The sequence below is a fragment of the Rattus norvegicus genome, chromosome 1 (assembly GCF_036323735.1).
Source record: "Rattus norvegicus strain BN/NHsdMcwi chromosome 1, GRCr8, whole genome shotgun sequence".
NCBI classification, from domain to species: Eukaryota; Metazoa; Chordata; class Mammalia; order Rodentia; family Muridae; genus Rattus; species Rattus norvegicus.
Genome location: NC_086019.1, coordinates 69610678 through 69682766, shown reverse-complemented (window position 1 = coordinate 69682766; position 72089 = coordinate 69610678). Strand labels below are relative to the sequence as shown.

Sequence of the window (72089 nt, the reverse complement as noted above, 5' to 3'; positions counted from 1 at the left end):
TGTGTAAATTTGGTTATGTCATGGAATATCTTGGTTTCTCCATCAATGTTAATTGAGAGTTTTGCTGGATACAGTAACCTGGGCTGGCATTTGTGTTCTCTTAGTGTCTGTATGACATCAGTCCAGGATCTTCTGGCCTTCATAGTTTCTGGCGAGAAGTCTGGTGTGATTCTGATAGGTCTCCCTTTATATGTTACTTGACCTTTTTCCCTTACTGCTTTTAATATTCTTTCTTTATTTTGTGCGTTTGGTGTTTTGACAATTATGTGACGGGAGGTGTTTCTTTTCTGGTCCAATCTATTTGGAGTTCTGTAGGCTTCTTGTATGTCTATGGGTATCTCTTTTTTTAGGTTAGGGAAGTCTTCTTCTATGATTTTGTTGAAGATATTTACTGGTCCTTTGAGCTGGGAGTCTTCACTCTCTTCTATACCTATTATCCTTAGGTTTGATCTTCTCATTGAGTCCTGGATATCCTGTATGTTTTGGACCAGTAGCTTTTTCCGCTTTACATTATCTTTGACAGTTGAGTCAATGATTTCTATGGAATCATCTGCTCCTGAGATTCTCTCTTCCATCTCTTGTATTCTGTTGGTGAAGCTTGTATCTACAGCTCCTTGTCTCTTCTTTTGGTTTTCTATATCCAGGGTTGTTTCCATGTGTTCTTTCTTGATTGCTTCTATTTCCATTTTTAATTCCTTCAACTGTTTGATTGTGTTTTCCTGGAATTCTTTCAGGGATTTTTGCGATTCCTCTCTGTAGGCTTCTACTTGTTTATTAATGTTTTCCTGTGCTTCCCTAAGTGTGTTCATGTCTTTCTTGAAGTCCTCCAGCATCATGATCAAATATGATTTTGAAACTAGATCTTGCTTTTCTGGTGTGTTTGGATATTCCATGTTTGTTTTGGTGGGAGAATTGGGCTCCGATGATGGCATGTAGTCTTGGTTTCTGTTGCTTGGGTTCCTGCGCTTGCCTCTCGCCATCAGATTATCTCTAGTGTTACTTTGTTCTGCTGTTTCTGACAGTGGCTAGACTGTCCTATAAGCCTGTGTGTCAGGAGTGCTGTAGACCTGTTTTCCTTTCTTTCAGTCAGTTATGGGGACAGAGTGTTCTGCTTTCGGGCGTGTAGTTTTTCCTCTCTACAGGTCTTCAGCTGTTCCTGTGGGCCTGTGTCTTGAGGTCACCAGGCAGCTTTCTTGCAGCAGAAAATTTGGTCTTACCTGTGGTCCCGAGGCTCAGGTTTGCTCGTGGGGTGCTGCCCAGGGGCTCTCTGCAGGGGCAGCAACCAGGAAGACCTGTGCCGCCCCTTCCGGGAGCTTCAGTGCACCAGGGTTCCAGATGGTCTTTGGCTTTTTCCTCTGGCGTTCGAGTTGTGTGTGCAGGGAGCAGTCTCTTCTGGTTTCCCAGGCTTGTCTGCCTCTCTGAAGGTTTAGCTCTCCCTCTCACGGGATTTGGGTGCAGAGAACTGTTTATCTGGTCTGTTTCCTTCAGGGTCCGGCGGGGTCCTGCCGCTCCTGGGCCCTCCCCCACGGGAGCCCAGAGGCCTTATACAGTTTCCTCTTGCGCCAGGGATGTGGGCAGGGGTGAGCAGTGTTGGTGGTCTCTTCCGCTCTGCAGCCTCAGGAGTGCCCACCTGACCAGGCGGTTGGGTTTCTCTCTCACCGGGTCTGGGAGCAGAGACTGTTTGGGAGACCTTTAATGACTGCTCCTATTTCCTTAGGAGTTATGGGGTTGTTTAACTGTTTTATCTGTTCCTGATTTAACTTCGGTACCTGGTATCTGTCTAGGAAATTGTCCATTTCCTGCCGATTTTCAAGTTTTGTTGAATATAGGCTTTTATAGTAAGATCTGATGATTTTTTGAATTTCCTCTGAATCTGTAGTTATGTCCCCCTTTTCATTTCTGATTTTGTTAATTTGGAAACACTCTCTGTGTCCTCTCGTTAGTCTGGCTAAGGGTTTATCTATCTTGTTGATTTTCTCAAAGAACTAACTTTTGGTTCTGTTGATTCTTTCTATGGTCCTTTTTGTTTCTACTTGGTTGATTTCAGCTCTGAGTTTGATTATTTCCTGTCTTCTACTCCTCCTGGGTGTAATTGCTTCTTTTTGTTTTAGAGGTTTTAGGTGTGCTGTCAAGCTGCTGACATATGCTCTTTCCTGTTTCTTTCTGTAGGCACTCAGCGCTATGAGTTTTCCTCCTAGCACAGCTTTCATTGTGTCCCATAAGTTTGGGTATGTTGTATCTTCATTTTCATTAAATTCTAAAAAGTCTTTAATTTCTTTCTTTATTTCTTCCTTGACGAGGTTATGGTTGAGTAGAGCATTGTTCAATTTCCACGTATATGTGGGCGTTTTCCCCTTATTGTTATTGAAGCCCAGCTTTCAGGCGTGGTGGTCTGATAGCACGCATGGGATTATTTCTATCTTTCTGTACCTGTTGAGGCCCGTTTTTTGACCAAGTATATGGTCAATTTTGGAGAAAGTACCATGAGGAGCTGAGAAGAAGGTATATCCTTTTGCTTTAGGACAGAATGTTCTATAAATATCCGTTAAGTCCATTTGGCCCATGTCTTCTCTTAGTCTGTCTGTGTCTCTGTTTAATTTCCGTTTCCATGATCTGTCCATTGATGAGAGTGGAGTGTTGAAATCTCCTACTATTATTGTGTGAGGTGCAATGTGTGTTTTGAGCTTTAGTAAGGTTGCTTTTACGTATGTAGGTGCCCTTGTATTTGGGGCATAGATATTTAGGGTTGAGAGTTCATCTTAGTGGATTTTTCCTTTGATGAATATGAAGTGTTCTTCCTTATCTTTTTTGATGACTTTTAGTTGAAAATTGATTTTATTTGATATTAGAATGGCTACTCTAGCTTGTGTCTTCCGACCATTTGCTTGGAAAATTTTTTTCCAGCCTTTCACTCTGAGGTAGTGTCTGTGTTTGTCTCTGAGGTGTGGTTCCTGTAGGCAGCAGAATGCATGGTCCTCCTTGGGTATCCAGTTTTTTAATCTATGTCTTTTTATAGGGGAATTGAGGCTATTGATGTTGAGAGATATTAAGGAATAGTGATTACTGTTTCCTGTTACATTCATATTTGGATGTGAGGTTATGTTTGTGTGCTTTTCTTCTCTTTGTTTTGTTGCCAAGACGATTAGTTTCTTGCTTCTTCTAGGGTATAGCTTGCCTCCTTATGTTGGGCTTTACCATTTATTATCCTTTGTAGTGCTGGATTTGTAGAAAGATATTGTGTAAATTTGGTTTTGTCATGGAATATCTTGGTTTCTCCATCTATGTTAATTGAGAGTTTTGCAGGATACAGTAACCTGGGCTGGCATTTGTGTTCTCTTAGGGTCTGTATGACATCTCTCCAGGATCTTCTGGCCTTCATAGTTTCTGGGGAAAAGTCTGGTGTGATTCTGATAGGTCTGCCTTCATATGTTACTTGACCTTTTCCCCTTACTACTTTTAACATTCTTTCTTTATTTTGTGTGTTTGGTGTTTTGACTATTATGTGACAGGAGGTGTTTCTTTTCTGGTCCAATGTATTTAGAGTTTTGTAGGCTTCTTGTATACCTATGGGTATCTCTTTTTTTAGGTTAGGGAAGTTTTTTCTATGATTTTGTTGAAGATATTTACTGGTCCTTTGAGCTGGGAGTCTTCACTCTCTTCTATACCTATTATCCTTAGGTTTGATCTTCTCATTGAGTCCTGGATTTCCTGTATGTTTTGGACCAGTAGCTTTTTCCACTTTACATTATCTTTGACAGTTGTGTCAATGATTTCTATGGAATCTTCTGCTCCTGAGATTCTCTCTTCCATCTCTTGTATTCTGTTGGTGAAACTCGTATCTACAGCTCCTCGTCTCTTCTTTTGGTTTTCTATATCCAGGGTTTTTTCCATGTGTTCTTTCTTGATTGCTCCTATTTCCATTTTTAATTCCTTCAACTGTTTGATTGTGTTTTCCTGGAATTCTTTCAGGGATTTTTGTGATTCCTCTCTGTAGGCTTCTACTTGTTTATTAATGTTTTACTGTGTTTCTCTAAGGGAGTTCTTCACATCTTTCTTGAAATCCTCCAGCATTATGATCAAATATGATTTTGAAACTTGATCTTGCTTTTCTGCTGTGTTTAGATATTCCGTGTTTGCTTTGGTGGGAGAATTGGGGTCCGATGATGCCATGTAGTCTTTGTTTCTGTTGCTTGGGTTCCTGCCCTTGCCTCTCGCCATCAGATTATCTCTAGTGTTACTTTGTTCTGCTATTTCTGACAGTGGCTAGACTGTCCTATAAGCCTGTGTGTCAGGAGTGCTGTAGACCTGTTTTCCTGTTTTCTTTCAGCCAGTTATGGGGACAGAGTGTTCTGCTTTCGGGCGTGTAGTTTTTCCTATCTACAGATCTTCAGCTGTTCCTGTGGGCCTGTGTCTTGAGTACACCAGGCAGGTCATTTGCAGCAGAAAAGTTGGTCTTAACTGTGGTTCCGAGGCTCAAGTTTGCTCATGGGGTTTTGCTTATGAACCCTTCTCGGTGGCAGCAACCAGGAAGATCTGCGCCGCCCTTCCCCCTCCCCTTCTATATGGGCTTCCCCTCCCCATCCTCTCCCATTACCACCTTCCCCCCAACAATTACGTTCACTGGGGCTTCAGTCTTGGCAGGACCAAGGGCTTCCCCTACCACTGGTGCTCTTACTAGGCTATTCATTGCTACCTATGAGGTTGGAGACTATGGCCATTCCATCTACAGTCTTTGGGTAGTGGCTTAGTACTTTGGGTAGTCCCTGGAAGCTATGGTTGGTTGGCATTGTTGTTCATATGGGTCTCAAGTCCCTTCAAGTCCTTCCAGTCCTTTGCCTGATTCCTTCAACAACAGGAGTCCCATTCTCAGTTCAGTGGTTTGCTGCTGTCATTCACCAATGTATTTGCTGTATTCTGGCTGTGTCTCTCAGGAGAGATCTATATCCGGTTACTGTCAGCCTGCAGTTCTTTGCTTCATTCATCTTATCTAATTGGGTGGCTATATATGTATGGGCCTCTTGTGGGGCAGGCTCTGAATGTGTGTTCATTCTGCCTCTGTTCTAAACTTTGCCTCCCTATACCCTGCCAGGGTATTCTTGTGCCCCTTTTAAAGAAGGAGTGAAGCGTTCACATTTTGATCATCCCTCTTGAGTTTCATATGCTCTGTGCATCTAAGGCACATCAAGCATTTGGGCTAACAGCCACTTATCAATGAGTGCACACCATGTGTGTTTTTCTGTGATTGGTTTACCTCACTCAGGATGATATTTTCCAGTTCCATCCATTTGCCTATGAATTTCATAAAGTCATTGTTTTTGATAGCGGAGTAATATTCCATTTTGTAGATGTACCACATTTTCTGTATTCATTCCCCTGTTGAAGGGCATCTGGGTTCTTTCCATTTTCTGGCTATTATAAATAAGGCTGCTATGAACATAGTGGAGCATGTGTCTTTGTTATATGTTGGGGCATCTTTTGGGTATATGCCCAACAGAGGTATAGCTGGGTCCTCAGGTAGTTCAATGTCCATTTTTCTGAGGAAACTCCAAACTGATTTCCAGAATAGTTGTACCAGTCTGCAATCCCACTAACAATGTAGGAGTGTTCCTCTTTCTTCACATCCTCACCAGCATTTGCTGTCACCTGAGTTTTTGACCTCAGCCATTCTCACTGGTGTGAGGTGAAATCTCAGGGTTGTTTTGATTTGCATTTCCCTTATGACTAAAGATGTTGAACATTTCTTTAGGTGTTTCTCAGCCATTCGGCATTCCTCAGCTGTGACTTCTTTATTTAGCTCTGAACCTCGTTTTTTTTAATAGGGTTATTTGTCTCCCTGTGGTCTAAATTCTTGAGTTCTTTGTATATTTTGGATGTAGACGCTCTATCAGTTATAGGATTTTTAAAGATCTTTTCCCAATCTGTTGGTTGCCGTTTTGTCCTAACCACAGTGTCCTTTGCATTACAGAAGCTTTGTAGTTTGATGAGATCCCATTTGTCGATTCTTGATCTTAGAGCATAAGCCATTGGTGTTTTGTTCAGGAAATTTTTTCCAGTGCCCATGTGTTTGAGATGCTTCCCCACTTTTTCTTCTTTTAGTTTGAGTGTATCTGGTTTGATGTGGAAATCCTTGATCCACTTGGACTTAAGCTTTGTACAGGGTGATAAGCATGGATCGATCCACATTTTTCTACCTGCTTCCCTCCAGTTGCACCAGCACCATTTGCTGAAAATGCTATCTTTTTTCCATTTGATGGTTTTGGCTCCTTTGTCAAAAATCAAGTGACCATTGGTGTGTGGGTTCATATCTGGGTCTTCAATTCTGTTCCATTGGTCTATCTGTCTGTCTCTGTACCAATACCATGCAGTTTTTATCACTATTGCTTTGTTATACTGCTTGAGTTCAGGGATAGTGATTCCTCCGGAAGTCCTTTTATTGTTGAGGATAATTTTAGCTATTATGGGCTTTTTCTTATTGCAGATGAATTTGCAAATTGTTCTGTCTAACTCTCTGATGACGTATTGGTATTTTTATGGAGATTGAATTGAATCTGTGGTTTGCTTTTGGTAAAATGGCCATTTTTACTATATTAATCCTGCCAATCCATGAGCCAGGGAGATCTTTCTATCTTCTGAAATCTTCAATTTCTTTCTTCAGAGGCTTGAAATTCTTTTCATACAGATCTCTCACTTGCTTGGTTAAAGTCACACCAAGGTATTTTATATTATTTGGGACTATTATGAAGGGTGTCGTTTCCCTAATTTTTTCTTGGCCTGTTCCCCTTTTGTGTATAGGAAGGCACTGATTTATTTGTGTTAATTTTATACCCAGCCACTTTGCTGAAGTTGTTTATCAGGTTTAGTAGTTGTCCGGTGGAACTTTTGGGATCACTTAGATATACTATCATGTCATCTGCAAATAGTAGTATTTTGACTTCCTCTTTTCCAATCTGTATCCCCTTGATCTCCATTTGTTGTCTGATTGCTCTGGCTAGAACTTCAGACCTATATTTAATAAGTAAGGATAGAGTGGGCAGCCTTATTTAGTCCCTGATTTTAGTGGGATTGCTTAAAGTTTTCTCCATTTATTTTAGTGTTAGCTACTGGTTTCCTGTTATGGCTTTTATTATGTTCAAGTATGGGCCTTGAATTCATATTCTTTCCAGGACTTTTATCATGAAGTTGTGTTGAATTTTGTCAAATCCTTTCTCAGCATCAAATGAAGTGATCATGTGGTCTTTATCTTTCAGTTTGTTTACATAATGGATTATGTTAATGGTTTTCTGTATATTAAACCATCCCTGCATGCCTGGGATGAAGTGTACTTGATTGTGGTGGATGATTGTTTTGATGTGCTCTTGGATTTGGTTTGCCAGAATTTTATTGAGTATTTTTGCATCGATATTCATAAGGTAAAGTGGTCTGAAGTAGTCTTTTTTTGTTGGGTCTTTGTGTGGTGTAGGTTTAAGAGTAATTGTGGCTTCATAGAAGGAATTTGGTAGCTCTCCACCTGTTTCAATGTAGTGGAATAGTTTGGATAGTATTGGTATGAGGTCTTCTATGAAGGTCTGATAGAATTCGGCCCCAAACCCTTCAGGACCTAGGCTCTTTTTGGATGGGAGACTTTAATGAGTGCTTCTATTTCTTTAGGAGTTATGGGGTTGTTTAAGTGGTTTATCTGTTCCTGATTTAACTTCGGTACCTGGTATCTGTCTAGGAAATTGTCCATTTCCTGCCGATTTTTAAGTTTTGTTGAATATAGGCTTTTTTAGTAGGATCTGATGATTTTTTGAATTTCCTCTGAATCTGTAGTTATGTCTCCCTTTTCATTTCTGATTTTGTTAATTTGGACACACTCTCTGTGTCCTCTCATTAGTCTGGTTAAGTGTTTATCTATCTTGTTGATTTTCTCAAAAAACAACTTCTGGTTCTGTTGATTCTTTGTATGGTCCTTTTTGTTTCTAGTTGGTTGATTTCAGCTTTGAGTTTGATTATTTCCTGCCTTCTACTTCTCCTGTGTGTACTTGCTTCGTTTTGCTCTGGAGCTTTTAGGTGTGCTGTCAAGCTACTGATACATGCTCTCTCCTGTTTATTTGTGCAGGCACACTGTGCTATGAGTTTTCCTCCTAGCACAGGTTTCATTGTCTCCCATAATTTTGGCTATGTTGTACCCTCATTTTTATTAATTTCTAAGAAGTCTTTAATATCTTTCTTTATTTCTTCCTTGACCAGGTCATCATTGAATAGAGCACTGTTCACCTTCCTTGTATATGTGGGAGTTCTTCCCTTATCGTTTTTGAAGGCCAGCTTTAGCCTGTGGTGGTCTGATAGGACGCATGGGATTATTTCTATCTTTCTATATCTGTTGAGTCCCGTTTTGTGACAAATTATATGGTCAATTTTGGAGAAAGTACCATGAAGTGGTGAGAAGAAGGTATATCCTTTTGTTTTAGGGTAGAAGTTTCTACAAATATCTGTTAAGTCCATTTGATTAATGACTTCTCTTAGTCTGTCTATGTCTCTGTTTATATTTCTGTGTGGCTATATATCTGTCTATATAGTCTGTCTATATTTCTGTTTCTATGATCTGTCCATTGATGAGAGTGGGGTGTTGAAATCTCCTACTATTTTTGTGTGAGGTGCAATGTGTGCTTTGAGCTTTAGTAGGGTTTCTTTTATATATGTAGGTGCCTTTGTATTTAGAGCATAGTTAGGATTGTGAGTTCATCTTGGTGGATTTTTCCTTTGAAGAATATCAAGAGTTCTTCCTTATCTTTTTTGATGACTTTTAGTTGAAAATCGATTTTTTTCCAAATTAGAATGGCTACTCCAGCTTGCTTCTTCAGACCATTTGCTTGGAAAGTTGTTTTCCAGCCTTTCACTCTGAGTTAGTGTCTGTTTTTGTCTCTGAGGTGTGTTTCCTGTAGGCAGCAGAATGCAGGGTCTCATTGCATATCCTGTTTGTTAATCCATGTCTTTTTATTGGAGAGTTGAGTCCATTGATGTTGATAGATATTAAGGAAAAGTGATTGTTGCTTCCTGTTATATTCCTATTTGGATGTGACATTATGTTTGTGTGCTTTTCTTCTCTTTGTTTTGTTGCCAAGACGATTAGTTTCTTGCTTTTTCTAGGGTGTAGTTTGCCTCCTTATGTTGGGCTTTACCATTTATTATCCTTCGTAGCGCTGGATTTGTAGAAAGATATTGTGTAAATTTGGTTTTCCCATGGAATATCTTGGCTTCACCATCTACGTTAATTGTGTGTTTTGCTCGATACAGTAACCTGGGCTGGTATTTGTGTTCTTTTAGGGTCTGTATGACATCTGTCCAGGATATTCTGGCTTTCATAGTCTCTGGTGAGAAGTCTGGTGTGATTCTGGTAGGTCTACCTTTATGTGTTACTTGACCTCATACCATTTCTGCTTCTAATATTCTTTCTTTGTTTTGTGCTTTGGTGTTTTGACTATTATGTGAGGGGGAGTTTTTTTTCTCATCCAATCTATTTGGAGTTCTGTAAGCTTCTTTTCTGTTTATGGGCATCTCTTTCTTTAGGTTAGGGAAGTTTTCTTCTATGATTTTGTTCAAGATATTTACTGGTCCTTTGAGCTGGGAGTCTTCACTCTTTTTTATACCTAGTATCCTTAGGTTTGATCTTCTCATTGAGTCCTGGATTTCCTGTACGTTTTGGACCAGTAGGTATTACCGTTTTACATTATCTTTTAAAGTTTTTTTGATGTTTTCTATGGAATCATCTGCTCCTGAGATTCTCTTTTCTATCTCTTGTATTCTGTTGGTGATGCTTGTATCTAAGTCTCCTTGTCCCTTCCTTTGGTGTTCTATATCCAGGGTTGTTTTCCTTTGTCCTTAATTTATTGCTTCTATTTCCATTTTTAATTCCTTCCCCTGTTTGATTGTGTTTTCCTGTAATTCTTTCAGGGATTTTTGTGAATCCTCTCTATAGGCTTCCTGTTGTTTGTTCATGTTTTCCTCTGTTTCTCTTAGGAGTTCTTTATGTCTTTCTTGAATTCCTCTATCATCATGATCAAATGTGATTTTAAGTCTAGATCTTGCTTTTCTTGTGTGTTTGGATATTCAGTGTTTGCTTTGGTGAGAGAATTGGGCGCTGATGATGTCATGTAATCTTAGTTTATGTTGCTTGGGTTCTGGTGCTTGCCTCTTGCCATCAGGTTGTCTCTGGTGTTACCTTGCTCTTCTATTTCTGACAGTGGCTAGACCGTCCAATAGGCCTGTTTGTCAGGAGTGCTCTAGACCTGTTTCCCTGTTTTCTTTCAACCAGTTATGGGAACAGAGTGTTCTGCTTTTGGGCGTGTAGTCTTTCCTGTCTACTGGTCTTCAGCTGTTCCTAAGGGCCTGTGTCCTGAGACCACCAGGGAGGCCGCTTCCAGCAGAAAAGTTGTTCTTACCTGTGGTCCTGCAGCTCAAGTTGCTCCTGGGGGACTGCTTTTGAATTCTCTGTGAGGGCGGCAACCAGGAGGGACTGTGCCCCCTTTTCCCGGGAGCCCCCATGCACTGGGGTCCCAGATGGCATTAGGTGTTTTCCTCTGGAGTCAGAGATGTGGGCAGAATGTAGTCTCTTCTGGCTTCCTAGGCGTGTCTAGCCCTCTGAAGGTTTAGCTCTCCCTCCCATTGAATTTGGGTGCAGGGAGTTTTTGATAGGGTCCCTTTAGATTCGGGAGGGGTCTGGACCGCAGGGGCCTGCTGCTTGAGGGTCCCTATCTTCTGGTTACCAGAGGCCCTCTACAGTTTCTTTTTGGGCCAGGGATGTGGCAGGGGTGGCCAATATTGGTAGTCTCTCCCACTCTGCATTCTCAGGAGTGCCCACCTGTCTGGGCGGTGAGCTCTCTCTCCCAAGGGGTTTGGGTGCAGGGAACTTTGGGTTGTATTTTTTTTAAAGACAGGGTCTCTTTCTCTGGTTCAGGAGGCTGTCTGGAACTAATAATGGGACCAGGCTAATTCCTCCCATAGACGCTGAGTGTTGGAATTCCAGGTGTGTGTCATCATGCCTGGCTGTCTCTATTAATGAACACTGGCCCAGTTTAGTGGTCCATATTAATTATGCCTCTCTTAAGTCTTTAGGAGGCTTCCTTATTCTGGGCTCCTTCCATCAGTAACTAAATAGTCATTACAGTGACTGCTACACACACACAAACATTCTGAAGCCCTAGTAGTTAGTCCAACTCCTGAAGCTCTGAGTAGGCTGCCAAATGACCAAACAGCATAGCAGAGGCTGTGTATCTTAGAAGGGCAGAAGGCAATAAGCTGAATAGAGGGCCTTCAAAAGAAAACCTCATGTCCTAATCCTGGGACCTGTGTGTCCCCATTTAGAAAAATGGTCTTCAGTGATGTAATAAAAGCTCTTTCAATGTGGTCATCCTGGATTTAGTTTAGTTCTTTTACACAGGGCAAGTGTCCTTGTAAAAGACAGATGGGGGAAGAGAAAGCCACATCAAGACAGGACACAGAGTCCAGGAGATCTGGAGTTCTTGAAGCCAGAAGAAAGTGGGGCCCAAACAACCTGACCTCTGCTGCTCACTTCCAGAATTGTGGGAGAACAGGTTACTCTGTGTCCTTCAGATTCCTAGTAATATGTTTTGTCTGTGGGGAATGGACAAGGAAGGTGGGATGAACAGAAAGGGTAGGGTGACCCAGGCCTCCAGTGGTATGGAGGATGAAGACAGATATGTGGGTGACATCTAACCTACCCAACTGTAAAATGGCACTGAAGGACAGGAGGAAATATGTGCCACCTGCAAAAAGGACAATGGACTCTAACGACAGGGCAGCAGGTCTGAGTCTGAGACAGGTCAAATTCGAGCCAGCTCGGATCAGTCTGTACCAAGGGATGGAGTTGGGTAATGCCACAGGCTGAGGAGTGAGGGGATCTGTACAGGCATGATCCCCACGGGACCTCAGAGGAAAAATGAAGAGAGTAGGGGCATCTAATGCATTCTGAGGCCTCCACAGGAGCTGCAATGACATGAGGCAAGGTTCACAGTGGCCTGTGTCCAACAAAGGAAGAAGGTGCTCTAATGATGGGCAGTAGACCTTGTCTTTCTCCTGATCATGCTTGAGCCCTAGTTCCATTATTTTGCCTTTGCTATGGCAGTGGAGAGATAACGGTAGGCTGGGTAAGTCTTTGGAAGTTCAATATCGTTCCTTGTGGGGCTGAGTGCTTTGAGTCAGAGGCTGGATGGACTCTAAACACTTCTTCTGCTGAGTGCTCCCAGGGGGAAATACCCAGATTCTGTCAGTAAGGGGTGACCATACATCACAGCTACATCAAGTTCTTTGTGGTTTCTGCTAGTCTAGAGTGTCTAGACCAGGATGTGTGAGGAAAAGGCCCTTTTGTCCAGGCCCCAGTAGCTGGTTATTTCTTGGAAGATGGTACCTAGCACTTGGGAGTACAGTGAACACTGCAGACCTGCTCATGTACCTCTTGTAGCTCCTCACGCAGTTCCTCCAGGGCACTCAAGGAGGGAATCGCTTGTGCCTGAGCCTGCAGTGCTTCTAGGGCCAGTGTCAGGTGGCCCTCCCCATGCCACAGTGTGTTCCAGACTGCCTGATGCTCCTCCTCATTATTGCTCTGCTGAGTCTGGGGATGCCAGTACTCCAGGACCAGGCAGCCTCTGCCCACAGTGAAGATAATGGCCTTACATGACATCTCAGCACCCAGCTCTGCTGCTGCCCCCTCATTCAGCAGATTGATGTTTGTGCTCTGGAAGCCCAATAGGCTCATCTTGGTCTACATCTCCACCCAGTGGTACATCTGGGCTGGCAGCAGGAAGTTGTAGGTCTTGAAGAACTCACTGTGTGGGAGTCATCCTTGATGTGGTTGGCCAGTGACTTGCTAACCTGCTGGATGCCCAAGTAGAACAGCTTTGCCATGGGGAATGTGCCCATCACCATCTTGGCGGCCACCCTGGGCACCGGTTTCACACTTTTGGTAATATCTACCTGTGACTTTGTATGTCTGTTCCAATCTGCTGCAGTAGAGATAGAGAAATAAGATCACCAGTAAAAAACTCTCATAAAGGATAAAGCCTGGGAATCAAATGGGATAACTAATACATTAAATAATGCGCTATTTATATACATGTAATAGGAGATACAGCTCAATACCAAGGAAGGTAATATTTTTCTAATGGAGGAAAGGTGTGAGAAAGAGAAGGGGCTTCTGGGGCATGATTGTGTCCTGTTCTGACCTGAGACATATATATTAAAATGGTATGGACAACTATGTTGCTTGATATCCTGCTAGAACTGAGAAGCAGGTTCTATATGCTTTAATAAATCAATTTTCTCTCCTTTGGCTAAACTGCATTTATCAGTAAAAGCCATCTTCTTCAAAGCCAATTGCCTGGATAACCAGTGGCTCCAAAGTCATAGGAACACTTCACAATAAGGTTTTGCTGATGCAAAATAGGAGTAAATGTAGAAGGCTTAGTTGAAATAGATTAGTCATTTTGCCTCTCTGGATTGATTCTAATAGTAAGGAAGAAAACCAATGAACAAATGGCAGATGAAAACTTGAAACCAATTTGTAAGACAACACTCATTTTTATTATTCCATCTCCTATGATAGCAATTATGTATTTACCATTCAATGGGGCCGTTTATCATTCACTGGTCAGTGTGCTCAAGGTTTTCCTAGACAACAATATGATTTGTCTCAGAAAACTATCTGAGGTATGGAAACATATTTTTCTAGACTACTCTCAAGAAATTGAGGAAGGATGCAGGAATTTTTGTTTCTACATATGCATTTGGCATATAAAATTTCCCTTTGAAAAATATCAACATTGATGTTTCTGAGAACATGCCACAAATTTATTATATCCTCATATAATTTTAAGTCAAAACTCAGCTCCATATGTCACAGTACTCTGTGTTCTTTTTTTGAAGTTGTTTCTATTGTTGCTGTATATATTTTTTCCAGAAGAATTTCAAGTCATTTTTTGCTGAAGTAATTTTTACAATAGTCGTTCCCCTCTTTGCCCGATCCCACAAGTCTCAGTGGTTTACAACCACAAACAATTGCTGCTTTCTTCACAGGTCAGTGCAGTTGGCTGTAGCAGCTTTGCTCCAGGCTTTGGATGTTCAAGTTTGTTATGGGGATCTTCATTCTGAAACTTGGGTGAAGGAGCAGTGGTTACCTCAAGCCAGGGTTTCTCAAGAAGCAGGTCAGAAGGACAAGCAACCATGAAAGCCTAGGAAAGCACATTGAAAGACTGGGCTCAAGATGTAATATATGGTATTTTCTCACATTCTCAGGAGTAAAGGAAGTCACATGACTAAACTACTTATTCAGGTGGGAAGGAGAAGTCTCCCACCCCTCCTTCATTTAAGGGAGGGATGGAATGAGTCCTAAACACTGGGGTCAACTATGTTTGCTCAACTGTATTACAATCAGTATTCTCACATTGGCAGGAAGTATGTGTTTATTCATTGACATGTGCATACACGTCTGTGTTTAAGGATTTTTACTTTGTTGACTAACAATAATAATAAGGAAAAGTCATGAGTCATAAGTCAATTCCCATCATGCAAATTAGGACAATACATCTTAGAAAGGTGGTACATGACCTCAGCTCATCTCATAAGCACAGTATTCTAATGTAACATGACAATGAAAAATGGAACTTTCCCACATACTGTAATTCCCAAAATTCTTTACTGCCCGACCCACTGGAAAATGCAAATAGTAACTGATGGAACTGGCTATTTGAAATCCTTGCCCAGAGCACTGAAGTCAATCCTATTCACTTTTAAGGGTAAAGAGACACTTACATTAACTCTGCATTTACACAGGAGCCTTGAGTAGAATTATTCATGCTGACACTGCTTATAGGCAACCAATTCTTGAGCATCATCTCATTTTGTAGAAAAGAAACCAGGGTTGGGGATTTAGCTTAGTGGTAGAGCGCTTGCCTAGCAAGCGCAAGGCCCTGGGTTCGGTCCCCAGCTCCGAAAAAAAAGAGGAAAAAAAAAAGAATGAAAAGAAACCACATCTGATTGGCTCTGAGAGCATCATAACTGCCAATAGCCTTAGATGCATCAACTCTCAACCTAGGCCTTTAGCATTACCTGGCCTCCATAAAGAAATCTGGCAATAAAAGGGGAAGAGACTTCTCTTGCCAAAGTCTGTTGAGCAAGAGAGTTCATTGCCTGTTTCCTACACTTTTAAAATGGACTCCATTAGGGAACTCAAAGGCACACATAAAAGGAACAACCCCAAGCACACCATGTACTCCAGCTTTCCTTCATCTTACAGCTTCCTCTCAAGCCCTAGGTGCTCCCTCTTAGATCTGAAGGGTTGAAAACTGTTAGTTTTCAACAGGTGCAACAGCCACAGTCAATTTCAGACAAATCTCCCACCCTCATCATTTCTTTCCATAAAGAGAATTTTTTTTTAACTTGAGTATTTCTTATATACATTTCGAGTGTTATTCCATTTCCCGGTTTCCGGGCAAACATCCCCCTCCCCCCTCCCCTTCCTTATGGGTGTTCCCCTCCCAACCCTCCCCCCATTGCCGCCCTCCCCCCATAGACTAGTTCACTGGGAGTTCAGTCTTAGCAGGACCCAGGGCTTCCCCTTCCACTGGTGCTCTTACTAGGATATTCATTGCTACCTATGAGGTCAGAGTCCAGGGTCAGTCCATGTATAGTCTTTAGGTAGTGGCTTAGTCCCTGGAAGCTCTGGTTGCTTGGCATTGTTGTACATATGGAGTCTCGAGCCCCTTCAAGCTCTTCCAGTTCTTTCTCTGATTCCTTCAACGGGGGTCCTATTCTCAGTTCAGTGGTTTGCTGCTGGCATTCGTCTCTGTATTTGCTGTATTCTGGCTGTGTCTCTCAGGAGCGATCTACATCCGGCTCCTGTCGGTCTGCACTTCTTTGCTTCATCCATCTTGTCTAATTGGGTGGCTGTATATGTATGGGCCACATGTGGGGCAAGCTCTAATGGGTGTTCCTTCAGTCTCTGTTTTAATCTTTGCCTCTCTCTTCCCTGCCAAGGGTGTTCTTGTTCCCCTTTTAAAGAAGTAGTGAAGCATTCACATTTTGATCATCCATCTTGAGTTTCATTTGTTCTAGGCATCTAGGGTAATTCAAGCATTTGGGCTAATAGCCACTTATCAATGAGTGCATACCATGTATGTCTTTCTGTGATTGGGTTAGCTCACTCAGGATGATATTTTCCAGTTCCAACCATTTGCCTACGAATTTCATAAAGTCATTGTTTTTGATAGCTGAGTAATATTCCATTGTGTAGATGTACCACATTTTCTGTATCCATTCCTCTGTTGAAGGGCATCTGGGTTCTTTCCAGTTTCTGGCTATTATAAATAAGGCTGCGATGAACATAGTGGAGCACGTGTCTTTTTTATATGTTGGGGCATCATAAAGGGAAATTTTATTTATTCTTCAGTTACCTTTTTTCTCTTTTCATAGGAGAAGCCTTTACTGGAGGGCCAATACTCTTTTGCTTCACCACAAAGTTCAGATGAGGAGATGATTCAGTATATTTTAAAAGGAAGGCAAGGAGGGGCAGGACCCTTCCAGTTGCTGCCCTCACGGAGAGCTGAAAATCAGCCGCCAAGTGGGACTACATGCCTGAGAGCAGAGCCAAGCCAACTTTTCTGATCCAAGTGACCTGCTTGGTGAACTCAGGACACACAAAGGCAGAAGTCCTCTGGGACCAGGCACTTATGTTTTCTGGTGGTGGCCCAAACTTCTCTGATCCTGGCCCACAGCTCCCCGCCCACAAACACTGTGGGAGAGAGAGCTGAACACGCAGAAGTGCGGGCAATCCTGAGACTGCAGAAAAGGACAGACTGCCTCTTTTGCCCAACTTTGTCCACATCCCTGGCCCAAAGGAAACTGCATAGTGCCTCTGGACACAGGAATATAGGAGCAGTAAAGCTGCAGGAGCCTCTCTGTCCAGACAAATGATCAGATCGGAAATGAACTGGTCAAACAACTCCCTGTACACAAATCCTGGCGTGGAGGCGGGGCGGGGGGGGGAGATAGACCCTCAGAGGTGCAGACCCTCCTGAGAACCCAGAGGAGACTACTCTGTTTTCACATTTCAGACTCAAGAGGAAAACACCTAGCACCACAGGGACCTATGAGCAGTAGGGGCAGGACCCTTCAAGTTGCTACTCTCATGGAGAGCTGAAAGCCAGATGTCAGGAGCGACTACATGCCTGAGAAGAGAACACTCTGTTCCCATAACTGGCTTAAAGAAAACAGGAAAAAAGGTCTACAGGAGTGCTGACACACAGGCCCACAGGAATGTCAAGCCACCATTAGAAACAGCAAGAATGGGTAACACCAGAGACAACCTGATGGCGATAGGCAAGTGCAGGAACCCAAGCAACAGAAACCAAGACTACTGGGCATCATCAGTGCTCAGTATTCCCACCAAAGGTTACAATGGTTATCCAAACACACCAGAAAAGCAAGATCTAGAATTAAAATCACATTTTTTCATGATGACAGAGGACTTTAAGAAGGTCATAAATAACTCCCTTAAGGAATTACAGGACAAGACTAAACAAGTAGAAGCACTTAAAGAGGAAACACAAAAATTCGTTAAAGAACTATTTGAACAAACAACCAAATAGGAGAAGGAAATGAATGAAACCATTAATAAATCAAAAATGGAAATAGAAACAATTAAGAAAGCACAAAGGGAGACAACCCTGGAGATAGAAAACCTAGGGAAGAGATCAGGAGTCATAGATGTGGGCAACGCCAACAGAATACAAGAGATAGAAGACAGAATCTCATCAGCAGAAGATACCATAGAAAACATTGAAACAACTGTCAAAAATAATGTAAAATGGAAAAAGCTCCTATTCCAAAACATACAGGAAGTCCAGGACACAATGAGAAGATTAAACCTAAGGATAATAGGTATAGAACAGACTGAAGACTCCAAACTGAAAGGACCAGTAAATATCTTCAACAAAATCATAGAAGAAAACTTCCCTAAACTAAAGAGATGCCCATAAACATACAAGAAGCCTACAGAACTCCAAAACAGATTGGACCAGAAAAGAAATTACTCCCATCACTTAATAGTCAAAACACCAAATGCACAAAATAAAGAATATTAAAAGCAGTAAGGGAAAAAGGTCAAGTAACATATAAATGCAGACCTATCAGAATTACACTACTCTTCTCACCAAAGACTATGAAAGCTAGAAGATCCTGGACAGATGTCATACAGACCCTAAGAGAAGAAGAATGCTAGTCCAGGCTACTGTATCCAGCAAAACTATCTATTAACATTCAGGGAGAAACCAAGATATTCCATGACAAAACCAAATTTACACAATATCTTTCTACAAATCCAGCCCTACAAAGGAAAATAAATGGCAAAGACCCACACAAGGAGGCAAGCTACACCCTGGAAAAAGCAAGAAAGTAATCTTTTTGCAACAAAACCAATAGAAGAGAAGCACACAAACATAATCCCACCTCCAAATATGAAAATAAAAGGAAGCAACAATCACTATTCCTTAATATCTCTCAACATCAATGGACTCAATTCCCCAATAAAAAGACACAGAATAAAAGACTGGATATGTAAAGAGGACCTACAGGAAACACACCTCAGAGACAAAGACTGACACTACCTCAGAGTGAAAGTCTGGAAAACCACTTTCCAATCAAATGCTCTGAAGAAGCAAGTTGGAGTAGTCATTCTAATATCGAATAAAATTGACTTTCAACCAAAAGTCATCAAAAATGATAAGGAAGGACACTTCATATTTAACAAAGGAAAAATCCACTCTCAATCCTAAATATCTATGTTCCAAAAACAAAAGCACTTACATACATAAAAGAAACCTTACCAAACCTCAAAGCACACATTGCATGTCACACAATAATAATAGGAGATTTCAACACCCCACTCTCTCCAATAGACAGATCATTGTAACAGAAATTAAAGAGAGGTACACAGACTAACAGAAGTTATGACCCAAATGAACTTAACGGATATTTATAGAACATGACATCCTAAAACAAAAGAATAAACCTTCTCACCACCTCATGGTACTTTCTCCAAAACTGACCATATAATAGGTCATAAAACAGGCCTCAACAGATACAGGAAGACAGAAATAATTCCATGCATCCTATCAGACCACCATGGACTAAGACTTGTCTTCAATAAAAAAAATAAGGAAAAACACCAACATATACATGGAAGTTGAACAATGCCCTAGTCAAGGATACCTTGGTCAAGGAAGAAATAAAGAAAGATATTAAAGATTTCTTAGAATTTAATGAAAATGAAGGTACAGCATACCCAAACTTATGGGACACAATGAAAGCTGGGCTAAAACAAAACTCCTAGCTCTGAGTGCCTGCAGAAAGAAACAGGAGAAAGCATAGTTCAGACAAAAAGAAGCAAATATACCCAAAAGGATAAGGCAGGAAATAATCAAACTCAGGGCTGAAATCAATCAAGTAGAAACAAACAGAACTATACAAAGTATCAACAGAACCAAAAGCTGGTTCTTTAGGAAAATCAACAAGATAGATAAACCCCTAGCCAGACTAATAAGAGGATACAGAGAGTGTGTCCAAAATTACAAAATCAGAAATGAAAAGAGAGACATAACAACAGAATCAGAGGAAATACAAAAAAACACATCAGAGCCCATATAAAAGCCTATATTCAACAAAAACTTGAAAATCTGGAGGAAACGGACAATTTTCTAGAGAGATACCAGGTACCAAATTTAAATCAGGAACAGATTAACCATTTTAAACAACCATATAACTCCTAAAGAAATAGAAGCAGTCATTAAAATTCTCCCAACCAAAAAGAGCTCAGGATGAGATGGTTTTAGTGCAGAATTCTACCAGTATGTCATAGAAGACCTTGTACCAGTGGTATACAAACTATTCCACAAAACTGAAGAAGACGGAGCACGGCCAAATTCCTTCTATGATGTCACAATTACTCTTATGCCTAAACTACACAAACACCCAACAAAGAGAGAGAGAACTGCAGACAAATTTCCCGCATGAATATTGATGCAAAAGTTCTCAATAAAATTCTTACAAACTGATCAAAACTATCATCCATTATGATCAAGTAGGCTTCATCCCAGTCATGCAGAGATGGTTCAATATATGGAAAACCATCAATGTAATCTACTTTATAAACAAACTCAAAGATAAAACCACATGATCATTTCATTAGATGCTGAGAAACCATTTAACAAAATTCAACACCCCTTCATGATAAAAGTGCTAGAAAGAATAGGAATTCTAGGCCCAAAACTAAACAAAGTAAGAGCCATATACAGCAAACCAGTTGCTAACATCAAACTAAATGGAGAGAAACTTGAAGCAATCCCACTAAAATCAGGAACTAGACAAAACTGGCCACTCTTTCCCTACTTATTCAATATAGTTCTTGATGTCCAAGGCAGAGCAATCAGACAACAAAAGGAGGTCAACGGGATACGATTTGGAAAGGAAGAAATCAAAATACCACTATTGGCATGTGATATGATAATATACTTAATTGACCTCAGAAGTTCCACCAGAGAACTACTAAGCCTGATAAACAACTTCAGCCAAGTGGCTGTGTATAAAATTAACAAAAGCAAATTGGTAGCCTTCCTGTACAAAGATAAACAGATTGAGAAACAAATTAGGGAAATCACACTCTTCATAGTAGTCCCAAATAATATAAAATTCCTCGGTGTGACTTTAACCAAGCAAGTGATAGATCTATATGACAAAAACTTCAGCTCTTTGAACAAAAAAGTTGAAGAAGATCTCAGAAGATGGAAAGATCTACCATGGTCATGGATTGGCAGGATTTATATATTCACAATGGCCATGTTACCAAAAGCAAAGTACAGATTCAATGCAATCCCCATCAAAATTTCAATCCAATTCTTCATAGAGATAGAAAGAACAATTTGCAAATTCATTTGGAATAATAAAAAACCGAGTACACCAAAACTACCCTCAACAATAAAAGAACTTCTGGGGGAATCCCTGACCTCAAGCAATATTACAGAGCAATAGTGATAAAAAACTCTATGGTATTGGTACAGAGACAGGCAGGTAGATAATAGAAATAGAATTTAAGACCCAGAATCTAACCCAAAAACACTTGATTTTTAACAAAGGAGCCAAAACCATCCAATGGAAAAAAGATAGCGTTTTCAACAAATTGTGCTGATTCAACTGGATGTCAGTATGTAGAAGAATGCAAGTCGATCCATTCTTATCATTGTGTACAAAGATCAAGTCCTAGTGGATCAAGGACCCCCACATCAAACCAGACACACTAAAACTAATAGAAGAAAAATGGGGAAGTGTTTCAAACACATGGGCAATGGAGAAAATTTCCTAAACCGAACACCAATGGCTTATGCTCTAAGATCAAGAATTGACAAATGGGACCTCATAAAACTGCAAAGCTTTTGTAAGGCAAAGGACACTGTCATTAGGACAAAATGACAACCAACAGATTGGGAAAAGATCTTTACCAATCCTACAACTGATAGAGGGCTTATATCCAAAATATACAAAGAACTCACGAAGTTAGACTCCAGAGAGCCAAATAACCCTATTAAAAATGGGGTACAGAAATTAACAAAGAATTCACAGCTGAGGAATATTGAATGGCTGAGAAGCACCTAAAGAAATGTTCAACATCCTTAGTCATCAGGGAAATGCAAATTAAAACAACCCTGAGATTCCATCTCACCCCAGACAGAATGGCTAAGATCAAAAACTCAGGCAACAGCAGATGATGTCAAGGATGTGGAGAAAGAGGAAGACTCCTCGATTTTTGGTGGGATTGCAAACTGCTACAACCTCTCTTGAAATCAGTTTGGAGGTTCCTCAGTAAATTCGACATTGTACTACCTGAGAACCCAGCTATACCTCTCCTGGACATATTCCCAAATGATGCTCCCACATATAACAAAGACACATGCTCCACTATGCTCATAGCAGCCTTATTTATAATATTCAGGTGGTAGATAGAACCCAGATATCCTTCAACAGAAGAATGGAAGCAGAAAATATGGTATGTCTACTTAATGGAGTACTACTTAGCTATCAAAACAGTGACTTTATTAAATTCATAGGCAAATGGATGGAACTAGAAAATGTCATCCTGAGTGAGATAACCCAATCATAGAAAATCACACATGCACGCACTCCTTGGTAAGTGGATATTAGCCCAAATCCTTGAATTACCCAAGATGCGCAGACCACATGAAATTCAAGACAGATGACCAAAATGCAGATGCTTTACTCCTTCTTTAAAAATGGGAACAAAATATCTGTAGGAGGGGATAGGGAAGCAAAATTTGGAGCAGAGACTGAAGAAACGGCCATTCAGAGTCTGCCCCATACGTGGCCCGTACAAATACAGCCATCGAAACTAGATAAGATGGATGAAGCTAAGAAGTGCGAGCTGACAGGAACCGAATATAGATCTCTCCTGAGAGACACAGTCAGAACATGTGAAATACAGTGGCAAATGCCAGCAGCAAACCACGGAACTGAGAATGGGACCCCCGTTAGAGGAATTAGAGAAAGGACTGAAAGAGCTGAAGGGGCTTACGACCCCACTAAAACAACAATGCCAACCAATCAGAGTTTCCAGGGACTAAGCCACTACCCAAAGACTATACATGGACGGACCCTGGGCTCCAAATTTATGTGTAGCAGTAAATAGTCTTGTTGGGGTACCAGTGGAAAGGAAATCCTTTCGTCCTGCCAAGGTTGGACCCCCAGTATAGGGGATTGTTGAGGGTGGGAGGTAATGGGTGTGGATTGGGAAGGGAACACCCATATAGAAGGGGAGCAGGAAGGGTTAAGGGGCTGATGGACAGAAAAATGGGAAAAGGAATAACATTTGAAATGTAAGTAAGAAATGCCCAATTTAATAGAAATGGAAGGAAAAAAGAAAGGCAAGATGCGATTGAAGGAAAGAGGGGTATGTATCCTAATGATTAATGACACCCACCCCAAAGGGTCTTCTTGTGTGAGTCAGCACAGGGTGGCTTCATTATTATTTCCATCTTCCCTTCTTTTCCTTTTTACAATTTTGTCAAGTGACTTTTGTTCGTTTTTCAGATTGTATTTTTTTATCTTTATTAACTGGAGTATTTCTTATTTTCATTTCGATTATTATTCCCTTTCCTAGTTTCCCGGCCAACATCCAGCCTAACTCCTCACCCCCTCTATATGGGTGTTCCCCTCCCAATCCTCCCCCCCATGACCGCCCTCCCCCCCAAAATCATGTTCACTGGGGGGGGGTTCAGTCTTGGCAGGATCAAGGGCTTCCCCTACCACTGGTGCTCTTACTAGGATATTCATTGCTACCTATGAGTTTGGAGCCCAGGGTCAGTCCATGTATAGTCTTTGGTAGTGGCTTAGTCCCTGGAAGCTCTCGTTGGTTGGCATTGTTGTTCATATGGGGGCTCGAGCCCCTTCAAGCTCTTCCAGTCTTTTCTGTGAGTCCTTCAACAGGGTCCCGTTCTCAGTTCAGTGGTTTGCTGCTGGCATTTGTCTATGTATTTGCTGTATACTGGCTGTGTCTCTCAGGAGAGATCTACATCCAGTTCCTGTCAGCCTGCACTTCTTTGCTTCATCCATCTTATCTAATTGGGTGGCTGTATATGTATGGGCCACATGTGGGCAGGTTCTGAATGGGTGTTCCTTCTGTGTCTGTTTTAATCTTTGCCTCTCTATTCCCTGCCAAGGGTATTCTTGTTCCCCTTTTAAAGAAGGAATGAAGGATTCACATTTTGGTCATACTTCTTGAGCTTCATGTGTTCTGTGCATCTAGGACAATTCAAGCATTTGGGCTAATAGCCACTTATCAGTGAGTGCATACCATGTGTGTTTTTATTTGATTGGTTTACCTCACTCAGGATGATATTTTCCAGTTCCATCCATTTGCCTATGAATTTCATAAAGTCATTGTTTTTGATAGCTGAGTAGTACTCCATTGGGTAGATATACCACATTTTCTTTCTTTCTTCTTCTTCTTTTCTTTTGGTGGCAAGAAAACCTTTTATTCAACCGAGGTTCAAAGAATTCTCTTTCATTATTTTTAAGGAATGAACGCATTTTGACGACCAGACTTTCGAAAACAAATCTTTGCCAAATAGTTTATTTCTAAAACTTCATTTATGGCAAGTACCTATCTACAGCTATGTCATACCATAAACATGTTAAACAAAAGGCTACTCAACACTGAAAACCTTCTATGACCAGTAAGTCTTTAACAGGTGCGAAAAAGGGATCAAAACCATGCCATTGACAAGTAACTTACTCCAGGACTCCTGGACAGCTTGCCAGTTTTTAGTCTTTGGAGGTCCCAGAAAACCATTTCAATGTTACCATGTTACTGCTGCTGAGTAATAGTGCAAGTGCTAAAATGCAAAATTCAGATGTACAGGGTTTGGAAATCATGCAGGTTTAGATGCAGAGAAAAAAATTTACAATAACTCACGATCCTTTTACAGAGGATACTGTATAATGAAACAATGTGTTCATAACAAGTCTCTAAAGGATATAAAATTATCAAACACGCAACTTGCAAAATGACAAACCTATTTATCATAGTCTATTTAGGAAAGGGCATTAGGGAAACTACCAACACAAAACTGTCACATTCTTCCAGTTAGAAAAGGAGCCCCTCAGTTCTCAGTAGTTACAGGGAAAGTACAATAATCAATGTATTATTGCTTTTACATTCTTAACAATGCATTGACAGTCTAATGTGGTTTTGTGAGCATATTTATTCATCACTATAACCCCCACATTCAGGAGGGTAGGAGCCTACCTCACTTAAGACTGCCACAGTTAAGACAAACCACCCTACTAGTTCTTAAAGCTATCAGGCTTCTTAATGGATTTCAGGCACATGGTTTCTTGGTTTCTTCTACTTCATCCCTCTTGCAATTAATTTCACTTTTCAAATCCCAAACAGAAAGGTGCTTATCATCCCCTTCTTTTCCATCGACATGCTCTATGGCACAGCATTTGAAAACAGTCAACTGTTTTGCCCTCTCTCCCAAATAGTATTTTAGAAGGTGAGACTCCCCAGCGGGGACTCCCACAGCCACGTAAATGCACAGAGGCACTCAGAACAAGCAGGAGGGTAACTGCTTACCATTTTAGGTGCAGTCACCCAGACTTAAGAAAAACTAGATTAAAAACAGAATAACCCAAAGAAAAACTTTCACTTTGGACAATGCAAGAACAAATAGCAATTAAGTCTGGGTATCAGGTGTCAATGCATCACAGGTGATGAATCAATTTGACTTGAGACAACTTTTCAAATAAGTTTATTTGAAGCAAAATAAACTACTGCCAAGAAACTTTATGAAAGTTCCATCTCAAAAGATATACCACATGTTCTGTATCCATTCTTCAGTTGAAGGGCATCTGGGTTCATTCCAGCTTCCGGCTATTAAAAACTAGGATGCTATGACATAGTGGAGCACGTGCCTTTGTTATATGTAGGGGCATCTTTTGGGTATATGCCCAAGAGAGGTGTAGCTGGGTCCTCAGCTAGTTCAATGTCCAATTTTCTGAGGAACCTCCAGACTGATTTCCAGAATGGTTGTACCAGTCTGCAATCCCACCAACAATGGAGGAGTGTTCCTCTTTCTCCACATCGTCGCCAGCATTTGTTGTCACCTGAGATTTTGATCTTAGCCATTCTCAATGGTGTGAGGTGAAATCTCAGGGTTGTTTTGATTTGCATTTCTCTTATGACTAAAGATGTTGAACATTTCTTTAGGTGTTTCTCAGCCATTCGGCATTCCTCAGCTGTGAATTCTTTGTTTAGCTCTGAACCCCATTTTTAATAGGGTTATTTGTCTCCCTGCAGTCTAACTTCTTGAGTTCTTTGTATATTTTGGATATAAGGCCTCTATCTGTTGTAGGATTGGTAAAGATCTTTTCCCAATCTGTTGGTTGCCGTTTTGTCCTAACCACAGTGTCCTTTGCCTTACAGAAGCTTTGCAGTTTTATGAGATCCCATTTGTCGATTCTTGATCTTAGAGCATAAGCCATTGGTGTTTTGTTCAGGAAATTTTTTCCAGTGCCCATATGTTCCAGATGCTGCCCTAGTTTTTCTTCTATTAGTTTGAGTGTATCTGGTTTGATGTGGAGGTCCTTGATCCACTAGGACTTAAGCTTTGTACAGGGTGATAAGCATGGATCGATTTGCATTCTTCTACATGTTGACCTCCAGTTGAACCAGCACCATTTGCTGAAAATGCTATCTTTTTTCCATTGGATGGTTTTGGCTCCTTTGTCAAAAATCAAGTGACCATAGGTGTGTGGTTACATTTCTGGGTCTTCAATTCTGTTCCATTGGTCTATCTGTCTGTCTCTGTACAAATACCATGCAGTTTTTATCACTCTTGCTCTGTAATACTGCTTGAGTTCAGGGATAGTGATTCCCCCTGAAGTCCTTTTATTGTTGAGAATAGTTTTAGCTATCCTGGGTTTTAAGATATTCCAGATGAATTTGCAAATTGTTCTGTCTAACTCTTTGAAGAATTGGATTGGTATTTTGATGGGGATTGCATTGAATCTGTAGATCGCTTTTGGTAAAATGTCCATTTTTACTATATTAATCCTGCCAATCCATGAGCATGGGAGATCTTTCCATCTTCTGAGGTCTTCTTCAATTTCTTTCTTCAGAGTCTTGAAGTTCTTATTGTACAGATCTTTTACTTGCTTGGTTAAAGTCACACCGAGGTACTTTACATTGTTTGGGTCTATTATGAAGGGTGTCATTTCCCTAATTTCTTTCTCGGCTTGTTTCTCTTTTGTGTAGAGGAAGGCTACTGATTTATTTGTGTTAATTTTATACCCAGCCACTTTGCTGAAGTTGTTTATCAGCTTTAGTAGTTCTCTGGTGGAACTTTTGGGATCACTTAAATATACTATCATATCATCTGCAAATAGTGATATTTTGACTTCTTCTTTTCTGAACTGTATCCCCTTGATTTCCTTTTGTTGTCCATTTGCTCTGGCTAGAACTTCAAGAACTATATTGAATTTATAGGGAGAGAGTGGGCAACCTTGTTTAGTCTCTGATTTAGTGGGATTGTTTCAAGTTTCTCTCCGTTTAATTTAATGTTAGCAACTTGTTTGCTGTATATAGCTTTTACTATGTTTAGGTGTGGGCCTTGAATTCCTATTCTTTCCAGGACTTTTATCATGAAGGGGTGTTGAATTTTGTCAAATGCTTTCTCAGCATCTAATGTAATGATCATGTGGTTCTGTTCTTTCAGTTTGTTTATATAATGGATCACGTTGATGGTTTTCTGTATATTAAACCATACCTGTATGCCTGGGATGAAGCCTACTTGATCATGGTGTATGATTGTTTTGATGTGCTCTTGGATTTGGTTTGCCAGAATTTTATTGAGTATTTTTGCATCGATATTCATAAGGGAAATTGGTCTGAAGTTCTCTTTCTTTGTTGGGTCTTTGTGTGGTTTAGGTATAAGAGTAATTGTGGCTTCATAGAAGGAATTCGGCAGTGCTTCATCTGTTTCAATTTTGTGGAATAGTTTGGATAGTATTGGTATGAGGTCTTCTATGAAGGTTTGATAGAATTCTGCACTAAACCCGTCTGGACCTGGGCTCTTTTTGTTTGGGGGACCTTTAGTGACTGCTTCTATTTCCTTAGGAGTTATGGGGTTGTTTAACTGGTTTATCTGTTCCTGATTTAACTTTGGTACCTGGTATCTGTCTAGGAAATGTCCATTTCCTCCCAATTTTCAAGTTTTGTTGAATATAGGCTTTTATAGTAAGATCTGATGATTTTTTGAATTTCCTCTGAATCTGTAGTTATGTCTCCCTTTTCATTTCTGATTTTGTTAATTTGGACACACTCTCTGTGTCCTCTCGTTAGTCTGGCTAAGGGTTTATCTATCTTGTTGATTTTCTCAAAGAACTAACTTTTGGTTCTGGTGATTCTTTCTGTGGTCCTTTTTGTTTCTACTTGGTTGATTTGAGCTCTGAGTTTGAATATTTTCTGTCTTCTACTCCTCCTGGGTGTATTTGCTTCCTTTTGTTCTAGAGCTTTTAGGTGTGCTGTCAAGCTGCTGACATATGCTCTTTCCTGTTTCTTTCTGCAGGCACTCAGCGCTATGAGTTTTCCTCTTAGCACAGCTTTCATTGTGTCCCATAAGTTTGGGTATGTTGTACCTTCATTTTCATTAAATTCTAAAAAGTCTTTATTTCTTTCTTTATTTCTTCCTTGACCAGGTTATCATTGAGTAGAGCATTGTTCAATTTCCACATATATGTGGGCATTCTTCCCTTATTGTTATTGAAGACCAGCTTTAGGCCGTGGTGTTCTGATAGCACACATGGGATCATTTCTATCTTTTTGTACCTATTGAGGCCCGTTTTTTGACGAACTATATGGTCAATTTTGGAGAAAGTACCATGAGGAGCTGAGAAGAAGGTATATCCTTTTGCTTTAGAATAGAATGTTCAATAAATATCTGTTAAGTCCATTTGGCTCATGACTTCTCTTAGTCTGTCTACGTCTCTGTTTAATTTCTGTTTCCATGATCTGTCCATTGATGAGAGTGGGGTGTTGAAATCTCCTACTATTATTGTGTGAGGTGCAATGTGTGTTTTGAGCTTTAGTAAGGTTTCTTTTACATATGTAGGTGCCCTTGTATTTGGGGCATAGATATTTAGGGTTGAGAGTTCATCTTGGTGGATTTTTCCGTTGATGAATATGAAGTGTCCTTCCTTATCTTTTTTGATGACTTTTAATTGAAAATTGATTTTATTTGATATTAGAATGGCTACTCCAGCTTGCTTCTTCTGACCATTTGCTTGGAAAGTTGTTTTCCAGCCTTTCACTCTGAGGTAGTGTCTGTCTTTGTCTCTGAGATTTGTTTCCTGTAGGCAGCAGAATGCAGGGCCATTGTTGCGTATCCAGTTTGTTAATCCATGTCTTTTTATTAGGGAGTTGAGGCCATTGATGTTGAGGGATATTAAGGAATAGTGATTATTGCTTCCTGTTATATTCATATTTGGATATGAGGTTATGTTTGTGTGCTTTTCTTCTCTTTGTTTTGTTGCCAAGATGATTAGTTTCTTGCTTCTTCTAGGGTATAGCTTGCCTCCTTATGTTGGGCTTTACCATTTATTATCCTTTGTAGTGCTGGATTTGTAGAAAGATATTGTGTAAATTTGGTTTTGTCATGGAATATCTTGGTTTCTCCATCTATGTTAATTGAGAGTTTTGCAGGATACAGTAACCTGGGCTGGCATTTGTGTTCTCTTAGGGTCTGTATGACATCTGTCCAGGATCTTCTGACTTTCATAGTTTCTGGCGAAAAGTCTGGTGTGATTCTCATAGATCTGCCTTTATATGTTACTTGACCTTTTTCCCTTACTCCTTTTAATATTCTTTCTTTATTTTGTGCGTTTGGTGTTTGGACTATTATGTGACGGGAGGAGTTTCTTTTCTGGTCCAATCTATTTGGAGTTCTGTAGGCTTCTTGTTTGCTTATGGGTATCTCTTTCTTTAGGTTAGGGAAGTTTTCTTCTATGAATTTGTTGAAAATATTTACTGGTCATTTGAGCTGGGAGTCTTCACTCTATTCTATACTTATTATCCTTAGGTTTGATCTTCTCATTGAGTCCTGGATTTCCTGTATGTTTTGGAGCAATAGCTTTTTCACTTTACATTATCTTTGACACTTGAGTCAATGATTTCTATGGAATCTTCTGCTCCTGAGGTTCTCCCTTCCATCTTTTGTATTCTGTTGGTGAAGCTCGTATCTACAGCTCCTTGTCTCTTCTTTTGGTTTTCTTTATCCAGGGTTGTTTCCATGTGTTCTTTCTTGATTGATTCTATTTCCATTTTTAATTCCTTCAACTGTTTGATTGTGTTTTCCTGGAATTCTTTCAGGGATTTTTGCGATTCCTCTCTGTAGGCTTCTACTTGTTCTCTAAGGGAGCTTTTCACGTCTTTCTTGAAGTCCTCCAGCATCATGATCAAATATGATTTTGAAACTAGATCTTGCTTTTCTGGTGTGTTTGGATATTCCGTGTTTGCTTTGGTGGGAGAATTGGGCTCCAATGATGCCATGTAGTCTTGGTTTCTGTTGCTTGGGTTCCTGTGCTTTCCTCTCACCATCAGATTATCTCTAGTGTTACTTTGTTCTGCTATTTCTGACAGTCTCTAGACTGTCGTATAAGCCTGTGTATCAGGAGTGCTGTAGACCTGTTTTACTGTTTTCTTTCAGTACTTCTATTTTTATGTCTTGGAAAGCTTTGTTCAATTCCTTTATCCATTTGATTGTGTTATCCTGTATTTCTTTAAGAGATTTATTTGTTTCCTCTTTATGGGTCCCTACCTGTTTACCTGTGTTTTCCTGTGTTTCTTTCAGTGAGTTATTTATATCCTCCTTAAGGGACTCTATTTTTTTCATTAGATTGGATTTTGGGTCAGGATCCTCATTTTCATGTTTGTTGGAGTATCCATGTCTTTGTGTGCTGGGAGAACTGGGTTCTGATGGTGCCAAGGTATATTGGCTTATGTTTCTTCTGGTGTTGGGCTTGCCTCTTGCCATCTGGTTATCTCTACTGTTAATTTGTCTTATTGTTTCTCTCTGGAGCCTGACTCCTGTTTTTCTGAGTTGCTGCAGGTCTCCTAGGAGACCTGTGATCCAGGTTCCAACCAGTTCCCAAGAGGCTTTCAGCTTGTGTGTTCTTCAGAGAAGACACCCCGATGATCTGTGCCAGTAGAAGACCCAGACTGGAAGTGATGTGGAATTCAGATGGAACAGATGGGGGTTGCCAGCTGTTGTGGTTCTTTGGGAGTGTCCCCTTCTCATTTCCCTGGATGCAGCAGATCTCCTGGAAGGCCTTCAGACTCTGGAGGATTGAGAGGGACAGATACAGTGATAATGTGCCATGGCAATAGGTGTAGGCTATAAGGGGTCTACCCTCATTTTAAGAAAAAAATCAGTCAATAGTGTAAAGCATGCCTTTAATCCCAGTACCCAGGATGCAGGACCAGGTATGTTCAGGATAAGCCTGGTCAACAGAGAAAGCTAGTACTACAGAGAGAAATGCTGTCTGAAAAGAAAATTTTAAAAATTGAGAGCAAGGCGCTCTCTGTACAACCACTTTTGGTGAAACAATAAGCTGTAGATTTAGTAAGAGAATTTGTCTTAGGGCAAAAGAAAACAAACAAACAAAAAACCTACATCAACACAATTTTCAGTGCAAACAATTAGAAGAAGATAATCCATATTGGCCTGTGATTGTCTTCTATATGGGTACACTCACACACAAACACCGACACATACACTCACATGCACAAGCACTCTCTCTCTCAGACACACACACGCACATGCACACACACACAATCACCCACACGTGCACACACACACACACAGGCACACATGAATGATCACATCCACATGCTTTGTAGACAGATGTACATCATATGAACACACCAAACATAATTTTTCATTTGAGCATATGACTACTGTTGATTTTTAATACTTAATTTTAAATCATATATTTATGTATGTGCTTCTCTCTGCATATGTACATGTGAATGCGGTTCCTATGGAATACAGAAGATGACTTTTTCTTGGATCTTCTAGAGTTGAAGTTACAGATGATTGTGAGCTTCTCAAAATGTGTGGTGGAAATTGAGGTTGGGTTCTCCATAAGAACAGTAAGTACTATCAACTGGTAAGCCTTCTCTCTAGCCCCCAGCTTTACATTCTGATTAGCATTCTATTAGTGAGAAATTGGTGTAGTATACTACATAGTAAATGAGGACATTTTGCCAATGTAGTTTTTAAATTAAAAATTATCCCAATGTTTCTGTATACAAGTTCACTGTTCATGTTAAAACAACTGCAGATGAAAGGCACTTGAAAATGTTCATACAAACTGACATCTCTTGCTACCAATTCCTAAATAAGAGAGCATAATGAATATTTATGTTTAAACACAATTATTTAAATTTATTTTGGTATTATAAATAATCTGTGGCTGATTTAGAGTATAAAGGAAGGATGACGAGATAACCTACTGAGTGAAAGTCCTTGATGTGTAATCTAATGAACCCGAGTTTGAATTCTTGGAACTCACATGTATGGTAGCATGTATCTATAGGCACAGCACTAATAAATCAAGGCAAAACTGGAGAATGCACTCTATCTATCTATCTATCTATCTATCTATCTATCTATCTATCTATCTATCTATCTACCATCTATCTATTGGATATTTTTTACTTACATTTCAAATGTTATCCACTTTCCTGTTTTCCCATCCATATACCTCCAAACCTTCACCCTCCCCTTCTTCTATAATGGTGTTCCCCCTACCCAATTACATCCCATTCCTGCTTCCACACACTGACATTCCAGCCTACACTGGGGGGATCCAGCCTTGGCAGGACCAAGGACTTTTCATCCCTTTGGTGTCCAACAAGGCCACCCTCTGCTACATATGCATCTGGAGCCATGGGTCTTTCTCTTTGGGTAGTGGTTTAATCTCTGGGAGCTCTGGTTAGTGGGTATTGTTGTTCTTGTGGGGTTTCAAACCTCTTCAGCACTTTCAATACTTTCTCTAACTCTTCCAGTGGGGACCCCATTCTCAGTTCAATGGTTAGCTACAAGCATTAGCCTCTGTATTCATCATGCTCTGGCAGAGCCTCTCAGGAGATAGATATATCAGGCTCCTGCTGCATGCACCCCTTGGCATCAGCAATATTGTCTGGGTTTGTTGACTGTATGTATATGGACTGGATTCCATAGTCTCTGAATGGCCATTCCTTCAGTCTCTGCTCCAAGTTTGTCTCCGTATCTTCTCCTATGAACATATTTGTTCCTGCTTTTAAGAAGGACATCCTTCTTGAGCTTCATGTGGTCTGTGAATAGTATCTTGGGTAATCTGAGCTTTTGGATTAATATCCACTTATCAGTGAGTACATACCATGTTGGTTTTTTTGTGATTAGGTTACCTCACTCAGAATATTTTCTAGTTCAATCCATTTGCCTATGAATTTCATTAAGGTGTTGTTTTTAATAGTTGAGCAGTACTCTATTGTGTAGATGAAACACATTTTCTGTATCCATTCCTCTATTGAAGGACATCTGGGTTCTTTCAAGCTTCTGCCTGTTGTAATAAGGCTTCTATGAACATATTGGAGCATGTATCCTTGTTGTATGAGCATCATTTGGTTATATACCCAGGAGTGTTATAGCTGGGTCCTCATGTAGTAGTATGTCCAATTTTCTGAAGAACTTCCAGACAGATTTCTAGAGAGGTTGTATCAGCTTGCAATCCCACCAACAATGGAGGACTGTTCCTCTTTCTCCACATCCTGAACAGCATCTGTTGTCACATGGTTTTTTTTTTAATCTTAGTCATTCTGATTTGTGTGATGTGGAATCTCAGGATGGTTTTCATTTTCATTCCTCTAATGACTAAGTATGTATCTGCTAGCCTGGCATGCATAGTGGCAAAGAAGAGACCTTGTTTTGAAGATGAAGGAAATACCTAAGGTTTCCCTGTGACTCCTTAACACGTGCTGTAGCATGTGTGTATAAGTAGGCATATCCAAGCACACTACCACTCTCACAAACACAACAAAATCAAGTGTATAAGGGATTTTTATAAATAAAGGCAAAACACTGCATTATTTTATACAAGAGAGATGAACACCACTGAATTTTGTTCATTTTCAGGGGGATTTAAATCCAGAACTCCAATGATACCATGGGACATGAGATATGATTTCTTGTCACTTACTCTTTTCATTGATTCTCACAGTCTCAAGACTGGAGCAGATCATTTGATTATCTTTACATTTGCTTCAGACTCCTCAAGCCTCCAGCCATTCTATGAACCATAGTAGCAAATGCAAATTTTGTTAAAAATTGATAATGGTTATTTTACCTTAGGACAAGGATATTACCAACACATTCCTACGACACAATGATTTCTCATACTTTAGCAGGAACTGTTTTCAATACACACTTTATGTGGAATTTTTGCAAATTTCTCTTTTCTTTACCATTATGTCTCTCTGCTGTCATTGGATTTAGGTTAAAGTCTACTGATAGAATAATTCAGCACCTGACCATAGCTAACTCCCTTATCATGCTTTCGAAAGAATCACACAGATAGTCAGAACATTTGGAGTAAAACATTTCCTCCATTAGTTTGTATGTACAGCCGTTCTTTACATTCACAGGGTAGCCAGAGGTGTGTCAATTGGAACAACCTGCATACTCAGTGTCTTTCAGGCTATTAAGATGAGCCCCATGGACTCTAGCTGAAAGGAGCTTAAAACAAATGCTCCCAAGTATGTTTGTGTCTTTATTTTACTTTGTTGGTTTCTACATATGTGGTTAATTATCCCTGTGTATACCCATAGCAAACTGAATTTCAAAAACATCACATGGAAAAGGAATTCTGTGTACTATTTTGCAGGGTCTCATATTGGAATTGAAAGTTATTTGTATATAGTGCTGGTATTAGTACCTGAAGTTTCATGCTCAGGGCTCATGCTCTAGTCTAGCATTACTATGGTTTGTATCCTACAAAGGCACAGGAAACTGATGTAGTACATACACAATGCAAGGCTTTTTTCTAGGCCCTCACCTGAGGTCAGAGCTACCCAAAACATCCTGTGCCTTTGTGTCTTTTTATACACTCTCATCCACCTTTTATGCTTATATTGCTGTCTTTAATATTTCCACTAAGTGTATACTAAACATCACTGCCTTAATTACTACATGTTTCCCAACCATTAGCCCTTTGGTTTTAGTGAACCATGAACCCACTGTCACAAGACTCTGGACCAAATTCAGATAATATATGTGACATATGTAAAGTTTGCATCTTTTCAAAATCTTTAGGTTTATCCAAAGAGTAATGTGCAACTTAAGGAGAAATACAGAGGTTTTAAAAGACACACTGAGGTTAGTTGGGATTTCTCCTGCTGGTTGAGTCTGAAGCTCTGGATGCTAGACTGTCTTCCAAAGAGTGAGTCACTCTTTTTCATGTTAATTACCACATTATGAATTCTATGAAAAAGTAAATAGTTTTAGTATAATATTAGGAAATTTGATGTAGGATAGTAAAATTAGTGTAAATATTCCTTAAGTCAAAATTCATTCTGATAAGTCTGATAAGTCCTAAAACTCTTATTGGATAGTGGTCTTAGTAGGCTTCTTGGACCTGCTAAGTTTCACACTTATGCCTCTAACAGCTTTTATTCTTTCATGAAAATAATGTGTTATTCTTGACATATGTGCGACACTTTTGCTACAAGTTTCTGTCAAGAGATTGGCATTTCTATAGTTAGAGTTGTGGCTCAGTAGTTGTATAAACATGAGTACATCAGTTAAGATACTCAGTGCCTATGTCAAAGAAAATGATGGTCTTATCTGTTTACAATCTCCGTGCCAGGGGAGGGGACTGGTAGACTGGAGGTCTTTGGCCAGGCAATGTAGCCAGAATAGTATAGGTCAATGAAAGATCTTACCTTAAAAATACAAGAAGTGACTGAAGAAGATGTGGAGCAACTTTTGCTCTCTACATTCATCTGCATGGGAAAGTGAATAGAAACTCAAAACCATGCATATGCAAATATGCATGCATGTGTGGGTGTGCATGCACATGCGTGCACGGGCACACAGGCACACATGCAGACACTCACACACTCACACACATACAAATGTGCAGAAACTTCTTAGCTTTACCACTTATCTCCTACTATGATGTTCAGCCTTGCCTTAGGCCCAAAGCATCAGATCCAGTAAATATGGACTTAAATGTGACAATATGAACCAAAGCAAATCATGTCCACTTAAGTTGTATTATGTTTGTCCAAATTTTGATATAGCAGCAGAAATGACTTAAACATTTATATTAAAAGCTCCGAAGAAACTAACTGAGAATCATGGTTCACTTAATGAAGACCAGTATACAAAACCTAGATTGTCTATTTGCTTTCTGGAAAGAATATTAAATTACATATATTTCTCTCCTTATATGAGAAACATTTGCTATGGGCTCATGTGTTTGAAGAGTTGGTCCCCATCTGGTGGTACTGTATGGGGAGATTATGGATCCTTTAGAACATAGAGGATTGTTGGAGGAAGCACATTACTAGATGACATGGTCTATTTTCTGTTCTCCCTCTGTTTCCTGACATCCAGATGAACACAGTCTCTTACTGCCATGCTTTCCCTTCAAGGATGTTTTGTATCTTCTCTGGAACTGTGAGCATTAATTCATTCACAGATGGAGTTTAGGATAAGATATCAAATCCACCTATAGTGACATATTTCTTTATTTTTTTTAAAGTTTAAACCCAATCTACCCAAAGTGTTCATTTAAATACTTAGTTAATGTTAAAAATCATTATGGATGTCTGCTTAATTTAACTGAGGTCTTTTCTATGGGGTTTCCACCAAAACCATCCAATGGAAAAAAGATAGCATTTTAAGCAAATGGTGCTAGTTCAACTGGAAGTCAACATGTAGAAGAATGCAGATTGATCCATTCTTATCACCCTGTACAAAGCTTAAGTCCATGTGGATCAAGGACCTCCACATCAAACCAGATACACTCAAAGTAATAGAAGAAAAAGTGGAGAAGAGTCTCGAACACATGGGTACTGGAGAAAATTTCTTGGCCATACTTCTTACAGCAAGGCTCCACCTACCTTTTCTCAAATGCTTTATTGTAAACATTCTTTAAAATATAAATAGCAACATGAACCAAAACTTACAAGCCAAAATGTACACTTCAATGAATTTCTATAGTCAGAATAGCCATTCTGTAAGTTCCACTTTCTGAAAGTTCAATAACCTCAATAACACACAATATCACCAATATAGGACCAAGATTTCAAACACATAACTCTGTTGAAATATTATTCATTGACATTAAACAATTGCCTAATGAATTCTCCTATGTGTTTTGCTAAAGCTATAGTTTTTATACTGGCTATAGAAAGAGCAAGTCATGGTTTCAACATTATATTTATGTAAGCAGCTGATGTTCACAGTAAAGAAGAATGTGCAGAACTATAAGCAGGAGAGAAAACAGTATCATTTGCAAGCCAAGGCATGAGAAACTTGAAGTATAGTTTTTGAATTAAGAATGATATTCAGTGAACAGTAAGGAAAACAAAAGATTCAAGATTCTCAAACTTATGGACACAATGAAAGCAGTGCTAAGTGCCTCCATAGAAAATTAGAGAATTCTTATACTAGTAATGCAAATGTACAACTGAAATCTTTAGAAGAAAAGATGAAAACATACACAAGAGGAGCATTGAGCAGGAAATAATCAAACTCAGGGCTGAAATCATTCAATAAGAAAGAAAGAGTACAATTTAAAAAAATCACCTGAATCAAAAGCTGTTTCTTGGAGGAAAATCAACAAGGTAGAAAAATCCTTAGCCAAACTAATTAAAAGGCAGAGAGATAGTATTTAAATTATCAAATTCAGAAATGAAAAGGGAGACATAACAACAGACATGAAAGAAATTCAAAGAATTATTTGTTTTTTTCTTCAAAAGCCTGCATTCCACAAAATTGGAAAATATAATAAAAATGGGTGTTTTTCTAGGTAGATAATACTTAGTAATGTGAAATCAGGATTAGGTAAATTTGTAAACAGTTCTATAAGCCCCAACCAAAGAAATATAAGCAGCCATAAAATATCTAATAAGAATAACAAAAAAAGCCCAAGACAAAATTTTAGTGCAAAATTCTACCAGACATTCAAAGAAGAGCTAATATCAATACATCTCAAACTATTTCACAATATTGAAACAGAAGGATGACTGCTAAACTCCTTCTGCCAAACCACAGTCACCATGATACTGAAACCACTCTTAAGACTCAAAAGAGAAGGCAAATTTCAGACCAATTTCCCTTATGAACTTTGGTACAAAAAACTCAGGAAAATACTCAGAAATGGAATCCAAGAACACACAAAAACATTATCTACCATGATCAAGTAATCTTCAACCCAGGGATGCTGGAATGGTTCAATATGCAAAAATTCATCAATATAGTCTACTATATAAACTAACTGAGAGACAGAAAAAAAACATGATCATTTCATTAGACACTAAAAGTCTTTGACAAAAAGTCCAACACCCCTTCATATGAAATATCTTGGAAAGATCAGGGATACAGGGCACAAACATAAATACAGTAAAGACAATATACAGCAAGCTAACAGCCAACATCAAATTAAATGGAGAGGAACTTAAAGCAATTACACTAATTGCTGTCCAGCCTCTCCATATCTCTTCAATACAGTAATAAAGTTTTAGCAAGAGCAATAAGACAACTGAAAAAAATCAAGGGGATACAAACTGGAAAGAAAGAAGCCAAAGTATCACTTTTCACAGGTGATACAATATGATAAATAAGTGACCCTAAAAATTCTATCAGAGAACTCCTATAGCAGATAAATGACTTCAGCAAAGTGGTTAGATACAAAATTAACTAAAAATATCCCTCCTTTATACAAATGATAAACACTCTGAGAAAGAAATCAAGGAAGCAACATCCTTTATAATAGCCATAAGTAATAAATAATATCTTGGTGTAATTCTAACCAAGCAACTGAAAGTCCTGTATGATAAGAACTTCAAGTCTCTGAAGAAAGAAATTGAGGAAGATAACAGAAGATGGAAAGATCTTTCATATTTATAGATCAGTAGCATTAAAATAGTAAAAATTACCATCTTTCCAAAAGTAGTCTATAGAGTCAAGGCAATTCTCATCAAAATTCAAACACAATTCTTTACAGACAATTCTCAACTTCATATGGAAAAACCAAAAGCCCAGGATAGCTAAAACAATCTTGTATAATAAAATAACTTCTGGAGGTATCACCTTCCCTGATTTCAAGCTGTCGTACAGAGTAATAGTAATAAAAACTGCCTATGTATTTGTATAAAACAGACTTGTTGATCCATGGAATCAAATTGAAGACCCTGAAGCAAATCCACACACCTATAGACAGTTGGTTTTTGACAAAGAAGCAAAAAAAATTACGATGGAAAAAGAAGGCATTTTCTGCATATGTTACTGTTCTCCCTGGAGGTGTACATGTAGAAGAATGCAAATTGGCCCTTATCTATTATTACACACCAAAGTCAAGTTCAAAACTGATATAGTAAATGTAAAAGAAGATACAAAGGAGAATAGCCTTGAATGTTTTGTTACAGAAGAGAACTTCCCAAAGAGTACACCAATGGCTTAGACACTAAGGATCAACAATTGATAAATCAGACTTCATGAAACTGGAAAGTTTTGCAGGGCTAAAACAGCATCAACTGGATAAAACAGCAGCCTACAGATTAGGAAATAATCATCACCAACTCTACACTAATAGTGAACTTATATTCTGAATATATAAGGAATGAAAGAAGTTAGACACCAATAATCCCAAAATTTCAATTTAAAAGTGGGATACAGAGGTAAACAGAATTTTCCAGAGAGGAAGTACAAATAAAAAAGACTATGACATTGCATTTTACATAAATCAGAATGGCAAAGATAAAATCTCAAGTGACAGCACATGTGGTCAAGGGAAATATTTCTTTATTGCTGATGGGAGTGCAAACTAAACTATTCTCATAGCAGGTTTATTCATCATAGCCAGAAAATGAAAATAACCTAGATGTCAAGCTCAGTATTAGATAAAGTAAATGCAGTATATCCACACAATGGAATACTTGTCAGCTATTAAAAATAATGGCATTTGAAATTTACCAAAAAATGAATGGAACTTAAGAATTTTATCCTTATTAATTAGCGAAGACCCTGAAGACAAATGTGGTTTTTACTCATTTATAAATGGGCATTAGATGTAAAGTGTGGAATAACCATGTTATAATGCCCAGACTCAAAGGAACTGGGTATTAATAAGGGCCCAAGGGAGGATGTATGAATCTCATCCTCAGAAAGGTAAACAAAATGGAAGCAGAGAGAGAATTTGGGGGAAGTGTCATGAGGAGGAGTATATGGGTTGTGATTAGGAATGGAGGGAAGGGTGTAAGGGGCTTGGAATGAGAATGAAAATCAGTGAAAGGAATCTCTGGGATCAGCTTTAGACTTGGAATGGGTGGAAGTTTCAGGGAGTCTATGGGAGTGACTTTATTTGAGAATTCTACCAATGGGGGAATTTGGAGACTGAAGTGGTTACCCAATATTGGCTGACAGGTCTTCCAGTAGAAAGACAGGGACATCAACACATCCATAAACCTTCAACTAAAAACTGTTGCTACCTACAAGGTGTGGAGGTATAATGATTGAGGTGGAATTGAAGGAATATTGAACCAATGACTGGCCCAACATGAGGCCCATCCCAAGGGAGAGAGACAACGCCTGATATTAGTAATGATATTGTGTTATGCTCGCAGACAGGAACATAGCATGAGTGTCTCGTAAGAAGCTTTATTCAGCAGTGGAATGAAACACATGCAAAGACCTACAGCCAAATATCAGAAAGAGCTGAGGGAGTCTTGTGCAAGAGTGAGGGATAGAATTGAGAGAGCAGGAGGGGTAAAGAACACTACAAGAAGATCTATACAGTAAATTAACCTGAGTCCATGGGGACTCTCACAGACTGAACCACCAACCAAAAAGCCTGCAGGGGCTAGACGTTTTGGTCTCCATGCCTTTCCCCTACCAATTGGAGCAGAGTTTTTCTCTGATTCTGTTCCATCCATGGTATCTTCTTCACTTACCTGGGTTGCCTGTTTGGGCCTCAGTCAGAGAGAAGGTGCATAGTTGATCTAGGTCTATGGTAGGGTGGCACCCAAAAGAAAGCTTCTCCTTCTGAGGAGAAGGGAAATGGGAGGGGGGATTTCTAAGGGAGTCACTGTAAGGAAAGGAGGGAGTTGGAACTGCAATTGGGATGTAATGTGAAAAAAAATTATGGAGAGAAAAAAAGAGACAGTTTCAATGAACAGCTCCCAAACTCTTACATCCTTTACTTTTTTATTCCAAATGCTAGCAATCTAAGAAGGCTTTGTCCTCCTTATTTGACAATTGTGGGTATATAACCCCCATTCAGTACATTTCTCTTATTCAAATACTCTTCCCATCTAAGCATTTCAACACTTCCCTCCCATAATCCTTCTTTCACCCATTGCAAGACTGTTTGACCAAGCTATGGAAAACTTCATAATGACACACGTTCTTTTACAAGGTAATCTAGACAAACAAGGACAAATATCAATTGTAAAATATAAGTGGTAGCAATAGCAAAACACAACTAATAAGATGCTCTTAGGAGCAACATTCTTCTCGTGTGTAGTACCCCACTCCTGCATTGTTGACCTACAAGGGAAAATACTCTTAATAAAAATTGACTCTTTCTCTGTAAGTAATAACACATTTCAAATAACTCATCAGTCAGGGTTGGAACTTCATGCCCTCCTCACTTCATGCAGTAATTATGTCTGACATGAGGCATGGCAGCTCTAGTGCTAGCTGTCATAACACTTAATAATTAAGTGGAGTTCTAAAGGACTAATGGCCAATTCTGCCACAGAGTCGAAGATAGTGTTGAATGAAAAGATGAAGCACAGAGGATTTGACCATAAAGAAGGTTTTTCACTCTCTGGTAACATTACCTACTGTTTGTAGTTTACAATTTTGGCAAGAGTACACCAGGATAGACTAATTAGCAATGGAGTTTAACTTCTATCCTGGCAAATATAAAACTTCTGTGTTGTGAAATTTCAACAGGATTAAAAGAATTTATCAAAAGCCACATTTCATTACTGAAACCACTTAACACTACAGTCTTTAAGTGACTAAAGTACATGAATGTCCTTAAAAGTCTTTTAAATTTAAAACTTTTTAAAACTATAATTTAATTCATACTCTGTTTTACATCAAATTATTTATAATTAAAAATTAAAAAGTAATTTATATATTTTTATTTTTATTGTAAATTTCCTGCTTGCCTGAATGTCAGTGCCTCATGTGCATTCAGGGAACACAAAGGCTAGAAAGAAGAACTAAGGTCTGGAACTGGAGTTGCAGGTGTTGCTAGTCTCCATGTGAATGATGGAAACGGAATTTGACTAGAATCTGGAAAATCAGATAGTGCTTTTAACTGCTGATTCATTGTCCAGCCCTAAATTATTAATATTGTAGAATGATAGAAACTCATCAATTCACTTTGTTTAGTTTTAAGTGTATTTAAAAAATAAAGGAGAGCAAATTTCCCCTCATCAGTCTGTTTCCAGAATTTTATAGCTAATTTTACACAAAATTGTATAGGTATTTTAAAAGATATTCTATAGTGATGTGGTAGTGTAGTCATATGTAACCAGTTTTTCAATCTTCTTCCTATCTCAGTCTTAGGCATACCTGACTATAAACCTTTCCCATAAGATCTACCAGCAGAACCTACTGTATAAGTTCAATGTCAGGTATTGCTGTCAGATGATCTGCTGAACATCAGAGGTCATGGGTTACTGTAATCACACCTGTCTGTAAGGGCTCTTCAGGGCAAGGGGAAATTACCATGTCTAGAACATGACACTTTAGTGAAGAGCCAACCCACCTAAAATAAAACCTTTATCTTGAAAAGCCATCCCTGTATCCTCTTCTTTCTTCTCATCTTCCTGACTTCTTGTCAGGTAGAGTCCATCTTGAACAGTGTTTCTGAATGTTGAGCAAAGGATCTTTTGCTTTCTTAAATGGTGATAGCAAAACTGAACATCCAAATCCATTTAGAATGAACCTAAATCCATTTCTGTTACCCTGTACAAAAATCAATTCAAACACCTTAAATTAAAACACCAAATGCTAAAAATGCAAGAGGATGACAAAGCTGATGCTGGTGATGATATAGATATAGACTGGACATTCCTGAAGAGAACTCCAGAAGGTTAGAAATCGGGTCCCCAAACAAACAAGAAGTCAAAAAGTTTTTGCGTACTAAAAGAAATTATGAACAGTCAGGCTGCTAACCATCTTAAAAGGGGGAACATCTTTACCAGTGATGCTCCAAATGCAACAGCAGCTACATTCATAAAAGAAACCTTACTAAAGCTGAGATCACACATTGCACCTCACAAAATAATAGTAGAAGATTTCACCATCCGACTCTCATATGTGGACAGATCATGGAAACAGAAATTAAACAGAGACATAGAAAAACTAAAAGAAGTTATGAAACACATGGACTTAACAGATATTTATAGAACATTTCATTCTAAAACCAAAGGATACACCATCTTCTTAATACATGATAGTACCTTCTCTACTATTGATTATGTAATCAGTCACAAATCAGGTCTCAACAGATGAAGGAACATAAAAATAATCCCATGCATCCTATTAGATCACCATGGACTAAGGCTGGACTTCAATTACAAGAAAAATTACAGATAGCCCTCATTTACATTGAAGTTGAACCTCACTCTACTCTATTCTATTAGACTTACATAGAAGACCTCATACCAAGACTGTCCCAGTTATTCCACAAAATAAAAACAGACAGAGCACTACCAATTTCCTTCTATGAAGCCACAATTATGCTTATACATAAACCACACAAAGACTCAACAAATAAAGAGAACTTCACACCAATTTCCCTTATGAATATTGACGCAAAAATACTCAACAAAATTCTCTGAAACCGAATCCAAGAAAAACAAAACAATCATCCATCGTGATCAAGTAGGCTTGATCCCAGGGATGCAGGGATGATTCAATATATTGAAATTCATCAATATAAGCTACTATATAAACAAACTCAAAGAAAAAAATCACATAATGATTTCTTTGGATGCTGAGAAAGCATTTGACAAAATTTAACACCCCTTCATGATAAAAATATTGGAAAGTTCAGGAGTTCAGGGCTCATACTTAAACTTAGCAAAAGTAATATACAGCAAACCAGTAGGTAATATTAAACTAAATGCAGAGAAACTTGAAGCAATCACACTAAATTCAGGTAATAGACAAGGCTGCGCACTCTCTGCTTACTTATTCAATATAGTACTCAAAGTCCTAGCCAGAGCAATCAGGCAACAAAAGGAAGTCAAAGGGATACAAATTGGAAAGAAAGAAGTCAAAATATCACTGTCTGCAGATGATTTGGTAGTATACTAAAGTGACCCAATAGGTCCACCAGAGAACCACTAAACTGAAAACAACTTTGGTAAAGTGGCTGGGTATAAAATGAACTCAAACAAATCAGTAGCCTTCCTCTACTTAAAAGACAAACAGGCTGAGAAAGAAATTAGGGGAATGACACTCTTTACAATAGTCCCAAATTATATAAAATATCTTGATGTGACTTTAACCAAGCAAGTGAAAGACCTATATGACAAGAACTTCAAGTCTCTGAAGAAACAAATTTAAGAAGATCTCAGAAGATGGAAAGACCTAAGAGATTGGCAGGATTAATATAGTAAATATGGCCATCTTGCCAAAAGCAATCTACAGATTCAATGCAATCCCTATCAAAATTCCAGCTCAATTCTTCATAGAGTTAGAAAGAGCAATTTGGAAATTCTTTTGGAATAACAAAAATCGCAGGATATTGAAAACTGTACTCAACAACAAAAGAACTTCTGGGGGAATGACCATTACTGACCTCATGTAGTATTACAGAGAAATAATGATAAAACTCTATGTTGTTGGTACACAGACAGGCAGGTAGAACAATGGAATAGAATTGAAGACCCAGAAATGAACCCACACACCTATAGTCACTTGATCTTCAACACAAGAGCTAAAACCAACCAGTGGAAAAAAGAAATGGTGCTGATTCAAGTGGAGGCCACCATGTTGATGAATGCAAATTGATCCATATTTTTTGCTTTGTACAAACCTTAAGTCAAGTTGCTCAGGTACCTCAACATCAAACCAAATACAATTCAATCCGGATGTTACTGATATGGTTTGCATATTCTGTTCCCTGGAAAGGCAGAATAGAGTGAAGACTCAAAGAGTTAACGGCTGATCACCAGAAAGGGACTCACAGTTGGGAAACATGCAATGACTACTGTAGCCATGTTCACCCATAAGAAGGTTAGATTGTGCCCAAGAGCTATATTAATTTGTAAGACACAAGAAACGGTGTAAAAGAAAACAAAGGTGCTCACCAAGAGCATAATGGTCTTTGTGACTCTGAACTCAGGGGAGGACCTGAAGGAAAAATTGCTTCTATGAATGTGCTTCATTCTCTGCTTATGTCTGTAAAGAATGAAAACCATGTAGCTGCTTGACCAAATCATCAGCAACATAAGCAACACATCAGGAAGAGTGAGAAATATTGCACTGACAATGTCAGTGGTCTTGTCATGTTGCACAGAAGAACAGTGTTCATACACCCTTTGATGTGTAATGTTCTTATTGTACTGTATTGCTCTCATTTTTATGGGAAAAGCTATGTTTATTAAGAATGACAGGGCCCAACTCATGTACACACAAGAAGCAATGGAACTGTGAGACTTGACTTTAAGCTGTGTCCACCTGGCAGTCTTTGGACTGATGGTGATGGCCTGGAAGACACTCAGAAAGCAGGTGCTGCTGATGGACACACCCCTCCCTATTCTGTGAAGATAGAAGATCAGTTTGCACTCAGTGTCATTGAAGAAGTCTTTCCACCCAAAAGCTGACACAATGTGGGGAACTCCTTTACACAGAAGAGTTAAGAAGTTGGCTACAATCAAGTGCTGCAGAATCCAGTCTGTGAACTTTAATCTGCACCCCATGAAGTAAAGCATCAGATAATGGTAGACTAAGAAGGAGTTGCCAAGGATTCCAACTACAGTTTGTGACATGAAGATCACACTTATCACAACGTCACTGGTTTCCATGCTCTCAAATCCTGTGTTCTTAGACCTCTTAGATGGCACAATGAGTCACAGGCTGTATGCACTCTATTATATCCTACATTGTATATTCATAATAAGGCTTATGCAGAATGATTCCTTGATTAATCTACAGGGATTAAAAAAACTTCATTATAACCTGAGAGTGTATAATATAGCATCTCTGGTTTTAAAGGAAGTTTATACAATTTAGTCAATACTCACATCTGAGCAGAAGTCTCTGCTATGGTTTATTTTTTCTTTTTTTTCTCCATCTTTATTAACTTGGGTATTTCTTATTTACATTTTAATTTTTATTCCATTTCCCGGTTTCCAGGCCAACATCCCCCTAACCCCTCCCCCTCACCTTCTATATGGGTGTTCCTTTCCCCATCATCTTCCCATTACTGCCCTCCCCCGTACAATCACGTTCAATGGGGGTTCAGTCTTGGCAAGACCAAGAGCTTTCCCTTCCACTGGTGTTCTTACTAGGCTATTCATTGCTACCTATGCAGTTGGAGCCCAGGGTCAGTCCAAGTATAGACTTTGGGTCGTGGCTTAGTCCCTGGAAGCTCTGGTTTGTTGGCATTGTTGTTCAAGCCCCTTCAATCTCTTTCAGTCCTTTCTCTGATTCCTTCAACGGGGGTCCAGTTCTCAGTTCAGTGGTTTGCTGCTGGCCTTCACCTATGTATTTGGCATATTTTGGCTGTGTCTCTCAGGAGAGATCTACATCCAGTTCCTGTCAGCCTGCACTTCTTTGCTTCATCCATCTTATCTAGTTTGGTGGCTGTATATGTATGGGCCACATGTGGGGCAGGATGTGAAAAGGCCTTCCTTCAGCCTCTGTTCTAAACTTTTTCTCCCTATTCCCTCCCAGGGGTATTCTTTTTCCCCTTTTAAAGAAGGAGTGAAGCATTCGCATTTTGGTCATCCTTCTTGAATTTCATGTGTTCTGTGCATTTAGGGTAAGTCGAGCATTTGGGCTAAAAATGGATGAAGATTTTAACCTAATCCCAGGCTCACCGTCAGTGTACTTCCTAATCTACAGGGATTCAAAAAGCTTCATTATAATCTGAGAGTGTATGATATACCATCTCTGGTTCTAAAGGAAGTATATACAATATATACAACTTAGTCAATACTCACATCTGAGCAGAAGTCTCTGCTATGGTTTAAGTTAAGCAGATAAGGAAAATTCAGATAAGCTCCTGTGAGTCAAGTATTTACACATCCATGCTCAGTTAGTGATGAAAGTGAGGACTTTTAAGTGTCCAAAGTTGACAGGCTACTGGGGTCCACAACTATCTGAAAAATCATTCAAGACCATCTGCAAAATGAGCAGAATCATATGTCTCATATGCCTTTTATAATTTTCATTTTCAAAACTACAGTTGTGGCTTAATTTTTGTAATTTAATTTTCCATGTCTGTGTACCATTTTTTTTTGCACAAAGAAATACCTATTCCTAGTAAACACTGGGAATTTTACTGTACAGGAGAAAATATGATCCTGCAGGAACCAGTCTCAAGAGCAGTATGCATATCCATGAAAAACACCCTAATTTTTAGATGCTCCCTAATGGTTTAATTTATACTTATGTTTGCAAAGCAAATAAAGTGATAGCCTAATAGAAATCGGCCATATATTAATTTTCAGAAAGCAAGTAAGCACAAGGTAAAAGACTATGGATCACAGTAGTATGATTGTGGACCTGATGATATACTTCAGTGCTATCGGGTATCTGAAAGAATGATCTCTTAACTGGAATGTAAGTTTTACAAACCACTCAACTCCAGCATGATGTGTACACATTGTCTTTTGTCTGTGACATATTTTGTGCTTTGTAACCAATGACGAACTTGTGGCTAGAAATATGTCTCAGTATTTAAGAGCACTGTCTGCTTTTTTCAGAGAACCTGAGTTTAGTTCTCAGTACAGATGGAATCTTACAGAAAACTGTATCTCTAGTTCTACAGTTCTAAGACCCTCTTCTGGCCTTTACACATTCCATGTTCACATATGATATATAGAGAGGCATTCCTACTTTCAGACCTCCCCACACACAAACAGACAAAAAAATAAATAAACTGAACAAATTTCCACATTCAGCTTCCAAATATTAAAAAACAAATAAAATATAGCATTTCTAAAAAAATCATTAGTGATATTTTATTATTTAAATAAACTTTCATTTTACTCCTTTACATAAGCGTATGATCGACTGTCAAATTCACCAAATATTTATATATTTCTGTCCAAAGTTAGAATTCTGAACATATGTGAATGCAAAATGGTTCTCATCTGACTCACAGTGTTTGGATTGGCAAACAATACGTCTTATATTTATGTAAAATTTACTGAGCATACTTTAGGAAGAAACAGCCTTGTTATGATCTCAGTGTACATTCTTTCAGGGCAGAGGCAGTCCCTGTCTCTCAGGGAAAGATTCTCAGCATCAGGGCTAAGCAGAAGAATGATTTTAAAACAAGCTTTTAGCACCTTGTATTTCAGGTTTCATTATCCGTTGAAATAAACCATTAAGAACACCAGTGAGTGAAGGACTCATAATTGTAAGAACGTTAGAGTCTACGTTATGTGTCTATTACCTCATATTCATTTTGCTTGTGTCCTGAGTCCATGGTTCAGATGGTTCTCCAATTGCTAGTGTTCAATAGTTCAATTCCAATTTGAGTTTTCTGAAAGTCATGCTTAACCAAAGTGTTCAGATGGGATTTTCTTTGTGGACTCTGACTTACAGACTCCACTGGATGCACTGCAAGTGCTGTTTCAGTGGCCAGGTTACTGATCTTAGTGTCAAGGTCTTATGGACCCTGACACGTATCAAAAGGCAGGAGCCAGTTTCTGAGATATTGACACGTAATTCTGTGATCTCACCTCCCCTTAGACATGCAGTTAAAATTTTATTCACTAGTAGTGGGTATCTAACTTTGCATGTTGCAAGGGGAAACTTTTCTGAGCATGTTATCCCCAGGTGTCATGAATCAAAAACATTTTTTTGCTATCTTCTCAATGAAATGTAGCAGATTGCTGTGACTGTTATCTTCTCATGTCCCTGCAGACTGCTAAGGATGATGAAATTTCTTAGTGTGTCTTCCATACATCACTAAGGCATGCTTGCATCAACCCATTTCATGATTACCTGAGGTGTCATGGGACCAAATCCATATTATCCATTATTGACATGAGAGTTCTTCCTCATCACTTATAGAGTAGAAGTTCAGTGATAGAAATATGTTGTTCATGTTTTTTAATTTTTTTCAGAACAGGAAGTGTGCCGCGGTCGGCAATCTTGGAGGTTCCAAGGATCTGCGGGGGGACCCCTGTTGAGGACACGCGTGGAGCAGAGACGGGATGGCGAACAGAGACACAGACACAGAGAGAGTGTGGTCAGCTGTTGTAACTTTATTGAGAGAGCATCAGACATTTATACACAATTTTCATTGTATAACAATCTTGGACCATGGCCAAGAACATTTGATTTTTTTGTAAAAAGGTATAGCTTGCTTTTTTTTCTTCAGACGAGCCGCAGTCAGCCAGCCTAGTCTAGTTTTCCGTTTGTCACATCAAGGAGGAAGTTTCAGGGGACCGCAAGTCTGGCATATCTTACGCCATCAGGTCTGTGTATCTAGTTCTATCGCTCTAGTTAACCCTTTGATCTCATCTTTGTTAGTCCTGTAGATGTACATCCAAGGCTTGGGGCAATAATATTGTATGTCTGATCCCTGTCTAAAGTATCTGATGATCTGTGACCTTACCTCCCATTTCTCTTCTTCTGAGAGCACACACCAAGGAGGACGGGCTCTTGTCAATCTTTCTGACCAAGGCAGTGACAAATACCTGACCCTATATCCATCCTTAGTAACCCACCTATCAAAATTCAAATCATATTCTCTAGTATATGGTAATGGAGCATCCGTTGGTCGATGCACATATGGTCCCCTGTAAGTACCTGGTTGCCACCACCTGTTTCTATACTCTGTAAAATATTCATAGCCGACCCAAAGCTCAAGGAATCATTTCTCAACAGTTCTACCAACACCCTAATAGAAGAAGCATCACTATCCTTATAAGTATAATTCTTTGTTAAATCTTATATTTCCTTATCTATAAGAGAAGACATAATCTGCAACCTTGGAGTCCCTGTCATCAGAGGCTCTGTCTGTTGTAAAGAGGAAGCAGGAAAGCTTGTGGTATTAGTGATCAAAAATAGATCACGACCTTCTGTCCTATTATTAAAGGAAGTCTCTGTCTTGCCAAGATCATATTCAGAATCAAACAAAGAAAAAATAAAGAAATAAGTGCTGACAACGATCTTTCCCATGACCCAGATGCCCATCAGCCTAGAGCCAAGTTTGTAGCAGGGGGCAAGTCCAGGTGCACATCTTCTTGGAGTCTGCCGCATGCAAGCAGGGGGCTTAACCACGTGTGGTGCGAACCCTCGAACCGGCTCCCACTCAGGCGTCATGTTTGTCCCGGAGCTCGGTTATCTCTGCTGTAGGCACCGCAGTTCCTCCTTTTTTATTTTTTAAAAGCACCAAATTGAGATCTGTTTGAACCTGGGCAATGGAATCTGTAAAGCATCGGAATACAATTGGGAAGATCATTAGTACAACAACAAGTAGTAAAATCCCAACTCCAATAAAAATAAAATATTGTGTCCAATCGATTGGATTTAATGATTTAACTCCATCCGCAAAGGATCTTGTCAATCCAGAGAGGTCCACTGCATCTACATGTTGCTTACTCATTTCTGTGATTAAGGACGTCAATTCCTGAATATTATAAGAAATGTTATCATCATCCCATATGCCTAGCAAATGTGTTTTGGTCCTTTCCCATTCTTCTGTAGCATTATAAGGTAAAGGAGTCACACAAATAAAATCATAATTAGCGTGACAGCGTGTGGCCATCCTAGTCTTAATGTTTGTAACATCTCGTCCTAATTCTAATACTACCTCTTCTAGGGCATTTAATCTAGTTTCTAATTTCAAATCTATAATCTTCTGTTCTGATAATGTAAGGGTAACATTCTTATGGAGATCATTAACAAAAGTGGCAGTCTGCATTTCCTTAACCAAAGCAGTAGTAGAAACAGCAAAAGAAGTAACAATAGCTATCAAAGCGGTTATACCTAGAATTAAGGCTGCTACAAATCTTTTTGCCCTAATCAAACCCGTAGCATACCTAATAGTCTGGATGGCAGAATCATCAAACCATGGCTCATCTCCCAAGTCTACTGGTAACAAAACATAAGGAGGTCTCCTGACAATCAATATAACAGATCCCGATACAGTGGAATCAATGTAATTAGTCAGCTTGTATGATGTACACTTAATACTAAAAATAGATTCAACCTTATCTATGTTAATCAATTGTGGCAATCCTACTAATATTGTATAGGGATAGGTAACACAAGCAGAAACTGAAACAGCATCATAATCGCAGCTCCTGGTTTCTTCAGCAAAAGTTTCTCACTAGAAGCAACCAGTCGGAACAGTTCTGGATGTTCTATCAGTGGTTTGTTCTGTCTATCAGGGAGGTCCGTGTGGAGTGGCTCCCAGAACCATGTTGGTTCTACCCACCCCGCATCATACCATCTTTTGATCGGTTTTCCAACTGGAGGCACGTAGTTCCCATAAAGTTTTGAGTTGGTGGAGAGATAATTGTTCTGATCTTTATCAGGTGAGGACATGGAGAAGTCCCAGAGAAGTCCAGCAGCGCCTAAGGGAGAGAATCTTACCCCATTGTCAGGGAAGGCACATGGAAGCCAGCGCGGGAAAGCATTCTCATCTCCCTCCCAAAGGGCGTCCTTTTTAAATGTTGTTCTGTAATGGGGGTAGCGCGGCGGAAGATTCTTTGCTGTGGTATAATGTTGTCTTTTTTCTTCTTTATCGCTCACGGTGGTCATCCACAATTCCCACATACGCCGCCCATTGCCCTTTCCATCTAGTTTGGTATTATCCAAGGTGGGGGTATCTGTGTTAAACACCCTTTTCCCCACTTGAAAACAGCCCACTGGCACTGAAGGGGAGAAAGAGAAGCAAATGGGCAGAGAATCAGACTTTCCCTCAAAATCTACATAACCCGAGCTGTTCTTTAGAAGGTGAAAGTCAGGCGATCCCCCTATCACTAATGTTTGATTGGTTAAAACCTTGATGTGATCCGACACCTCCCACCCTACAGGATGTAATATGGGTGGCTTTGGTAAGTAAGCCCAACAACTTTCCCCTAAAGCGGTGGGCGCACTCATGACTGCAAGCATAGCCACAAACAGCAAGGTTGCCGTTTCCGGGGCATGTGCAGCCTTCAATACTTCCTTTGCCTGAGCTGTCAGGGTTTTAAGTTGCGTCCACGTCGGCGTCTGGCGTGGTTTTATTTTTGGCTCTAGGCGAGTCGCCTTGATCTTTTTGGCCAGGTTCCGCATTATCCGGCGGTTCGGCCTCTTTTGGCGTGGGGGACGGATGTCCGTTTCCTTTGGCTGGCCTGATGAGTCTGTCTGGGACCCAAATTGGTGATTCGGCATTCTGTAGGAAAACACAAGCATAGCCTCGTCCAGAGGCAATTAGCACATCTGGCCCCTTCCATAGGCCAGTTAATTGGTCTTTCCATCTGACCAGGGGTTTAGGAGCACTCTCCTTCTCTGTCCAATGTCTTTCGGCGGCTGTAAGCCCCTGGTTATCTGTATTTACATGATTCAAAACGAATAGGGAATGGCTAAGCAAATGATGGGGAGTTGTATACTTACCTGTTGACCTTAACTTTTGAATCTGTGCTTTAATATTCTGATGCATACGTTCCACAATGGCTTGCCCTTGTGGGTTGTATGGAATTCCTGTGACATGGGCTATGTTCCACTGTTGATAAAAATGCTCTAAGGTTTTTGCCACATAGGCAGGTGCATTGTCAGTCTTTATTTTCTTCGGGATACCCATGTAAGAGAAACTCTGCACCAGGTGTTGTATTACACCTTTCACTGCCTCTCCCGTTCTGGCAGAGGCAAACACCATGTGTGAGTAGGTATCCACTGTGACATGGACATAACTCAATTTTCCAAACTCTGTTATGTGAGTCACATCCATTTGTCATAAAATGCGAGGTTTTAATCCTCGTGGATTAACTCCCATCTTTAATGTATGCCCCCAATCTGGACAATGAGGACAAGATTTAATTATTTCTCGTGCCTGTTCACGAGTAACTTGAAAATGATATCTAAGTGCAGCAGCATTCTGATGATGTAGATCATGACTCTTCTTAGCTGTCTCTACAGCCTGCATGATTTTTGTTAGTGAATCTGCTAAAGCATTTCCTTGGGCTATAGGACCTGGAAGCCCCGAGTGGCCCCTCACGTGCCCTATAAAATATTTATTTTGTCTCTGCTGAATAGATTCTTGTAACTGTTTTAATTTGAGATAAATCTTGGTTCTCGGCGACAGGACTGCCGTCTCTATTTCCGGAAACAAGTTAAATATATATTTGGAGTCTGTGTAAAGGTTGAAAGCTTGTTTCACTTCTGTAAAAGCTATTAAGACTGCTTCAATTTTAGCCTGTTGAGCTGAATACCCTGAATTCTTCCTAATAATGGGGTCCCTATTTTGTATACACACCACTGATCGTCCATTTGAGGACCCATCAGTGAATATATTGATTCCATCTTCTAATGGAGTTTTAGAATATCCTCTAGGGAAAATCACCTCATTTTCTAATACAAAAGTTAAAACTGGGTCCTGAGGTAAATGGAAAAATATTTTCCCTGTAAAGCCAATTAAGGATATGATCCATTCATCATTTTTTTGTAATAATTGTTCCAGTTGAGCTTTATTATATGGGATGACAATATTATGTACATCTCTTCCAAATAATTCCTTAGACCTGTGTCTTCCCTTGATAATCAATTGAGTGCATAGGGTATCATAAGAAACCAAAACTTTATGCGAAATATGAGGTAAATGAATCCATTCCAATATCCCATTCTGCCACAGGCAGGCTGTGGGGGTACAATTAGTTTTTAGAATGCACAAGGACCACTCTTCAGCAGGATCCAAGCGTTGGACCCTTGCTAGAGTCAATTTTTCATTTACTTTGTTTAATGCCTCACAGGCCTCAATAGTCAATTGTCTGGTAGATATGGGGTTAGGATCTCCATTAAGTATCTCAAATAATGGTTTCAACTCTCCGGTAGTTATTTTCAAATAGGGTCTGATCCAATTAATATTACCCAAAAGCTTTTGAAAATCATTCAATGTTCTTAGTCTATCATGTCTTATCTGTAATTTCTGATATGTTATATTATTACCTCTAATATTGGTACCTAAATACTTCAAATTATCATATTTCTGAATTTTCTCCTCAGAGACAATCAAGCCAAATTCCTCCAAAGCATTTACAAGGTCAATTAATTGTTGGTCCACTATGGCCCTCTGAGGGTGGGCTATCAATATATCATCCATATAATGAATCATATATGAATTTTTATATTTTTTCTTGACGGAAGAAATGGCCTGATCCACAAATTTTTGACATAATGTGGGACTATTTTTCATCCCCTGGGGGAGTACTTTCCACTGATATCGTTGATAGGGTCGTTGGTAATTTGAAGAAGGAACACTAAAGGCAAATCTCTTACAATCTTTAGGATGTAACTTTATATTAAAGAAACAATCTTGTAGATCTATAATTATTACCTCCCAGTTCTTGGGGACTGCCACCGGGGATGGCAGTCCAGGCTGGAGGGCCCCCATGTCATGCATGGTGCTATTAATTGCCCTTAGGTCTTGTAGTAATCTCCATTTACCTGATTTCTTCTTTATAACAAACACCGGAGTGTTCCATGGGCTATTGGTTTCCTCTATGTGTCCTAGCCTCAATTGTTCCTGGACTAATTCCTGTAAAGCCTGTAATTTTTCTTCTTTCAGGGGCCATTGATTGAGCCATACAGGCTGGTCAGATCTCCACGATATTTGATCTGCGAACAGGTTGCCCTCAATGGCCCCCATCAAAAATCCTGTTCTGTTGTGACCAATTTTACATCCATGTCTTTCATAATGTCTCTTCCCCAGAGGGTAAATGGTAATGTAGGTATGACATAAGGCTGTATGCTACCTGTCTTGTTCTCATGTTCCCAAATCAGAGGCTCACTGCTTCTGGCTACTCCTGAGGCCATGCCTAAGCCCTGCAGGGAATTCTCTGTTTGATGGACGGCCCAATGAGAAGGCCAGTCTTTTCCTGAAATGTATGTCTTATCTGCCCCTGTGTCAAGAAGGCCTACAAACTTTCTACCATTAAGATAAATAGTGAGCATTGGCCTGCTTTCCTTGATTTCTTTGACCCAATGTATGTGGTCAGTAGATCCAAACCCTCCCAGTCCTCTTTCTGACTGGAGCACTGGATTGGGCAGCTTTAAATATGGCAAGAGCTTTAAATATGGCTCTCCTTGGTGTATGATGACTGTATGTTTGGTTGCTTTAACCATAATTTTTATTTCCCCTTGATAATCTGCATCTATGACTCCTGGAAGGACCTCTAGGCCCTTCTTATAGTTGGAACTTCTTCCTATAAGGAGCCCTGTAACTCCCTCAGGTAGAGTTCCCCTTACTGCTGTAGGGACTAAAACCGTCCCTTCTTCCATAGAAATGATGACATCGACCTTGGACGAGAGATCTAAACCCGCGCTTCCGGGTGTAGCTCTCGGAAGGTCATGAATAGTGAATGGAATGGCCTCGGGGTTTAACTCCGAGGTTTGACCTTTGTTTTCCTCTCTTTGTACGGGGCTGAGAGGCTGCCCCTCATCTAGTTTTTTGTTTCTTCCTCCTTTTTATCTGTAATCAAATTTCCATCCTTGTCATATTTTGATCTACACTCACTTTTCCAATGCCTGCCCTTCTTGCAGCGCGGGCACAGGCCAGGAAGGGGGCGTTTGCTCTCCCCTTGACCTCTTTTGCAATCTTTCCTTAAATGTCCCACTTCTCCACATGAGTAACAAGTGGGGCCAGAGTTGCCCCTAGCATTGTTTCCTCCATATGTTTGCTTAACAAAGGCTGAGTACTTCTGTCCTCTCATGGTAGCAGCATAGGCCATCCCCTGTACCACTGCAGGGGAGGCATCTATGCAGGCTTTGACATAGTCCTGTATACTTCCCGTTTTTCTCACTGATCTTATAAGATCCTGGCATAGTGAATTAGCATTTTCCCATGCCAATTGCTTTAAGAGCATTTCAGCCCCTTCTCCTGGGGGCATCATTCTGTGGATAGCTTCCTCCAGTCTAGAGACAAAGGTCTCATAGGATTCCTCATTTCCTTGTTTTATTCCTGCCAAGACAGTCTTTTTTGACCCAGGAGGCGGGATTGCTCTCCAGGCCAAAACAGCGTTGGTAGTAACCTCTTTTAGGATAAACTTGGGTATTTTTACCTGAGAAGCAGGGGCAACAAATGCTCCTGTCCCCAGCATCATCTCTAAAGTTACCTTGGGCCCCCTTTTTCCTGAGGATTTTTGTACAGTTTCTTTGCTCCTGTCTTCATATTCTGTCTTCCAGAGGATATAATCCCCCGGGGAGAGAGTTGCTTTGGCAGTCTGGTGCCAGTCATGCGGAGTTAACCATTGGCTGGCCACCATGTCCACTATCTGTATAGTGTAGGGCGCCGAAGGCCCCATGGTTCGTACTGCAGCTTGTAATTCCTTTAATGTTTTTAGGGGTAATGGTTCCCATGTGGGGGAATCTTCATCATCCCTGTCTCCTGTGTAGACCACTGGGAAAACGAAGGAAGTGTCACCTTGCTCCCTAGCTTGAGCCATGGCCCCTGCGAAACCCACTGGAGGTAGTAGTTTTCTGTGAGAGGCTGGTATTGGGCGTGCTTTAGATCCCTTGGATCCCTTTTTCACTGTAAAGACCAGATCATCATCATGGTGATATCTAGCTGCCTCCTCTTCTAGATCATCCCAATCCCCTGGGGAGAGGTCATCGTCATCATCCAATCCCAAGAGGTTCATCTTTGGGGGGTCTTTCTTAACAAGGGGTTTATTAGTTCCATAAGTCTTTTCCTTGACTTCCTTAACCTTAACTTCAGTAACATCATCATAAGGCAAATCATACACTGGTTCCTCAACATCCTTCTCTGATTGTGCCTCAGCTGATAACAAGACCAAATCAGACTGTTCTGTCAAGATTTCCCTCATCTGTAACCATATGGGATATGCCTGTTTAGGAATGGTTTCTTCTCCATGCTTAACGGTGTATCTTCTCATTTCTCTACCTACTTTCTTCCAATCTTCTAGATTTAAACCTCCTTCTTCTGGGAACCAGGGGGAAACCTTCATGAGGAATTGATAAAATTCTACAGCAGTACTTTCCTTGACTTTGAGGCCTCTTTCTGCTAAGAGCCTCTGTAATACTGAGACAAACATTTTTTGTCCTTTTGAGCCCGTTCCTCCCATAATGAGTGACTCACCCTCACCTACCTCTTCTCTGTAGGCGGGACTGCAGTTCCCTTCGGTGAGTCCGTTCCGCTCCTGTAGTGATTGCAATTCTAAAGCAAGAGGATAAAAGACAAACAGGAAAAACACAAGACAACAGCATGCACGTGTCCGGGCGTCCCTGTTCGGGCGCCAGCTGCCGCGGTCGGCAATCTTGGAGGTTCCAAGGATCTGCGGGGGGACCCCTGTTGAGGACACGCGTGGAGCGGAGACGGGATGGCGAACAGAGATACAGACACAGAGAGAGTGTGGTCAGCTGTTGCAACTTTATTGAGAGAGCATCAGACATTTATACACAATTTTCATTGTATAACAATCTTGGACCATGGCCAAGAACATTTGATTTTTTTGTAAAAAGGTATAGCTTGCTTTTTTTTCTTCAGACGAGCCGCAGTCAGCCAGCCTAGTCTAGTTTTCCGTTTGTCACATCAGGGAGGAAGTTTCAGGGGACCGCAAGTCTGGCATATCTTACACCATCAGGTCTGTGCATCTAGTTCTATCGCTCTAGTTAACCCTTTGATCCCATCTTTGTTAGTCCTGTAGATGTACATCCAAGACTTGGGGCAATAATATTGTATGTCTGATCCCTGTCTAAAGTATCTGATGATCTGTGACCTTACCTCCCATTTCTCTTCTTCTGAGAGCACACACCAAGGAGGACGGGCTCTTGCCAATCTTTCTGACCAAGGCAGTGACAAATACCTGACCCTATATCCATCCTTAGTAACCCACCTATCAAAATTCAAATCATATTCTCCAGTGTATGGTAATGGAGCATCCGTTGGTCGATGCACATATGGTCCCCTGTAAGTACCTGGTTGCCACCACCTGTTTCTATACTCTGTAAAATATTCATAGCCGACCCAAAGCTCAAGGAATCATTTCTCAACAGTTCTACCAACACCCTGATAGAAGAAGCATCACTATCCTTATAAGTATAATTCTTTGTTAAATCTTATATTTCCTTATCTATAAGAGAAGACATAATCTGCAACCTTGGAGTCCCTGTCATCAGAGGCTCTGTCTGCTGTAAAGAGGAAGCAGGAAAGCTTGTGGTATTAGTGATCAAAAATAGATCATGACCTTCTGTCCTATTATTAAAGGAAGTCTCTGTCTTGCCAAGATCATATTCAGAATCAAACAAAGAAAAAATAAAGAAATAAGTGCTGACAACGATCTTTCCCATGACCCAGATGCCCATCAGCCCAGAGCCAAGTTTGTAGCAGGGGGCAAGTCCAGGTGCACATCTTCTTGGAGTCCGCCGCATGCAAGCAGGGGGCTTAACCACGTGTGGTGGGAACCTTCGAACCGGCTCCCACTCAGGCGTCATGTCTGCCCCGGAGCTCGGTTATCTCTGCTGTAGGCACGGCAGAAGTGAATAATTATCTTTTTTTTTAAATTTTTTTTATTTTTTTATTTTTTTTTTATTAACTTGAGTATTTCTTATATACATTTTGAGTGTTATTCCCTTTCCCGGTTTCCGGGGAAACATCCCCCTCCCCCCTCCCCTTCCTTATGGGTGTTCCCCTCCCAACCCTCCCCCCATTGCCGCCCTCCCCCCAACAGTCTAGTTCACTGGGGGTTCAGTCTTAGCAGGACCCAGGGCTTCCCCTTCCACTGGTGCTCTTACTAGGATATTCATTGCTACCTATGGGGTCAGAGTCCAGGGTCAGTCCATGTATAGTCTTTAGGTAGTGGCTTAGTCCCTGGAAGCTCTGATTGCTTGGCATTGTTGTACTTTTGGGGTCTCGAGCCCCTTCAAGCTCTTCCAGTTCTTTCTCTGATTCCTTCAATAGGGGACCTATTCTCAGTTCAGTGGTTTGCTGCTGGCATTTGCCTCTGTATTTGCTGTATTCTGGCTGTGTCTCTCAGGAGAGATCTACATCCGGCTCCTGTCGGTCTGCACTTCTTTGCTTCATCCATCTTGTCTAATTGGGTGGCTGTATATGTATGGGCCACATGTGGGGCAGGCTCTGAATGGGTGTTCCTTCAGTCTCTGTTTTAATCTTTGCCTCTCCCTTCCCTGCCAATGGTATTCTTTTTCCTCATTTAAAGAAGGAGTGAAGCATTCACATTTTGATCATCTGTCTTGAGTTTCGTTTGTTCTAGGGATCTAGGGTAATTCAAGCATTTGGGCTAATAGCCACTTATCAATGAGTGCATACCATGTATGTCTTTCTGTGATTGGGTTAGCTCACTCAGGATGATATTTTCCAGTTCCAACCATTTGCCTACGAATTTCATAAACTCGTTGTTTTTTTTTTTTTTTTTATTATTAACTTGAGTATTTCTTATATACATTTCAAGTGTTATTCCCTTTCCCGGTTTCTGGGCAAAATCCCCCTCCCCCCTCCCCTTCCTTATGGGTGTTCCCCTCCCAACCCTCCCCCCATTGCCGCCCTCCCCCCATAGTCTAGTTCACTGGGGGTTCAGTCTTAGCAGGACCCAGGGCTTCCCCTTCCACTGGTGCTCTTACTAGGATATTCATTGCTACCTATGGGGTCAGAGTCCAGGGTCAGTCCATATATAGTCTTTAGGTAGTGGCTTAGTCCCTGGAAGCTCTGGTTGCTTGACATTGTTGTACTTTTGGGGTCTCGAGCCCCTTCAAGCTCTTCCAGTTCTTTCTCTGATTCCTTCAACGGGGGACCTATTCTCAGCTCAGTGGTTTGCTGCTGGCATTCGCCTCTGTATTTGCTGTATTCTGGCTGTGTCTCTCAGGAGCGATCTACATCCGGCTCCTGTCGGCCTGCACTTCTTTGCTTCATCCATCTTGTCCAATTGGGTGGCTGTATATGTATGGGCCACCTGTGGGGCAGGCTCTGAATGGGTGTTCCTTCAGTCTCTGTTTTAATCTTTGCCTCTCCCTTCCCAGCCAATGGTATTCTTTTTCCTCATTTAAAGAAGGAGTGAAGCATTCACATTTTGATCATCCGTCTTGAGTTTCGTTTGTTCTAAGCATCTAGGGTAATTCAAGCATTTGGGCTAATAGCCACTTATCAATGAGTGCATACCATGTATGTCTTTCTGTGATTGGGTTAGCTCACTCAGGATGATATTTTCCAGTTCCAACCATTTGCCTACGAATTTCATAGACTCGTTGTTTTTGATAGCTGAGTAATATTCCATTATGTAGATGTACCACATTTTCTGTATCCATTCCTCTGTTGAAGGGCATCTGGGTTCTTTCCAGTTTCTGGCTATTATAAATAAGGCTGCGATGAACATAGTGGAGCACGTGTCTCTTTTATATGTTGGGGCATCTTTTGGGTATATGCCCAAGGGAGGTATAGCTGGATCCTCAGGCAGTTCAATGTCCAATTTTCTGAGGAACCTCCAGACTGATTTCCAGAATGGTTTTACCAGTCTGCAATCCCACCAACAATGGAGGAGTGTTCCTCTTTCTCCACATCCTTGCCAGCATCTGCTGTCACCTGAGTTTTTGATCTTAGCCATTCTCACTGGTGTGAGGTGAAATCTCAGGGTTGTTTTGATTTGCATTTCCCTTATGACTAAAGATGTTGAACATTTCTTTAGGTGTTTCTCAGCCATTCGGCATTCCTCAGCTGTAAATTCTTTGTTTAGCTCTGAACCCCATTTTTTAATAGGGTTATTTGTTTCCCTGCGGTCTAACTTCTTGAGTTCTTTGTATATTTTGGATATAAGGCCTCTATCTGTTGTAGGATTGGTAAAGATCTTTTCCCAATCTGTTGGTTGCCGTTTTGTCCTAACCACAGTGTCCTTTGCCTTACAGAAGCTTTGCAGTTTTATGAGATCCCATTTGTCGATTCTTGATCTCAGAGCATAAGCCATTGGTGTTTTGTTCAGGAAATTTTTTCCAGTGCCCATGTGTTCCAGATGCTTCCCTAGTTTTTCTTCTATTAGTTTGAGTGTGTCTGGTTTGATGTGGAGGTCCTTGATCCACTTGGACTTAAGCTTTGTACAGGGTGATAAGCATGGATCGATCTGCATTCTTCTACATGTTGCCCTCCAGTTGAACCAGCACCATTTGCTGAAAATGCTATCTTTTTTCCATTGGATGGTTTTGGCTCCTTTGTCAAAAATCAAGTGACCATAGGTGTGTGGGTTCATTTCTGGGTCTTCAATTCTATTCCATTGGTCTATCTGTCTGTCTCTGTACCAATACCATGCAGTTTTTATCACTATTGCTCTGTAATACTGCTTGAGTTCAGGGATAGTGATTCCCCCTGAAGTCCTTTTATTGTTGAGGATAGCTTTAGCTATCCTGGGTTTTTTGTTATTCCAGATGAATTTGCAAATTGTTCTGTCTAACTCTTTGAAGAATTGGATTGGTATTTTGATGGGGATTGCATTGAATCTGTAGATTGCTTTTGGTAAAATGGCCATTTTTACTATATTAATCCTGCCAATCCATGAGCATGGGAGATCTTTCCATCTTCTGAGGTCTTCTTCAATTTCTTTCCTCAGTGTCTTGAAGTTCTTATTGTACAGATCTTTTACTTGCTTGGTTAAAGTCACACCGAGGTACTTTATATTATTTGGGTCTATTATGAAGGGTGTCGTTTCCCTAATTTCTTTCTCGGCTTGTTTCTCTTTTGTGTAGAGGAAGGCGACTAATTTATTTGAGTTAATTTTATACCCAGCCACTTTGCTGAAGTTGTTTATCAGCTTTAGTAGTTCTCTGGTGGAACTTTTGGGATCACTTAAATATACTATCATGTCATCTGCAAATAGTGATATTTTGACCTCTTCTTTTCCGATCTGTATCCCTTTGATCTCCTTTTGTTGTCTGATTGCTCTGGCTAGAACTTCAAGAACTATATTGAATAAGTAGGGAGAGAGTGGGCAGCCTTGTCTAGTCCCTGATTTTAGTGGGATTGCTTCAAGTTTCTCTCCATTTAGTTTATTGTTAGCAACTGGTTTGCTGTATATGGCATTTACTATGCTTAGGTATGGGCCTTGAATTCCTATTCTTTCCAGGACTTTTATCATGAAGGGGTGTTGAATTTTGTCAAATGCTTTCTCAGCATCTAATGAAATGATCATGTGGTTTTGTTCTTTCAGTTTGTTTATATAATGGATCACGTTGACGGTTTTCCGTATATTAAACCATCCCTGCATGCCTGGGATGAAGCCTACTTGATCATGTTGGATGATTGTTTTGATGTGCTCTTGGATTCGGTTTGCCAGAAGTTTATTGAGTATTTTTGCGTCGATATTCATAAGGGTAATTGGTCTGAAGTTCTCTTTCTTTGTTGTGTCTTTGTGTGGTTTAGGTATAAGAGTAATTGTGGCTTCGTAGAAGGTATTCGGTAGTGATCCATCTGTTTCAATTTTGTGGAATAGTTTGGATAATATTGGTATGAGGTCTTCTATGAAGGTTTGATAGAATTCTGCACTAAACCCGTCTGGACCTGGGCTCTTTTTGGTTGGGAGACCTTTAATGACTGCTTCTATTTCTGTAGTAGTTATGGGGTTGTTTAACTGGTTTATCTGTTCCTGATTTAACTTCGGTACCTGGTATCTGTCTAGGAAATTGTCCATTTCCTGCAGATTTGCATGTTTTGTTGAATATAGGCTTTTACAGTAATATCTGATGATTTTTTTGAATTTCCTCTGAATCTGTAGTTATGACTCCCTTTTCATTTCTGATTTTGTTAATTTGGACACACTCTCTGTGTCCTCTCATTAGTCTGGCTAAGGGTTTACCTATCTTGTTGATTTTCTCAAAGAACCAATGTTTGGTTCTATTGATTCTTTTTATGGTCCTTTTTGTTTCTACTTGGTTTATTTCAGCTCTGAGTTAGATTATTTCCTGCCTTCTAATCCTCCTGCGTGTATTTGCTTCTTTTTGTTCTAGAGCTTTTAGGTGTGCTGTCAAGCTGCTGACATATGCTCTTTCCTGTTTCTTTCTGCAGGCACTCAGCGCTATGGGTTTTCCTCTTAGCACAGCTTTCATTGTGTCCCATAAGTTTGGGTATGTTGTACCTTCATTTTCATTAAATTCTAAAAAGTCTTAATTCCTTTCTTTATTTCTTCCTTGACCTGGTTATCATTGAGTAGAGCATTGTTCAATTTCCACGTATATGTGGGCATTCTTCCCTTATTTTTATTGAAGACCAGTTTTAGGCTGTGGTGGTCCGATAGCACACATGGGATTATTTCTATTTTTCTGTACCTGTTGAGGCCCGTTTTTTGACCAATTATATGGTCAATTTTGGAGAAAGTACCATGAGGAGCTGAGAAGAAGGTATATCCTTTTGCTTTAGGATAGAATGTTCTATAAATATCCGTTACGTCCATTTGGCTCATGACTTCTCTTAGTCTGTCTACGTCTCTGTTTAATTTCTGTTTCCATGATTTGTCCATTGATGAGAGTGGGGTGTTGAAATCTCCTACTGTTATTGTGTGAGGTGCAAAGTGTGTTTTGAGCTTTAGTAAGGTTTCTTTTACGTATGTAGGTCCCCTTGTATTTGGGGCATAGATATTTGATTGAGAGTCCATCTTGGTGGATTTTTCCTTTGATGAATATGAAATGTCCTTCCTCATCTTTTTTGATGACTTTTAGTTGAAAATTGATTTTATCTGATATTAGAATAGCTACTACAGCTTGCTTCTTCCGACCATGTGCTTGGAAATTCGTTTTCCAGCCTTTCACTCTGAGGTAGTGTCTGTCTTTGTCTCTGAGGTGTGTTTCCTGTAGGCAAGAGAATGCATTGTCCTCATTGTGCATCCAGTTTGTTAATCTATGTCTTTTTATTGGGGAGTTGAGGCCATTGATGTTGATAGATATTAAGGAATAGTGATTATTGCTTCCTGTTATATTCATATTTGGATGTGAGGTTATGTTTGTGTGCTTTTCTTCTCTTTGTTTTGTTGCCAAGACGATTAGTTTCTTGCTTCTTTTAGGGTATAGCTTGCCTCCTTATGTTGGGCTTTACCATTTATTATCCTTTGTAGTGTTAGATTTGTAGAAAGATATTGTGTAAATTTGGTTTTGTCATGGAACATATTGGCTTCTCCATGTATGTTAATTGTTTGTTTTGCTCGATACAGTAACCTGGGCTGGCATTTGTGTTCTCCTAGGGTCTGTATGACATCATTCCAGGATCTTCTGGCCTTCATAGTTTCTGGTGAAAAGTCTGCTGTGATTCTGATAGGTCTGCCTTTATATGTTACTTGACCTTTTTCCCTTACTGCTTTTAATATTCTTTCTTTATTTTGTGCGTTTGGTGTTTTAACTCTTATGTGACGGGGGGTGTTTCTTTTCTGGTCCAATCTATTTTGAGTTCTGTAGGCTTCTTGTATGTCTATGGGTATCTCTTTTTTTTAGGTTAGGGAAGGTTTCTTCTATGATTTTGTTGAAGATATTTACTGGTCCTTTGAGCTGGGAGTCTTCACTCTCTTCTATACCTATTATCCTTAGGTTTGATCTTCTCATTGAGTCCTGGATTTCCTGTATGTTTTAGACCAGTAGCTTTTTCACTTTACATTATCTTTGACAGTTGAGTCAATGATTTCTATGGAATCTTCTGCTCCTGAGATTCTCTCTTCCATCTCTTGTATTCTGTTGGTGAAGCTTGTATCTACAGCTCCTTGTCTCTTCCTTTGGTTTTCTATATCCAGGGTTGTTTCCATGTGTTCTTTCTTGAATGCTTCTATTTCCATTTTTAATTCCTTCAACTGTTTGATTGTGTTTTCCTGGAATTCTTTCAGGGATTTTTGTGTCTCCCCTCTATGGGCTTCTACTTGTTTATGTATGTTTTCCTGGAATTCTTTCAGGGATTTTTGTGTCTCCTCTCTATGGGCATCTACTTGTTTATTTATGTTTTCCTGGAATTCTTTCAGGCAATTTTGCGATTCCTCTCTGTATGCTTCTACTTGTTCTCTAAGGGAGTTCTTCATGTCTTTCTTGAAGTCCTCCAGCATCATGATCAAATATGATTTTGAAACTCGATCTTGCTTTTCTGGTGTGTTTGGATATTCCATGTTTATTTTGATGGGAGAATTGGGCTCTGATGGTGCCATGTAGTCTTGGTTTCTGTTGCTTGCGTTCCTGCGCTTGCCTCTCGCCATCAGATTATCTCTAGTGTTACTTTGTTCTGCTATTTCTGACAGTGGCTAGACTGCCCTATAGGTCTGTGTGTCAGGAGTGCTGTAGACCTGTTTTCCTGTTTTCTTTCAGCCTGTTATGGGGACAGAGTGTTCTGCTTTCAGGCGTGTAGTTTTTCCTCTCTACAGGTCTTCAGCTGTTCCTGTGGGCCTATGTCTTGAGTTCACCAGGCAGGTTTCTTGCAGCAGGAAATTTGGTCTTACCTGTGGTCCCGAGGCTCAAGTTTGCTCGCGGGGTGCTGCCCACGAGCTCTCCACGTCGGCAGCAACCAGGAAGATCTGCGCCACCGTTTCTGGGAGCTTCAGTGCACCAGGGTTCCAGATGTCGTTTGGTGTTTTTCTCCGGCGTCCGAGATGTGTGTGCAGAGTGCAGTCTCTTCTGGTTTCCCAGGCGTGTCTGCCTCTCTGAAGGTTTAGCTCTCCCTCCCACAGGATTTGGGTGCAGAGAACTGTTTATCCGGTCTGTTTCCTTCAGGTTCTGGCGGTGTCTCAGAAGCAGCGGTCCTGCAGCTCCTGGGCCCTCCCCCACGGGAACCCAGAGGCCTTATACAGTTTCCTCTTGGGCCATGGATGTGGGCAGGGGTGGGCAGTGTTTGTGGTCTCTTCCGCTCTGCAGCCTCAGGAGTGCCCACCCGACCAGGCGGTGGGGTCTCTCTCTCACGGGGTCTGGGAGCAGAGAGCTGCTGTGGGCCGGGATCCGTGGGTGTGGGACTCCCGGTAAACACAGGAGGTGCCTGGTCCTAGAGGAATTCTGCTTCTGTGTGTCCCGAGTTCACCAGGCAGGTCTCTTGCAGCAGAAAAGTTGGTCTTACCTGTGGTCCCGAGGTTCAAGTTCTCTAGCGGGGTGCTGCCCACGAGCTCTCTGCGGCAGCAGCAACCAGGAACATAATATATTCTTAAGGAAGCAGAGGTATTTGGAAAGATAAGGAGGTTCTGTGATTTGTCTGTGTTCCATTCTGAGCTGAAACATATGTGCCAGCATGGTATGGACAACTAAGTTGCTTGATATCATCCTAGAACTGAGGAGCTCTCTGTAGTAGCAAGCTCAATATGCTTTAATGTGTCAATACTCAGTCTCTCCTTTGGCTATCCTGTGTTTATCAGTAAAAGCCTTTTCCTTCAACACCAAGTTCAGGGGTAAGAAGTGGCCCCAAGCCATAAGAACATCCCACAATAAGGCAGATGTTTGCCTGATGGAAAATAGGAATAAATTTAGAAGGGTTAATTTACATAGATTGACCACTTTGACTGTCTTGATTAATGCCAATAGAAAGGAAGAAAACCAGTGAACACAAGACAAATGAGAACCTTAGTGCAATTTGTAAGACAAGGCTCATTTTTATTATTACATCTCCTTTGATAACAATTATGTTTTCCATTCAACAGAGATGCCAAGTCCACATCCCAATGTGCTCAACATCTTTAGAAAATTATATGAGATGTGGGAACCTAATTCTCCTCATTATTCTCTAGAAACTGAGGAAGGCTATATGAGTTTCTGGGCTTAGACTTTTTTAATATAATATTTCCTTTTGAAATTATCAGCATTTATGTTTCCAAGTACATGCCACAAATTTATTATATCATCACATAATCTTAAGTCAAAGCTCAGCTTTATATGTTGCAATACTCTGTATCTTTTTTTTTAAGAGATGATAATAATTTATTAGTACAATAGTAATAAAATTATCAGGTGTCATATATCTCAAAGATAGTACAGCTCAAGAATCACAAGAAAAACAATGAATATATTTAAGTTAGGTCCAATTTAGAGTCACAGAAAACAAATATTTTGTAATTTGAATGTATTTTAGTATCTTCAATAATCTGCAAAATCCTTTAATTGAGGGTACTAAAAAAAAAAAAAACAGAAAATTTGAAAAGAAGGCTGCTGACTAAGACTTTTCTTTTTTTTTAAATTTAGAGAATACTTTATTAGTTTTTGTAATCAAACCCACGTAGATAAGACCTTACATATTTAATACAGTGTGTTACCCCTGTACAAATGGAAAAAACTTAAGTTCAACATTTCTAGACCATTATGGCTGTTAATTTCTGTACAGTCCAACTCAACACAGTAAACGGGGATACTTTTTTCCAAAGTTGACAGCACAGCTAAAGTTTCAAAAAATTCAAATTATATATCTGTATATATATATTTATATTTATATAAAAAGACCAATAATAGCAGTGTGTTATACATCAACAGCAGCAACAGCTTTTCCAGGTTCTGCAGTCATCTGAACAAAACTGTAGAGACATCCAGCACACTCCATTAAAAAAAAAAAAGTAAAAAAACAAAACCCGAGAAAACAGCACAGTTCTGTTACTCTTGTGGTACCTGGCACCATTTTTTTTTAAATTAGCTTCTCAATCATCATCTGGAAAGAAAACATTCTGAGCAACATCATTAAAAACAGCTCTGATAAAGCACGGTCACTACTACGTATCATAAAGCAGGTACAAGCTATTTTACATCCACAGAGGTATGATACAGTACTGTCCTACATCTATAATACTAGAGGATACAATTTAAAAGGCATTATTTGAGACTTGATTCTACTTTTCCAGCAGAGGGCCCAAAGGATGGTGTGACACAGCTTTGTAAAGAAACATACTCTAGACAGGATTTCCTTTCACTAGTGGCACAGTTCTAAGGATTCATTCTCTCCATGAATGTCAGCTAAAACCGTTATTAAAAAAAATGAAATATCCCTAGAACAAAACCGTATAACCACCGGATTCACATGAAGATGACCTAGTGGAGACAAGCTGGACCTCACCTTACCAACAAGCTATCAAATCTGTTATGTTTAAACAGTGAGACCTCCAAGGAAGGAGATGCCAAGTAGTGCTTCAAAGCTTCGGACCACAATCAAACACAGCATCCTTTTCAACAGAAGCAGAAGCTCATCTGAATATGCTCAAGGATGCTGACATCAACATTTAATCATCTCCTCACTCATCCAGGAAGAAGGGGAGATCAGTTACTACTGTACTTTATTGTGTTCAACCAAATCACCATGTTACAAAAATAGCAAGCTGCCATAATAAAAAATAAGGCTCCTCTATCCAGCACCAGATAGCATCATTTTATTTTCAAGCCTAGAAATTGCACACTTGTATATAAACCAACCGAAGATGAGGATTGAGAGTTCATCTTGGTGGATTTTTCCATTGATGAATATGAAGTGTCCTTCCTTATCTTTTTTGATGACTTTTAATTGAAAATTGATTTTATTTGATATTAGAATGGCTACTCCAGCTTGCTTCTTCTGACCATTTGCTTGGAAAGTTGTTTTCCAGCCTTTCACTCTGAGGTAGTGTCTGTCTTTGTCTCTGAGGTGTGTTTCCTGTAGGCAGCAGAATGCAGGGTCCTCGTTGCGTATCCAGTTTGTTAATCTATGTCTTTTTATTGGAGAGTTGAGGCCATTGATGTTGAGAGATATTAAGGAATAGTGATTATTGCTTCCTGTTATATTCATTTTTGGATGTGAGGTTATGTTTGTGTGCTTTTCTTCTCTTTGTTTTGTTGCCAAGATGATTAGTTTCTTGCTTCTTCTAGGGTATAGCTTGCCTCCTTATGTTGGGCTTTACCCTTTATTATCCTTTGTAGTGCTGGGTTTGTAGAAAGATATTGTGTAAATTTGGTTTTGTCATGGAATATCTTGGTTTCTCCATCTATGTTAATTGAGAGTTTTGCAGGATACAGTAACCTGGGCTGGCATTTGTGTTCTCTTAGGGTCTGTATGACATCAGTCCAGGATCTTCTGGCCTTCATAGTTTCTGGCGAAAAGTCTGGTGTGATTCTAATAGGTCTGCCTGTATATGTTACTTGACCTTTTTCCCTTACTGCTTTTAATATTCTTTCTTTATTTTGTGCGTTTGGTGTTTTGACAATTATGTGACGGGAGGTGTTTCTTTTCTGGTCCAATCTATTTGGAGTTCTGTAGGCTTCTTGTATGCCTATGGGTATCTCTTTTTTTAGGTTAGGGAAGTTTTCTTCTATGATTTTGTTGAAGATATTTACTGGTCCTTTGAGCTGGGAGTCTTCACTCTCTTCTATACCTATTATCCTTAGGTTTGATCTTCTCATTGAGTCCTGGATTTCCTGTATGTTTTGGACCAGTAGCTTTTTCTGCTTTATATTATCTTTGACAGTTGAGTCAATGATTTCTATGGAATCTTCTGCTCCTGAGATTCTCTCTTCCATCTCTTGTATTCTGTTGGTGAAGCTTGTATCTACAGCTCCTTGTCTTTTCTTTTGATTTTCTATGTCCAGGGTTGTTTCCATGTGTTCTTTCTTGATTGCTTCTATTTCCATTTTTAATTCCTTCAACTGTTTGATTGTGTTTTCCTGGAATTCTTTCAGGGATTTTTGCGATTCCTCTCTGTAGGCTTCTACTTGTTCTCTAAGGGAGTTCTTTATGTCTTTCTTGAAGTCCTCCAGCATCATGATCAAATATGATTTTGAAACTAGATCTTGCTTTTCTGGTGTGTTTGGATATTCCGTGTTTGCTTTGGTGGGAGAATTGGGCTCCGATGATGCCATGTAGTCTTGGTTTCTGTTGCTTGGGTTCCTGTGCTTGCCTCTCGCCATCAGATTATCTCTAGTGTTACTTTGTTCTGCTATTTCTGACCGTGGCTAGACTGTCCTATAAGCCTGTGTGTCAGGAGTGCTGTAGACCTGTTTTCCTGTTTTCTTTCAGCCAGTTATGGGGACAGAGTGTTCTGCTTTCGGGCGTGTAGTTTTTCCTCTCTACAGGTCTTCAGCTGTTCCTGTGGGCCTGTGTCTTGAGTTCACCAGGCAGGTTTCTTGCAGGGGAAAAGTTGGTCCTACCTGTGGTTCCAAGGCTCAAGTTTGCTCGTGGGGTACTGCCTAAGTCCTCTCCGCGGCGGCAGCAACCGGGAAGATCTGCGCCGCTCTTTCCGGGAGCCTCTGTGCACCAGGGTTCCAGATGACGTTTGGTGTTTTCCTCTGGCGTCTGGATGTGCACAGAGTGCAGTCTCTTCTGGTTTCCCAGGCATGTCTGCCTCTCTGAAGGTTTAGCTCTCCCTCCCACAGGATTTGGGTGCAGAGAACTGTTTATCCGGTCTGTTTCCTACAGGTTCCGGCGGTGTCTTAGGCGCAGGGGTCCTGCCGCTCCTGGGCCCTCCCCTACGGGAACCCAGAGGCCTTATACAGTTGCCTCTTGGGCCAGGGATGTGGGCAGGGGTGGGCAGTGTTGGTGGTCTCCTCCGCTCTGCAGCCTCAGGAGTGCCCACCTGATCAGGCGGTGAGGTCTCTCTCCCACGGAGTTTGGGAGCAGAGAGCTGCTGCGGGCCGGGATCCGCGGGTGTGGGACTTCTGGTAAACACAGGAAGTGCCCGGTCCTAGAGGAATTTTGCCTCTGTGTGTCCTGAGTTCACCAGGCAGGTTTCTTGCAGGGGAAAAGTTGGTCCTACCTGCGGTTCGAAGGCTCAAGTTTGCTCGTGGGGTACTGCCTAAGTCCTGTCCGCGGCGGCAGCAACCGGGAAGATCTGCGCTGCTCTTTCCGGGAGCCTCCGTGCACCAGGGTTCCAGATGGCGTTTGGTGTTTTCCTCTGGCGTCTGGATGTGCACAGAGTGCAGTCTCTTCTGGTTTCCCAGGCGTGTCCGCCTCTCTGAAGGTTTAGCTCTCCCTCCCACGGGATTTGGGTGCAGAGAACTGTTTATCCGGTCTGTTTCCTTCAGGTTCCGGCGGTGTCTCAGGCGCAGGGGTCCTGCCGCTCCCGGGCCCTTCCCTACGGGAACCAATACTCTGTATCTTTATGGCTCTCTTCAGCACTAATATCTTGAAAAATGATGCGTCCAGACTAGGGGAACTATTTATGCTTTGCTGATGCTTGTTCATATTCTATTTTGGTATTGCATTATCTGCACAATACTAACGCAGAATGATAATTTCTTAGAGAAGACAATACTCATGTGATCTCTGGAAAAATGTTTATAACCCTTGAGTGTTTCACAATATTGTAAAAGCATGTGCAAAATAGGAAATTTGTAAGTAAGGTGTCCAAATAAAGGAACCTGTGTGTACAGGGAAGAACATTTAGTCAAAGTATTGTTAATTGACTGAATGAAAATTGTAATGACAGCTTGAGCTCTACTTCCTCACGTTACATTAGTTATTGTTGCCATAGTTATTGGTTGACTGAAGGAAAAATAAGCCATTATTTCTGAAGACACAATACTTCCAAGTCAGTGAAGAAGACAACTAGGAGTATTGGATGTTCCTTTTATGATGATTTCAGCAGTTTTGAAAGTCACCATTAAGTTTGCATTAGATAAACTGTCCCTTACAGCTTTGGCCATTTAATGTTTCACTGAACTACATTGTCAATACCCTCCTTAGGCTGTACCTACAAGTACAGTAGTTGTACAATATCTATAGTAGTAGGCAAATGATTTGTGCATCCATCTTAACTTTTCATGAGAATCTTGTGATGAGTTCTCTTCATCACAGCAGAGACATTTTTTAGGGAAGGTCATAGGCCCAGGGTTTGAAGTCAATGTTTTGATTAATGAACACAATAGACGGTGATACTACCTTTTGTACTT

The 72089-nt window shown here is 40.2% G+C and overlaps 2 protein-coding genes, 1 long non-coding RNA gene and 2 pseudogenes across 3 annotated transcripts; 2 read left to right on the top strand and 3 right to left on the bottom strand.

Annotated features, from left to right (window-relative positions):
* Positions 1-12058: 12058 nt before the first annotated feature.
* On the bottom strand, positions 12059-12924 carry Opa3-ps1 (outer mitochondrial membrane lipid metabolism regulator OPA3, pseudogene 1; annotated as a pseudogene).
* An 18357-nt stretch (positions 12925-31281) lies between these two features.
* Positions 31282-49972, top strand: LOC134482873 (uncharacterized). Its single transcript, XR_010059529.1, has 2 exons — positions 31282-31765; positions 49214-49972. It is a non-coding gene; the product is annotated as an uncharacterized LOC134482873 (long non-coding RNA).
* Vom1r-ps25 (vomeronasal 1 receptor pseudogene 25) lies at positions 34079-34923 on the top strand (annotated as a pseudogene).
* On the bottom strand, positions 45014-45937 carry Vom1r21 (vomeronasal 1 receptor 21). The gene has a single exon (NM_001009510.2). It carries the CDS (start codon positions 45935-45937, stop codon positions 45068-45070), a length of 870 nt encoding a protein of 289 aa, NP_001009510.1. The 3' UTR covers positions 45014-45067.
* A 434-nt stretch (positions 49973-50406) lies between the features above and the next one.
* Ervk-21l2 (endogenous retrovirus group K member 21 Env polyprotein-like 2) lies at positions 50407-57676 on the bottom strand. Its single transcript, XM_039097077.2, is given in 3 exon segments — positions 50407-51395; positions 51398-52476; positions 57404-57676. Coding segments are annotated over 2 exon segments (2067 nt in total). The 5' UTR covers position 52476; positions 57404-57676.
* Positions 57677-72089: the final 14413 nt, after the last annotated feature.

Excerpts from the sequence above, each read along its gene's own strand:
- Vom1r21 (NM_001009510.2), bottom strand. The coding sequence starts at position 45,937 with ATGGAAACCAGTGACGTTGTGATAAGTGTGATCTTCATGTCACAAACT.